The sequence below is a fragment of the Nelumbo lutea genome, chromosome 8 (genome assembly GCF_056320005.1).
Source record: "Nelumbo lutea isolate HS-2025 chromosome 8, American lotus-T2T, whole genome shotgun sequence".
NCBI lineage: Eukaryota > Viridiplantae > Streptophyta > Magnoliopsida > Proteales > Nelumbonaceae > Nelumbo > Nelumbo lutea.
Window position 1 is genome coordinate 48,042,160 of NC_142691.1, and position 72,089 is coordinate 48,114,248.

Below are 72,089 nucleotides of genomic sequence, written 5' to 3' on the forward strand. Positions count from 1 at the left end.
ATAGAGCTCGCCTGGTCGAGCATCCGTGGGCCTCTCACTAATCCTCGAACTCCTAACTTCATGCTCTTTAGGGATGTAGTACAAGGCTCGGATCTAGGCTACATCCCCGGGTGATAGACAACACGACGTGGTCTAGAATCGACGACCAGGCACTACGCTATGTGGATAAGCGCAACCAAGACAGGAAATCATTGTATGGATGAGGACAACTCCGTTGGGGATTAAGACTTATCCCGAAGACCTCAACAGGCAACCTCATCCCGACAACCCCAGAAGCCCCACCCGACCAGGACACAGACCTTTGACTATAAAAATGTACCTCCCGCTCAAGGTAAATGATCCAACTTTTGACTTCCGTACTGTTACTTTGCTAGGACCAGCACTGTTCTCTAACTGCTCGGCCCGACCGCCCACTATTCTCGACTGACTTGAGTGTCTGAGTATCTACTCGGAGATAACTCCTCGATCCTCTGACTACTTTCTTGGTTTCAGATCTTGTAGTGCGGTTTCATCCTTTAACTTTCGCTCCGCCTAATTGTAGGATCATCTGACTACAACCTCAATTCAAGAATTACCTTGGATCGAGCAGCATCACCACTCACTGAATGCTTCTCCATTATATGTGTATCTGATTGGGCTTTCATTAATCATATTCTTGGTATTGATAAATAATGTTTCTTGATTACAAGTACAAAAATGCTGTAATTGCCGCTCGAGATTTTTCTTTGATACGTGCAATCTAATTTATAAGAGAATAAGCCCACAAAATATCATTATGTACAATAATATTTGGGTCGTTTTATAAAAGACCCCCTATAGTTTCACCTATTTAGAAAACATATTCTATAGTTTTTACTTTACTACATCACCCCTTGAAATTTGTAATCAATTTACTTAATGGACCTTGTGTTAGATGGAAATAGATAATGATGGTTTGATCACAACATCCGTTTGGATAAGTTTAATCAAAATAAAATAAAAATAAAATATCATTATTGCCTTTGTTAATATGTGGACGATCATTCCTTTCAAATTTGTTCGCCATTTGATAAAGTATAGGGGTACAACCATAAGCCCTTTCACTCGGTTTAGGTGGTCAAATGACCGTTTACAAAAGTTTTTCTTTTGGCTGCAGCAATATACAAATGCAAATTCAGGCTCAGTTTGGAAGCAATATACAAATACAAATACTCCTTCCAAACTGAGCCTCAATTGCAAACTACACAAATGCAAATCAATTGCAAACTATATAAATGACCCTTTATATTCTATAGTGTACATTTTATGTATTGGTGGGACTGAAAGGCATGCACCTAACAAGGTATTGAGTAAAATGTTAAATGATAACTACACACCATAATGTATGTATTGTCAAGGTTTAAAGTATTGAAATGATAATTTTGATATGGGGCATATTGTATCATATCCATGGCTATGAATACATGATACGCCACGGTTGGATAGGTATCCTAAGAGTTGTGTATTGATATGATTGTATTGAGCCATATTGTTGGATGTAGTTTGATATTCTTTCTAATTTAACAGAACTGTATATTGATTGTTTTTGAATTTTTAATAAAGTTTACAAATTATAATTATAAAAACTGAAATAGAATTACATTTATAATAACCATAATAATTAATTTAAGATTTATTTTTTCCAAAAAATGTAAAAAAATTGAAAATTATAAAAATAATTTATTTTCTTATATGATTTATATGTTTTATTTTACATATAAATAAATGTTAAAAATGAAAACATATTTATTATTTTAAAAAGTAAAATTATTATTTATCTAAAAATTCTAAATAAATAAAATTTTCCAAAATTTATAAAAAATCGACATAATTATTGTATGATGAATGCATATTCCAGAGTCATGATATTGATGATTGTAATGTCTCTCCATATTAAATTGTGCATTTCTCATATGTAACTTATCTATAGATATTCAACTTTAGATTTTGTATTATTAATGTATTTATATTATTTGTATGCATTTTTCTAATGTAGTCAAACATTTATATTTTTTCACCCATATCTAAGGGAGTCAATGGACCAGTTTTGGATTGGATCTTGTCCAGTCCAAAATCAATTTGGATGGATTGGATGGACCAACAAGACATATTGGATTTGATCAATCCAGTCCAAAATATTTATTAGATTGGATTGGACCTGGTCCATCCATAACAAATTTATATTGGACTGGGTTGGATTAAACCAATATCTGGTCCATTGATATAAGATAAGAATGTGTCAATGGACCAGGTTTTGGTTGAAACCAATCTAAATCAAAATGAATTTGAGCAGATTAAACAGTCCATACATTAAATTGGACCGGTCCAAAACATTCATTGGATTGGATTGGACCTGGTCCATTTATAAGGTACTGGACTGGATTGGACTAAATCCAGTCCAATTGACACCCCTACCCATATCCATGTGTTTCCAAAGCATATTTGCATTTGAAATATCTGATATAATACCTGATACTGATCCTTTGATCCTTAGTATATGGTATAATGGCATAAAAATTGGGGTACATTCCAGATTAGTATCCTGTACTTTCGGTGTAATGTCACTTAGGTCCCCAAACCTTAAAACATATCAATCCAGTACCCAAACTTTAAAATGTACCAATTTAGTACAAAACTGTTAATTACCGCACGTGAAAGGACAAAAATTCCCTTTAAATGTCATCTAATTTTCTACCATCTAACGTAGACCATGACCTCCGTATATGGTGGACTCTTTATCAGTGCCCAGCTTCAATGGGAGCAGCACTGGGGAACCTGTGCTTGGGTAATTCCCGGAAACTCCACTGGGCATTACGGGTGGACTCTTCTAGCCCTAACCCTAACATTAATCTCATTTTAAGATGTAATGCAATCTCTCTGGACTCCACCTCCTGCTTCTCTCCGGCTACACCCTGGATTCCTCAGCCTCCCTACGTTCCTGATCCAACAGCGACAGGAGCTGGGTTTCCTCCAATAGTTGGCTTTGCCAATTGAAGGGCTCGCCCCTAACAGGCTATTGGATGCTGAACCTTCAGTCATTTGGGCTTCATCGAACTTCACATTATCACCTCATTACAACTCATCTGCCGATCACCATCTTCCTACAGCTCCACCAACGCACCAAGGGCCTAGTGATCGGCTACTCAGAATGGGTTCTTCGGCGACAAAGGAAGCCAGGAAGAAGAGGATGGCTCGGCAGAGGCAGTTTTTATTGCACCATCGCAGTCTTAATCACCACCAGCGGCAGCATCCTTCTCCGCATACTGAGCAGCATGCAAAGCTACCCAGTGAGGGCAATTGCACGAATACCACACAAACCAATCCGGAGAACTAGATGTTCTGGTCATCTACTGCTGCTGTGCCCACTGTTTCACCAGCACATCTGTTGCCATAAGCACCACCACAATCTGCAGTCCGGCGGTCCATGCAACCACAGAACTATCAGCGGCAGATCACTTCGGACAGGTGTCAGGTGGCAATCTCTTCTGGCGTATTGGTTCTTCGGTAAATTGTTTGTGTAATTTAATTGAATTTAAAGGTGGCACTTGCTGAACTTGAGTTGTAAAGAATGCATGTTGGTAATTGGTAATTTGGTATTGGACAAGGATGGAAACCTGAGAAGAACAAGGTTTCTACTACAGAGTTTTGAAACAAAGCGATGTGGGTAATCTGACAGGGATAGTTTTGCCAAAGGTTGTCACTTTATCCTTCCTACTCGCTCTCCCATCCCGCTTCATACTTTTAATTGACTAATGATCCCATTTGATCAGAAAGCAGAGCCCCATCTACGGGAGCTTGAGGTTAGTGATGGCATGCCCATCACAATGGAGGCCATAGGAAGTTCTTGGTTTTGGGTCACGGAATACTGTTTCAGTCTCAAGGTAGAAGACTAACAATATTTTTTTGAAGGATAGTTTTAAATTGCACATGTGATACAGATAACTGACTGACTACTAACGGTAGATACTAAGTTAACACGCTTTGAAAGTTTGTATACTGGAAGTTCTAAGATAAAGTGACACTAAGCCCAAAGTAAGAGGGTACGAATCAGGAATTTACCCTAAAAAATGATATCACACACGACACATCTAAAAGGTCAGGCAGGCCTATGTTGGAACAAGTTTGGACCACCGCATTGTGAACTTCAATAGAATCGAGCCCAGCCCGCTTGGGCTTGCAAATGCACCAAGTCCAAATCCTCCGGTTCGTGTACAGTTAACCCACCGAATCAACAATCTAAATCCGAGCTCATATTTGCTCCTCCAACAGTCGGATGCTTTTGTTCGACCACCTCTTGGTTTTTATATAAAAACTCTAAACTCCTAAACCTAAATTCTTACCGTAAAATGTATTTGACCGGACACAATTCCTCCGACCAGGTAGGAGCCAATAATTCTTACCCTAAACCCTAGCCTTTATCTATCAAAAAAGAGGTAAAAAAGCCCTAACAAACCAATCTCTGCAGCATTAAGTGCTACTAGGGCATGCCCACACAGCAAGAGTAGAAACTCCTGCCTAATCGCAAGTTTGCAACCACCCATAAAGGAAATAAAACGAGTCAATACCCACTATATTTCTAACGGGTGCCTGTAAGACGTTGGCTCCACACCACAAGAATGTGAGCCACAGCTTATTTCAATGTCCGTACTGTGTTGCAGTACTGGCAAAATGTAAATAGGTTCATATCAGAAGCGAGAATAAACAGAAGAAAAAGTACAGCATGCAGAACAAAAATGACAACATTTTTATGATAACGTGCATCGGAATGTAATGCACAATTTAACCAACCTTTACAGTTGAACCATATAAGATAGGAAGAGACCAATTCTCATAGTTAATTGGATTTTATTTCAACAGTCAAATACTGCTTCATCATTCTGAACAAGACTTTCTACCTATAATATCCAGAAAGCAATGGGGAAAATGAAAATTCACCAAACAAAATGATCTTGACCAAATCAAACGCCTGCAAACCTGTTGGTGCTGCAAAATATGAAAAATGAAGCTAGCATATGATTAAATCAATCATATTAAGATGAGAAACAAAAATACAAGCTGTAAAATCGCCTTTAGATCTCTTTATTTATTTTTCTATTAAATGCATCCAACAAATAGAAAAAAACTGCTTTATACCAAACCAAGAACTTTTACTACAGAGATATAAGCAGAGATCTTTTTCATCATTTAGCAGCAGTATTTAAAGTTTTGCAAACTACTGTGTGTAAAACTGTAAATTTACATATTCATACCAACAGATAGGGATTTTTTTCAGAACGGCATTGACCTATCTGTAATTTTCTATTCAAGTTACAGAATAGAATAAATTTATATAGAATTGTGCCCGCCCAAGGCTAAATTGGACGGCATTAAGGTTGTGTTTGGTTTGAAAAAAAAAAGTTGGGAAAGAAGGGAAACCTGGTACACATTTCCCTACCTTTCTTTCAAACCATACACAGCCTAAAGGTTCAGCAGAGTACAGCAGGCTTGTCTCCAAGTTCCCCTACAATTTAAAGGTCAATGCACAAAATTGATTAACAGGATCTAAGGTTGAAGTCATCCTGAACTCAACACTTTTGAGTTTAAACAAAACCAGATCTACCCCATTAAAAAAGTAGGGCAGGCAAGGGTTTTTATGCTATATTTTATATACTAGGAACATAAGAATTTCTAAAAATTAATTACCCAACAAACTTCCAAGTGTCTATGTAATCCTTGATGCGCAATATGACAGGACTGATTAAAAATGCAACTTCAAGATAGGTTGGTGCTTTGGAAACCAAACCTGATTCAGGTTAGTCCCCAATAAACCAAACCAGCCCCCACCCCCGACAAGGGGCAAAACCAACCTGTCCTAACTAGTGCAGGAAAGGGCAGATGTCCCTTCCAACCATGGTTCGAATCTCTGCATATCAGCAGAGGTGTATTGGTACTTTCAACAATACTGCCCCCATTTTTTTGCAAAACAGGGACAAGATTAAAAAAGGAAAAGAACATAGTCTTTCAATTACTCAGCCATTGACAAAAGAAGCTGAATCCACCTCTTCTCAAAGTTTAGCTTCAGCCCCAAAAACCACCCACCCTCCTCTAAAACCTTAAGATACCAACTTTCCAAAACACATAAAAGACATAGCATCCCTAATCAGCAGACAGAAATCCCAAACTCTAACTAAACTTGAAATACAACTCTTCAACTTACAAGAAAACCCAATCGCCCCAAAATAAAACCAGTCTCCAACACCTGACAAAAAACCTACTGCAAGTAATCCTTAAGTTCATCTAACACTGCACAACAGATTTTCCCTGATACCCATCTACTCCAGATGTTTGAACAGTGTCTTATTTACATCTCTTTTTAACCTTATTTGTTTCTTTCCCTTCTTAACAGGGACATTCCAATAAACCCCCCCTTCAATCTGGCAAAAACCATTGACACCTATACTGTTCGCAGATTGACTTCTGGCCTGTCTCACTGCATTAGGGATCCCAAAACCTCACTGATCCTTTGAGTTACCATTAATCCTTTTTACCTTCCAAACCACATTCTTCTCAAAGATCACCTGCTGCCAGTTCACTGCCCTTATTGCCACCAACCCCAGCACCTCCAGATGACCTCAGTTTACCCTGAGATTCGACATTCCTTGCACTAGAGCTCGCCACATCAGGATCTAGTTAATTGCAACAATAGTGGCACAGACACAGTGACATAAAATCCTTCAGAGTAGAAAAATCAAGTGTTGTTTCAGCAAATTCACAACTAAATACAGTATTATCAATGCAGTGAGGCACCATGATGGGTTGACTAGTTACTGTCCAGATGCTAACTGGTTAATCGAGAAAATACGTGTTATAAAATTAAGATGTTAATGTAATCTCATAATTAATATAATATAGGGTAAAAGACTTAAACCTCCCCTGAGATATCTCCTAAGTCCTAAATACTAAAACCTCCCCTCTTTTTTCAAAGGGCTTAAACCTCCCATGGCAGAATAACAAACTATTATATCTGCTGAAATCAATAAAAAGACTCCTTTACCTTTAAATATTCATTAAAAGTCCAATCTGTGATTCAAAAATTTTCATACAACTAATTAATAAAAACAATTGTCTCACCATAACCTTTGGTTTGTGTTCAAAGCCTTTCTCCCTGGATCTTGAATACTGAATCTCTACATTAGCAAAAGGGAGAAGTGAAGGGATCCATGGTTTACGTTATTTTCTATCCGAAGTGAAAAAATGTAAAAAATACAACAAAATAACATTTTTAGTGAAGGTAGACATGGTTTACGTCAGTTTCTAATTAACAAGGTCCACTTGAGGAGTCTGGATTTGCTCCTCACACCCACCTCATAGCACATTGCAGTCACACATTGGGAGCATCTACTGTACTTGTATGTTTTCATTCAAGAGGAGATGTTCTTCCAGTGCCTGGTCATTGGACAAGCTAAGAATTCTTGTGCTACTTCTCTAGAAACTGTGGTAAGAATTTTTTTTGGAGTTTCCTATGATGAGTTTTCTATTCTGAAAGTGGGTTTTGGAGATGGAGATGTTTGGTACTTTGATAAGCAGTGGCATGCTCTGAATGATTTTGAAGATGGAGAGATCAGTGATTTAAAAGGCACGCCTAGGCGCACAGGTGAAGCGCATTTCAGGGTATGCACCTCACTTAGGTCCTAGCCGCAGCCCTTTCAAAAGGCGCACGCCTTTTGAAAATTTAACACTTTTTTGCTTTTTTTGAACGTAGCAGCTGGGCCAGGGGCTCCGCCCCCGAACCCCCGTGCACCGCCCCTCGAGGCAAGCCCAAACAAGTCCACATTAGGTCTTAAATTCTTAGTTTTCATACAAAAAATAATGATTTTATAGTTTTAATTGCTTTTTAAGAAAACATTTTATTAGGATGAATGAATGAGCAACATTACCAAATTGGGATCACTCGCTTTGTTCACTCACTGAAGCTCCGAGAACCCCCAATTTGGTAATGTTGCTCATTCATTCATCCTAATAAAATGTTTTCTTAAAAAGCAATTAAAACCATAAAATCATTATTTTTTGTGTGAAAACTAAGAATTTAAGACATAACGTGGACTTGTTTGGGCTTGCCTCGAGGGGCGTGGCACAAAGGCGGCTCGTAGAATCAGGAATGTAATATGTTTTACATTATATTAGCTACATTAGGTAATGCAATTGAGTGAAAAAAGAGATTAGAGGTTTTAGATGCTTGAAAATGTTTTATATGTTTGATTTTATTTTTAAATTCTCATTTAAATATGCTTTACATCTTATGTTTATGTATTTTAATTTTAGATAATAGGTTTTTTTAAACATTTATATTAAAATTGAAGTTTACATTTTTTATTTATATTATGTTTAATATTTTTTTTGAAATTTGGCATTGTTTTGAATTTTCTGACTTTTTTTTATTTTTTACCATTTTTTTGTATTTTTGTGCCTTGCTTCAAAAAGGCGTGCGCCTCGCCTTGCGCCTTGCATCTCAGGCGCATTGACCGTTGCGCCTTTTTTGCGCCTTGCGCTTTTAAAACACTGGGAGAGATGCTGATTAGTTTGAACTAGTGGGCTGAATGTACAGAATATGGAGAAAAGAATTCAACCTCCATTGCAGTCTTTCCCTTGTCTTCAATTTTTTGGTCGTTTTAGCATTGGAATGCCTTTTTGAACAAAACAAAATAACATAAGATGTGACCAAAAGATGATTTTTCTGATCAGAAGAGGAAACTCACTGGTATCCCTCCAAAGGATGTGTTGTGCTAGCAAAGTTGTTGAGCGTCATGATATGGAGGAGCTTGGGTTCTTTTGATCTCATTCCTAAGGATCAAATTGATTGAACTTTGAAAAGGAAATTTACTGAGAACAAGAACAGGAAAACGAAGAACAAAAACAGAGCCTTGCTTTTCTTTAGGCTGGGGGGAAGAAAAAAAAGTTAACAAGAACTACAATTTGAGACTAAACCTAAGAATTTTCACTGAAATTAATAGGAGCAAGCCATTCTTTACAAACAATCTCTAAGGATTCCATTGTTCAAAGCCATCTGATTTACAGATTTTTATGGGGTGACAGTATGATTCTCAGACCTACAAGATTGTTTCAATGTCCAAAAGCCCACATGGCTGTATCTATTCATTCTATGAAATGCTTTGTCCTCAAAAATATGGCAGGGCTTCTTCTTGTCAAGAGATAGTAGCACCCTCACGGCACTATGGTTTATGAATGCCATTCAAGGCACTGAACCTTCAGATTTGTTGTTGATAAGGACATGGGGTCTGCTGTGTGTAGTCATGGCCAGAACATCCATTTGATGACGAAGAAAGAGGGGTTGGAAAATATCTAGAGAATGAGACCAGCCAAAATGTTATTTTGATCAAGGGAAGAATTGGGTTTTTGAGACAGTCGGGTACATATGATATCAGGTACAAACGGATCATGACAGATGGCTAATGGAGTGGTGATATTTGTCAATGACATCAACAAACAGGGGAGGTGTAAGTCCCTTCAGAAAAGAGAGGGGAGGTTTTAGTAGTTATGGAAAAACTTAGGGGAGGTTTAAGTTGTTTACCCTATAATATATGTAAATAATGATATAGAACATTTAGTTTACAAACATAAAAAAGAAGACCGGAATATAGCAGTTATAGCCTTTATTTTTCAAAGGAAGAGTTTAACCTTGACCATTTGGCTTGCCCCTTATTTGTAGCAACCCTGTATCAGCAAGCCATTTGAGGGAACTTAAAAGAATTCCGCAAATACCTTCTCCCTCATGCTTTATTTCTATTTTATACACCATCAACTAAACATATACCATAACAAATACCTGAAAAAACGTATATGCCTAAATAGTTAGTGATGCAGTTCATATGGAAGGCATCATGAGTCTGAACCAACTAGTCATCCTAGGTGAATGCATCATGAGTATGATCCAACTAATTAGTGATACAGTTGGTATGGAATCCGGATCTCCTGCCAACAACATACATTCCAACACCCTACCAACATGATCTGACACTGCACATCTCATAGATGGTGGGTCCCAGTATCATGGTGAGATGTATGGAGTCAGAGCATGCTGGTAGGGTGTTGGAATGTTTTGTTGGCAGGAGATCCCAGTTCACTGGTATGGCCCTCAACTGACTAGTCAATTGTCTAGTCAATGCTTTGATAATACTGCCCTGTACCAACTTTCTATATACTGAAGACATAGAAAGATAGCAAGAAGCATAAGCATATCCTATATACCACTAATAAAAAAGACACAATCAATTCTAGATGTTTTCTTCAACAAAACACTTAGCAGTGAACATCTCATTCACACATGTCCAACAATTGGCTAATTCCTGGCTGACAGCTTGTCTAGAAAAGGAGTATCCGAGTATGACGAAGCAAATTACATCTGCTCCTCTCTGTGTTATTTACAGTAAAAAAATGTTTTGGGTTTCCCGCCCTTCACTCTCATAGAGGGACTCATTCTGTATCTTTAGCTTCCCTTGACAGATTCACGTTATTGATCACCAATAAAAACAAGAATACAAATGAAAATTAGTACTGTTTTTTCAATGACTAGATAGGCAATCCTGGCATCAAAGTGAAGCAGAAGATCTAGTTATTTTCGATTTATTTTGTTCATGATGTATAATATTAAACGTCATTTTTAGTTCACTTTGTTAATAAAAATAATATTTTTTATCTGCATAATAAAAATAATATTTTGATCAATTCTAGATTAATTTATTAATGCTATTCAATATCCGGTTGTAATCTGAATTGGATTTGAACCCGGATGTTTATGAATCAAATTGGGATCTAGGCATATCCAACTCAAACCGAACTGTTCAGTCCTATGATTTTTGTTGCTAAATGGTTATTTTATCACCTAGACAGGTGCCTAGATGCCTAGGCAGGCACCTTTTTATATAAAGCATGGGGCTTAGGCAAGGTGCCCAAAAAAGGATGGCTTGTCATCTAGGTGACAAATTGACAACTATGGTAATAACATAGAAGCAGTAGCAGTGGTTGTTGAAGAGAAAGGGGTTGGTTCTTCTGACATTCACTCACCAAGTAGTGCACAGATAGAACTCTGAGAAAATAAAAGGCTGGATATGTTGAGGTTTCTGCATGCAGAATAAAGGTGGATTTAGGCCTTCAGATTTGATGATCCTGCAGTTAGCCTGGATCATCCTTTTCAGAAGGTGTCAGTTTTAGCAGCAATGTGCATATGATAACCATCACTGGTTTAACTTAGAAATTCAACTGTTAGATAAACCAGAGGAATTTATTCATAAAGAATTGAAAATTCACTTCATAGGCAAGGATTTATGTAACCATGCAAAGAGACAAACTATGATGAACTTCCTACTCCCAGCAAAGATGACAACAATGATTAGTTGATTACTTTACCTCCTACCAACGCCAATACCATCAGCCATGAAATCCCTAGGGATCTCTGCAAATGCCTAATCTTCAGCTGGATACTCAACAGATATCGTTAACTCATTTTCATCCACCACTAGACAAAATATCAAAACATCCATTAAATGTCAATTCTCATCTCGCAGTATATCTGCCCCATTTCATATTCCAGACAATATTTAATACCACTCCAGATTTGACACATCAGAACCCCAATTCCTCATCACTATAATAAAAGAAATAGCAAAAAAACACAGGCATCTCATATGGGACCAAAACATCATAACAAACTAATGCTTTTGAAAAAGCAATCCAAAAAAAATATTTATCAAAACAAATCCAAAAATGTAATCACTTTTCTATCTGGGTGGTAGATTGCTAGTCCAACCATCCAAGTCAAATGGGTCAACCTGTGACATCATCGTCATCATCTAAGCCTTGGCCCAACTATATGGAGTTGGCTACATGAATCTTCTTTTTCCATTCTGTTCTGCTTAATTAATGCATATCCATTATTAAATTATGAGCGCATACATAATAAATATATAAAAAATAGAGGAAAACACAAAAAATATAGACATTTTGTAGAAAAAAATTCTTCTCATTATTATATTATGAGCGCCTAAAACCGATATATCTTCTTCTTTCAATATGTAAGCAGCTTACAGCTATACTCATTCATGAAAAAAAAACAGCTTACAGCTATACACCTAGATACCTGTACATGCCTAGTGTTTGTACCCAAGATTTTAGGAAATAGGAATCATGCTCCCAATTCCCCATACCCAATAGCCCATGCCCATTTTTTGTAATAAAATAAAATTGATTAAAAGAAAAAAAATAAATTGATACAAGGAAGTTGACCAGCGATCACTCAAGAGAACAGTATTTTAAAAGCGCAAGGTGAGGTGTGTGCCTTTTTAAAGCAAGGCACAAAAATACAAAAAAAAAAGTCAGAAAATTCAAAAAAATGTAAAAAATAAAAAATCATTAAATATAATATTAATAAAAAATATAAACTTAAATTTTAAAATAAATGTTTAAAAAAACCTATTATCTAAAATAAAATACATAAACATGACATGTAAAATGTATTCAAATGAAAATTTAAAAATAAAGTCAAACATATAAAGAATTTTCAGGCATGTAAAACCCACAATCTCTTTTTTTTTCCTCATGCAAGGTGAGGTGTGTGCCTTTTTGAAGCAAGGCAGAAAAATACAAAAAAAAAAGTCAGAAAATTCAAAAAAAATGTAAAAGATAAAAATCATTAAATATAATATTACTAAAAAATATAAACTTAAATTTTAAAATAAATGTTTAAAAAACCTATTATCTAAAATAAAATACATAAACATGACATGTAAAATGTATTCAAATGAAAATTTAAAAATAAAGTCAAACATATAAAGAATTTCCAGGCATGTAAAACCCACAATCTCTTTTTTTTCCTCACTTGCATTACTTCAAGTAGCTAACGTGATGTAAAACATATTGCATTCTTGAATCTATGAGTAGCCCTTGTACCATGCCCCTCAAGGCAAGCCCAAACAAGTTCATGTTAGGATCTTAATTCTTAATTCTAAAAAAATAATGATTTTATAATTTTAATTGCCTTTTAAGAAGATGTTTTATTAGGATGAATGAATGGACAACATTAGCAGTTTTTTTAAAAGGCACTTAAAGTTATAAAATCATTATTTTTTATTTGAGAATTAAGAATTTAAGACCCTAACATGGACTTGTTTGGGCTTGCCTTGAGGGGCATAGTCGGGGGTCTAGGGGCGGAGCCCCCAGCCCAGCTGCTAGGTACAAAAAAAAGCAAAAAAGTGCAAAACTTTGAAAAGGCAAAAAGGCCCACACTTGGGATGAGGCGCAAGGCACATCAGAAGTGTGCCTTTTGAAAGGGTTGTGCCTAGGACCTGGGCAAGGCGCATACCCTAAAATGTGCCTCGCCTGGGCGTGCCTTTTAAATCACTGCAAGAGAAGGAAAAAAAATCCAGACCCCACCAAACTCTTCCTAGCAAAAAAAGTCACCCAGAAAATAAAAACAAGAATCAAAACTCTCAACCCAAAGAAATAAGAACAACCACAACAAAAAAACACTGACCCTAAGTAAATAAGCTTCAGGACAACATTGGTCCAAGATGACACTGAATTCCAATTTGAGAGAAACCAGAATCCCTTATATCCGATAAGCACCAATGAATATGAAACAGGCAAGCCACCAACACCCAAAAAAGGCAAACCAGGAACTCCCTACTTCTTTACAGACCTACTAGGGTTCAATGACTTCTTGTTTGGTCCAATCCCAAATAGACCCCTTTCCAATCTAGCAAAAACACTTGAAACCAAAATGTCTCAATGCTTCCTCTTCCTTCTAAATGTGCTAACTGTTACAGAGTTCTCTCTAAACTTCTTGGCATCCTTATATTCCTCATTGGTTCTTTCCAGTTCTAGCATTGAATTCTTCTCAAACAATTGACTTGCATCATTAACCTCTTTCTTCTTCTTGACAGATTCCTCCAAATTAGGCGATCTCTGAACCAAAGACCCATGTCTGTATTATCCATATCTAGGCAACAAAGTTACACATTAGAGATCTGAAAGGAGTGTGATATCAATATGATATGAATTAATCTCATGTTCCTCCTGACATGCACTCAGTACAGTCACTTCCATCTACCTGAAACAAACTTCTTGGCCATGCTCACCCTTAACAAGACCTATTTAGTAAACATTCATAAAATTTCTGTCCTCAGCACCTTAGCCCATTAACATACTTTCACCTCTGATAATCCAACAACTATATCATCCTCAAAAACCAATAAATTAAAGGCAAAGCATCTCCATAAGGAGCAATTTGTTGTCAAGAAGCACTCTATAAAAGTAAATTGACTAATTAAATTGTTGATTCCAAGGAGGTTACCAAATGGTGGTGCTACAAAAGCATCAACTAGTCAATGATTGGTCATCCAACTAAACTTGATGGCCAAAATGATTGCATTGTAACTAGTCAATTGATACTCATGATGCAGCAGGCAATTCAAACATTCACCAAGCCAACTAATTTGACTAACAGTTAGTTGACCAGCAATTTTATTTATTAAAGTAACTAGACATAAGGGACAAGAAAAACCAGCACTACAGCTTGGAAAAGTAGAAGCGTACCCCTTGATTGTACCCCCCATGCTTTACCCGATACACGTGACATGCATCAGTTGTTGGTCTCTGATCTAATAATCGAAGTATACATTACCAAATGAAGGATGAATAAAAAATTGCTCAATGAGACATACAGAGAAACAACACTTTCATTCTCCTTAACTCTTACATACTATCTTGAACATAAGCATCTCCAATTGCCCCAACAAGAGAAACAACAAAGGCTCTACAAAGAACGTAAAATTTTGTCCAAAAAGTTAAAAAGAATGTAGCATTTTTTTTTTTTTGAAGCATTTTCGGTTGAATGCTGAAGTAACTCTCCTTTCAAAACCAACAGGCCAGTGATGCTTAAAGGAGATTTAAATATGTATCAAAATCATATCCTGTCTGCCAAAAAAAGACTTACACAGGAAGATATTTCACATGTCTAATTCGACCAAAAATTTGAGGATCTTCTTAATTTTCCTCAGCCTTTTGTTTCCCATCAATCATACTGAATTCCCTGCGTTGTCGAAGTCAGATGTTTTCTCACATAATTGCATTACTTAGAAAAAACAAAAATCAGGTCCGTTCTAGTTGAAACTTTCCAATTTATTAAATAATTTAAAATGTAACTATCGTTCCCAGATTCAGTTTCGAGTGCCAATTTCATGTCAAGAGAGGAACTTGCCACCATAGAAAGAGCTAACTATTTTACATTTTATTAAATCAAACACACTACTGAGGTTCGCATGAACGAATACCTTGATCAAACATACCGATCGACCGGAGAGGCTTAATGTCCGCCATGCTCCTTCGCATGTTGCTGGTGTTCGAGGTGGCGACGCTCTTCGGGAAGAGCGACGAGGTAGGAGAAGATCATCCCACCGAAGCAGACATGGAAGAGAGGATCGATCGAGCTGGTCTGAATGTATTTGGCATGGTAATTATCCAAGCCTCTACTAATTGACTTCTTCACGTAATCGACAGAGAACATAGGCTTCAGATGCGTAGGGAGGTCCTTCACTTTCATTCCTCTGATCTCGTTGTAGAAGTTCCTTAACGCCATTAGAGCTGTGGAGAGAGATGCCTCACAGATCTCACGAACCCTAACCCTAGCGCCTCTTTGCCTCAGGAGTTGGGAATATCAGATAGATAGCTACTGCCGTGTTCTGCCCTCGCAACCGATACGGAAAGGAGACGCCGTGATGGTATATGTTTTTCGATAGATAACAGAAGCTTTGACCTGATAAAATATGGAAAAAAGGAACCGTTAGATCAGAATCTTGTTCTTTTGATGATATCTCTGCTAATCGGGTCGTCCAGCATTTTCAAAAGCAGTTCGAATCCTCTACGATAGGCCGATAGCAAGGACGCTAACCACTTAATATACACCACGTCAGCCTAATACGTAGGGCCCACGTGTACCCACGTGTACTGATCTCACGTGATTCATTGTAATTGACCCGGTATCAGTAAAAGAACTTTAGATTGTTTTTTCACGATAAAAAGAAAATTTCATTAAAACCTCAATCAACAGTTCAACACCAATCCAATAGCCCCATTGGTCACCCATAATACCATTCACGATATGCAAGGCACAAGGTATCCTATTGTCATCACTATCAAAACTGTCTTCGAATTTGCAGTTGGATGTTTTTGTTGTAACGCTAAGTATGAGAATATTGCAGATATAAATATATTAAATGCAAAACTTTGCATATACTTTACATATTTATATTTAGGGAAAATACCCTATATTTTGGGTCTAGTGCCACTTTAGCCTTTAAACTTTAAAATGCATAATTTGGCACGGAATTTTTAAAACGTGACAAATGCTATTTGAGTGCCATCTAATTTTCTTTATCAACCATTCAAACATTGACAAAAAATTAACAGCCTTAAGTCCTTGTCTCTTCTACTTAAAGAAAGTTGGGGTCACCAAAATGCTCATTCAAACTTGATATCAATTTTCTTGAATGGAAGAGGCAAGGACTTGAGGTTGTTAATTTTTTGTCAATGTTTGGATGGTTGATAAAGAAAATTAGATGACACTCAAAGGGCATTTGCTTCTTTTTCAAATGCCACATAACTGCTAGTTAACAACTAGTTAACAACAATTACTGGATTGTCATGTTCTAAAAGTTCGGGTACTAAATTGTTGCATTTTAAAGTTTGAGGACCAAAGTGGCACTAGTCCCAAAGTACAGGATACTAATCGGGAATTTTCCCTTGTATTTAAAAATATCATTACAAAGTTTTGAATTGAACATACTTGTATTTTCACTCTTTCCAAACTGAACTTAAAATCATTTTTCCTACTCATAGTTTATAACCTATGCTAAATCCACAATTATATAGAGAGGCATTTAGAGGACGTTTAGCACCAAAGTGTTTCACAAGCGCTCCATTTTAGAAATGGCCCCGATTCACAAGTATTTTATTTTACCTGTTTTTTGGAAAGACTAAAAAAACAAAAGAAAAGAAAAATATTTTCTTTCCTCCAAGGAAACAAAAATCCCAACCCTATTTCTCTTCTCCCCCTCCCCCCCCCCCCCTTTCCTTGCAATCCTTTCTCTTCCCTTGGACCAAATCCCAATTTAACATGAATACATTAAACATTAAATTTATATGCATCATAGGTGGTAATAAGTTTACTAGTGTCACTCAAATGCCTTATGCAATTTGGCATTCATTATTGATGCAGCACAATATGGGCACTCCTAATTGGCTGAAACCTAGCTCCTAGATGTGACAACGACACCTGAAACGGAGAGGAACGTGAAGGATTCCCAGGGAGCTCTCCCGATGGGAACACTCCAATGGCTAAGTTAGAGTTCTGAGAAAACTCAAGGAAAACACAGAGAGTTAAGAGTGTCGAAAGTGCTAGCTTCAATACCTTTGCTTCGCGAGGGTCGGGGTCCTCTTATACCAGAGCTCAGTCACGTCAGGCGTAAATGCCACTGCCCTAGCCGTTACTACCAGGGCTTAGGTGGCGGGTGCTAGCTATTGCTGCAAGGTACGGACTCGTTAGGCGTGCCATGCTTTTCAGAGATGGCAGGCATGACGCCGCCTGGCGAGAGACATGGACGCTGCCACTAGATCCGATAGGTACGGATGTCAGGCAGATCTTCCCTACAAGTTGCCGAGCTACTTTGCACCGAACTGCCTGGGGCTGAGATACCTTGCACCGAGGTGCTCACACTGGGGGCGAGCCTTAAGCAAGTATGAGCAGGAGTGTCGACGGTGCTGTCCTGAGGTGTTTCTCCCTCGGGATAGCCAAAAGTCGGGGTGCTTCCTTCTTAGGGAGGGAGAGCTCGAAACCCCTTAGGAGGAGCTCGAGAATCAAGGGGAGCTTGGGTCCCTTTGCACGGAGGGAGCTCAGGGGTTGGGCAACTGGTTTTTCCTCGGGGATCAAAAAATGCGCTAAACAGATTTTGCCTCGGGGGTCGCGCAGCCGGTTTTCATGAGGACGATTAGATCGCTTTGTTCTCAACCGTCAATGCCGCGTACAGTGGCTATAAGTAGCAGGGGTCCTGGCCATTTTTCCTTCGCCCCAAATCCTCAACCTTAGTCTTGAGCTCGCGTCCAAAGCCTCCAGCTCGGGTCGGTTCTCCCTAGTTCGGTCATCTTCCCTTGGTGAGTCACCCTAGCTTCTTTTCCTTCCAATTTTATTATGTCTAGTTTTGATAGCCAATTAGATGAGCCCGAGGTGGGTACCTCAGCTCAGGGTGATCCCGCTGGAGTCTAGTCTCCCGAGGCGCGGAAGGCCTCGGGTAACTTGGCGTCCACCTCTCACCGAGGTCGGATGCCGGACAGATTCGGCTCCTCCACCATGACCCTGGAGAGGCTTCGCTACCTCATCCGGCAGTACAACCTGCCCAAGGAGTACACCTACAGTCTACCTACGGGTAGCTTCCCATGGGAACACGGCCTTGACGAGGTCGTGATCTTCCGGGAGCAGCTTATAGTTGGGCTCCATCTTCCTTTCCACCCACTTATTGTGGAGGTCCTGAATCACTTCAATGTTACAATAAACCAGCTCCACCCGAACTCGGTCCATAACATGGTCGGGACCATCTCCCTTTGTTACGAGTACGTCCTCCCCCTAAACTTGGACATATTCTGTTCCATCCTCACCATAAAGAAGAGTGCTTCATGCGTTCTCCCCGAGCACAGGAGGGCCTACTACTTGTCCCCTTGCCTGGATTTCAAGTTGTTGCACAACCTTTCGAGCAAGATTCTGGCTTGGAAGCAGGACTATTTCATAGTCCGGAACCCCACGGGATGGCCCTTCCCTACTCAATGGAGGGCGGCTATCCAAGACCCCGGCATCATCCTTGATAAGAAGACAAGGGAGACGCTCTAGTCATGGGCTGAGCTCGGGTTTAGTTACAAGGATTATATCGCCGAGAGCAAGCTCATCTAGGTCGGCTTGAGCCTGGATAGGTAGTCTTAGTACCTTTGTCACTTGGCTTGCACCTTCTTCCTCCTTTTATTTTTGAGTTTACTAATGTCGAGCTTTGTTGCAGGTCCCATGGAAGCGGAGAAACTCAAGGGGGATAAGCTCTTCAACCACATGAAGGGGAGGAAGAAGCGGGCTGCTAAGAGAGCTCGTGTTGAGTCCCCGTCGGCCCCTGCTCCTGAGCCCAAGCTTCCACTGGCTCCCTCTTCTGAGCCCGAGCTCCCTGATTCCCCTCCGATCATTGACTTGGAGGAATCCGTACCACCTCGGGAGCGCGAGACCTCGGCTGAGCCTGCTACGAAGGCAGTAGCTGAGCCTAAGGTCATCACCAGGGCTATCGATGCAGCAGTTGAGGTCTCTGCTGAGCCCATCTACATAGCCGAGATGGCAGTTTCCAGCTCGGGGAGCCCAAATGGGGACCGAAGTATCTTGGTCCCCCAGTGCAGCCTTCGGAAGAGCGAGGGGTCTGTTTATGCCGAGGAAGTCTCGATCTGGGCCGATCTCACCACTGCTCAGCTTGGAGCCCGAGCTGCTACCAACACCATTGTGGTAAGTTTTCTCCCTTCTCTCTCTTCTCCCCTCTTTTCATATATACATACATTTCTTCAGTGCTAACCAACTTTCTTGGTCAGGTGAACTCCGTCGTGCATGCCCTGACTCTTCAGTCTGAGAGGAACCTGAAGTGGGCTCTGAACGCCGAGGAGTCATCCCGCGCAGCCCATGCTGATCTGAGGGTAGCTCGTGGTCGATCCATCGGCTGGAGAGCGACGTCGTGGCCCAAAAGAACGTCATCGCGGCACTGATGGCAAAGAAGGAAGAGCTGGCACGTGAGAGGGATGTGCTGAGGGGTGAGATGAATGCCCTCAAAGCAGAGCTGACACGTGAGAAGGGCGTGTTGAGGGGTGAGCTGGATGCCCTTAGAGTAGAGGCAGAAGGCCTTAAGGAAGACAAGAAGGCTCTTCTGCACAAGGTGGAGTTCCTCAAGGCTGACATCGAGGAGAAGACCGAGATCTTTACTCAAGCCATAGAGGAGACAAAGGTCAAGGCTGTCGCGATGTACATCCAATCGGACAAGTTCGATGTCGTTTTGGGGGAGGCCTATCATAAGGGATTCAAGCTCAGTAGGTGGTTGATAAGGCATACATACCCCGAGCTTGACACGAGTGCCATCACCACCTCATACGCTTCTAGTCTCAGCAAGGGGACTTCGATCTCTGCTGGAATGACTGCTTCGGTGCCGTAGGTGAGGTTGAAGGGGGTCTCTCTTGTACGGTCTTTACTGTGGTACGATAAGTCCATAATACATTGGGCAGCTCCTCTGCCCATAGCCCCTTAGTTTGGTCCAGGCATGCCTTTAGTCCGTGGAGGATAGCTCTGTTTGTGACTTCCGCCTAACCGCTTGCCTGAGGGTGCGCCACTGAGGTGAACTTCTACTGAATTCCCATGTCTTGGCACTAGTTCTGAAATTTGATGTCTTTGAACTGCTTACCATTGTCGGAGATCAGTACCTAAGGTAGTTCTAAACGACACACTATATTCTTCCAAAAGAAGTTCTGCACATTCTAGGTTGTGATTGTTGCGAGGGATTTAGCCTCGACCCACTTCGTGAAACAGTCAACTGCCACCACTAGGAACCTTCTTTGCCCTGTTGCTAGTAGGAATGGGCCGAGTAAGTCGATCCCCCATTGTGCAAATGGCCACGGGCTAGTGAGGTATTTTAGGTCGACGGTAGGCCGGTGGTGGATGTTGGTGTGCTTCCAACACTTGTCGCATTTTTTGATGAGCTCGGTCGCGTCTGCCTTCATCGTTGGCCAGTAATACCCCTCTCGTAGTGCTTTCTGAGTGAGGGCCCTGCCCCCCAAGTGTCCACCGCACAGACCCTCATGAGTATCGCAGAGGACGAGCTCGGCTTCAGAGGGTCGCAGGCAGCGCAGATAGAGGAGCGTGTAGGATCTTTGGTACAACCGTTCGTCTATCATGACGTATTTGGTTGCCTGACGCTCTACCCTCCTGGCGGCATTACGATCTACGGGGAGGGTCCCGTGTAGCAGGAAGCTCGCGAGTGGATCAATCCAGCTCAACTCTGCTTGAACGACGGGAGTGACCTCCTCTACCCCCCTGAGAATGCTAGGTCGAGGCAAGTTCTCTATATACACATTTCTTATGGTGTTGTCACTAGTGTTGGCTAACCGGGATAGGGCATTGGGCTCAGCGTTCTCTGATCTTGGGATTTTTCGGATGGAGTGTGACTGGAAGTTGAGCAGGGCCTCTCTTACTTTGGCTAAGTAAACTATCATGGTTGGTTCGCGAGCTTCGTACTCACCCGTAACTTGGTTGACCACGAATTGGGAATCACTACAGACAACAATGTGCTTGTCTTTCACTTCTTTTGTCAGATCCAACCCGGCTAGTAGCGCCTTGTACTCTGCTTCATTGTTGGATGTCGCAAACTCAAAGCGCAGTGCATACTCCAATTTCACAACGCTTGGCCTGTTCAGAATGATCCCAGCTCCGCTGCCCTGCTGCTTTGACGTGCCATCTACGCGAAGGATCCAGCGCTCCTCGTCCCAGTTTGCACTGGGCCTAACTAGGAGAAATGTCGTGCTGGTTGCTACTTTACAGTGCTCGAGCTCAATCAGTCTGGGAACCCCGGGCTTGCCCGCACTGGGGGCCTCGTGTTCTACCAACTGGGGACTTCGGAAATAAAGGTGCATTCTAATGGGGCTAACTACAGGATCGGTATTAAGCTTATGAGTTATGATGCTAGGGTCTATGACGGGCATTTCTACCGCAGACCATGCAAAAACATCTAAATTTTTGAGTAAGAAACTTACCAGTTGAGACTGCAGAGGCTCCTCAATAGAAGCACCGATCTGAAGTACTTGAGCTGGGTCCTCTGTCGAAGCCGGGATGGAAATGGTCTTTTCGGTGGGTGCGACACTCTGCCAACTGCTCTACGGGTAGCTCCATTTTGAGGTCGTCTACTACCTTGGCTTTTCCTTTGAGGGCGGCTACATAGCACTTGCGGAACTCAAGTTGATCGCCTTGCGTCACCCCGACTCCGAAGTCTGTTGGGAACTTCATCGCCAGGTAGTAGGTGGAGACCACTGCTTGTAAGGCATGGGTGATGGGGCGACCTACTATTATGTTGTACGGGGAGGGATTCACGACCACCAGAAACTCATGGTTGAGCCTTACCACGCTAGGCCAGGTGCCGACCTCCACAGGCACAATGACTCTCCCTAAAGGCCTGACCTCCTCTTCACTGAACCCTACTAGTGGAGTGTTTGCGGGCTTCAGGTCGCCTTCCTGGAGCTGAATTTGATCGAAGGCTGCTTTGAAGAGAATATCCTCTAAGCTGCCCAAGTCGACGAGGACACGCCTGACCTCGAAGTCATTGATCTTTATTTTTATGACGAGTGCATCATCATGGGGTTAATGGACCCCTCGCGCGTCGTCCTCTGTGAAGAAGATTTGTTCATCCATCCTTTGTCGCTTCGAGGGATTCTGTTCTTCCTTGGCGGCTTCGCGAGCTGATGACCAAGCTGCAACTGAGGTGCAGCCCGCGACAATTGATCCTTCGACAATTACATGGATAGTCCTCCGAACTGGTCTCTCATCGGGAGGCTGCCTCTGAGGTTGCTCCGCTTGCCTACTGGATTTGGGAGCATCCTTATTTTGCTCCCCCTGCCGACCTATTTTATTATTATTATTGTTCTGTACAAAATTTCTCAGATATCCGCGACGGATGAGTTCCTTTATCTCGTCACAGAGGTTTTTACAATTTTCGGTACTATGACCGTGATCTCTATGAAAGCTATAATACAAATTTTAATTCCTAACATTGGGATCGGCCTTCAGCCGAGGTGGCCACTTTACATATGGGGCATCCTTGATCGTTGATGGAGGTAGATTTGGCCCAACCCCTTGGTTGTGCGACACGTGGAAGCAATCGGGTATGACCTGGCAGGAGCGTCAGAGGTAAAGAGGAAGCAAGCTCGGACGAGTTAAAGGTTACCCCTATTCTCTCAGTCCCTTCCCCCCTGTCATCAGAACTCCTCGCTGTCCCCATGCCCAAAGATTTCAAACTCCCCCCGCTAGACAAATATGATGGCTCCTTTGACCCAAGTGATCATGTAGATGCTTTTCAGTCCCAGATGCACCTAGCGAGGCCCAGTGAGTCTTGTATGTGTGTGGCCTTCACTACCACCTTCTGGGGAGTGGCTCGCACCTGGTATAGGAACCTGGCCCCTAGGTCGATAAGGAGCTGGACTCAGTTCGTACAAGTCTTCACTGCGCACTTCGTCACCAGCAAGCGGTGCCCCTGAACTGATGAGAGCCTCCTCGGTATAGTCCAGAAGGAATGGGAGTCCATCTGAGGCTATATCAAGCAATTCAATGACGCGTGCTTACAGATACCACGCCTTGACACCGCAGTACAGCTCGTAGCGGCCAAGAGGGGAGTGATGCACAAGGAATTCAAATGGCACATGATGGTTAACCAGCCCGCAACCATAGCTGAGTTTCTCAAGCTCGCAGACAGGTTCATAAGAACCGAAGAAGAGATCAACCAAAGAACTGAGGGCGGGTTTGAAAAAAGGAAGAGGGAAAGTGAGCCTTCCAACCAAGAGGACAAGAGGAAGAAAGACTCTGCTTGGGAGGCGAAGCCAAGTCAGCCGTTCCAAGCTCCCGCGTCAGATCGGGCAGCCTACACACCCTTGAACGTGAAACGGGCCGAGATCCTGATGACGATCAAGGACGTCTTGTACATAAAGTGGCCACTCCGTCTGAAAGGGAACCCGAATGAAAGGAACAAAAATTTATATTGCAGCTTTCACAAAGACCACGGTCATAGTACTAAGCACTGTAAGAATCTTCGTGACGAAATAGAGGAACTCATTCGTCACGAGTACCTAAGGAATTTTGTATAGAATAATGGTAATAATAATAACAATAAGGCAGGTCGACAGGGGGAGCACAGTAGGGATGCTCCCGAGTCCAGTAACCGGCCCGCAGAGTAGTCACAGAAGCAGCCCCCCGAGGAAAGGCCAGTTTGGGGAACAATCCATATGATCGTTGGAGGATCGATTGTAGCGGGATGCACTTTGGCAACAGCTCAGGCATCAACCCATGAGGCCGCTAGAGAAGAACAGAACCCCCCAGAAGACCTCATACTCTTCACCAAGGACGACGCACGTGGAGTTCACTACCCCCACGATGATGCATTCGTCATAAAGGTAAAGATCAATGATTTCAAAGTTCGATGCGTCCTCGTCGATTCAGGCAGTTCGACAGACATCCTTTTCAAAGCGGCTTTCGACAAACTCCAGTTCCAAGAGGGTGACTTGAAGCCTGCGAACACCTCACTAGTCGGCTTCAGCGGAAAAGAAGTAAGGCCCCTAGGAAAGGTTACAATACATGTGGAAGTCGGCACGTGGCCTAGCACGGTGAGGCTCGAACATGACTTCTTGGTGGTTGCAATCCCCTCCCCATACAATGCCATAGTAGGTCGGCCGATCACCCACGCTTTAAGGGCTGTGGTCTCCACCTACTATTTAGCCATGAAGTTCCCCACGGACTTCGGCATTGGGGTAGTGCAAGGCAACCAGTTTGAGTTCCGAAAATGCTACATCGCCGCCCTTAAGGGAAAACGCAAGGTGGTCAGTGACCTCGAGCTGGAGCGACCCGTGGAACAGAACGAGGAGCGAGTTGCCCCCACGGAGGAGACTGTTACCATCCTCGTCTCAGCAGAGGACCCAGCCCGAACACTTCAGGCCGACACTTCCCTAGAGGAGCCCTTGCGATCCGAACTAGTACGCTTCTTACTCAGTAACTTAGATATTTTCGCTTGGTTCGTGGTAGAAATGCCCGGCATAGACCCTAACCTCATAACTCACAAACTCAATACTGATCCTGTAGTTAGACCCATTAGACCGAAGAAACGCAACCTAGCCCTAGAATGATGGAGGGCGGTCGACGAGGAGGTTGGAAAGCTCCTTGCAGCAGACTTCATAAGGGAAGTTCATTACCCGAGCTGGGTGGCCAACCCCGTTCTGGTGAAAAAGGCCAACGGCAAGTGGCGCATGTACGTCGACTACACCGACCTGAACCGAACTTGCCCAAAAGATTGCTTCCCCCTCCCCAGGATCGACCGCCTAGTAGACATGACCTCGGGGCACGTGTTGCTAAGCTTCTTGGAAGCCTACTCGGGCTACAATCAAATCAGGATGGACCCGACCAACGAGGAAAAGACTACCTTCATAACCGAGTCCGGCCTGTACTGTTACAAAGTTATGCCCTTCGGACTAAAAAATGCTAGGGCAACCTTTCAAAGGCTTGTGAATAAGCTGTTTAAACCCTTAATTGGCAGTAAAATAGAATGTTATGTAGACGACATGGTCGTTAAAACCCAATGTTCACATAAGTTAATACAAGATTTGCATTCTGTCTTTCAAATTCTGTGCCAATTTACCATGAAGCTAAACCCAAACAAGTGTGTCTTCGGTGTCACTTCGGGTAAATTCCTAGGGTACATCATCAACCGGTGCAGTATTGAGGCCAACCCGGACAAAATAAAGGCCATCTTAGATATGAGACCACCCCAAAAAGTAAAAGAGATTCAGAGGTTGAATGGCAGGATAGCCGCTCTGAGTTGTTTTATGTCCAAATCGGCAGACCGCTGCCTACCTTTCTTTAAAGCAATGAAAAGCAAAGGGTTCGAATGGGACTTAGGTTGCCAGCTCACGTTTGACAAGCTCAAAAGATACCTTGCCGGTATCCCAGTTTTGACTCGGCCCGAAGAGGGCGATGTCCTAGAGTTGTATCTCTCAACAAGTGATGAAGTGGTCAGCTCGGTACTAATAAAGGTAGTAGACCAGGTCCAACGACCCATCTACTATGTTAGTAAAGTGTTGTAGGGAGCAAAGATGAGATACCCGGAGATAGAAAAACTAGCCTACGCATTGGTCATTGCAGTCCGCAAGCTCCGCCCATACTTCAAAGCCCATACCATTATCGTCCTCACCGGCAAACCCCTGAGGCAAGTGTTACTCAGGCCCGAGGTCTCTGGTCGATTGGCGAAGTGGGCCATCGAGCTTAGTGAGTACGACCTCCAGTACAAGCCGTGAACTGCTATCAAGGTCCAAGCCTTGGCGGATTTTGTTGCGGAATGCACAATCAGCTCCGAAGTCCATAGCTCGGTCGAAGCCCCTAGTCCGGGTGAGCTCGATGCTCCCAGGCCGGTAGAGTTCGCACCCAGTTCGGTATCTCTCCTGGTTAGGCCAAGCGCGAACTGGGATGAAGAGCCCTAGATCCTTCACGTTTATGGCCCCTCAAATCAGTAGGACAGCGGAGTCGGAGTAGTTCTTCACGGTCCAAGTTGCACAAAACTGGAGTACGCACTACACTTCGAGTTTGCGGCATCCAACAATGAGGCAGAGTACGAGGTGTTGATAGCTGGGCTAGCCCTGGCCCAAGAGGTAAAAGCCAAACACATTGTCATCTACAGCGATTCCCAGCTCGTGGTCAATCAGGTTACAGGCGAATATGAAGCCCATGAACCGACTATGATTGCCTACTTAGCCAAAGTAAAGGAGGCTCTACTTAACTTCCAATCACACTTCATCAGGCAAATCCCGAGGTCGGAGAATGCCGAGGCCGATGCCTTGTTCCGGTTGGCCAGCACCAGTGATAACACCATGAGGACTGTGTACATAGAAGATTTACCTCGGCCTAGCATTCTCAGGGTGGCAGAGGAGGTAGCTCCTGTTGTCCAAGCAGAGCCGAGCTGGATCCATCCACTCACGAGCTTCCTGCTACATGGAATCCTCCCTGCAGACCGCAATGCCGCCAGGAGGGTAGAGAGCCAGGCAGCCAAATACATCATAATAGATGGATGGTTGTACTGAAGATCCTACACGCTTCCCTACCTATGCTGCTTGCGATCTCCCGAAGTAGAGCTTGTACTTCACGACATTCATGAAGGCTTGTGCGGCGGACACCCGGGGGGCAGGGCCCTTGCTCAAAAAGCACTATGACAAGGGTACTATTGGCCAACAATGAAAGCAGACGCCGTTGAGTTAGTCAGAAAATGCGATAGGTGCTAGAAGCACGTCAATATCCACCATCAGCCCGCCGTTGACCTCAAGTATATCACCAGTCCATGGCCCTTTGCGCAATGGGTCATCGACCTACTCGGGCCATTCCCGCCAGCAATAGGTGAGAGGAACTTCCTAGTAGTGGCGGTAGATTACTTCACGAAGTGGGTAGAAGCTGAACCTCTCGTGACAATCACAGCACGAAACGTCCAGAACTTCTTTTGGAAGAACATAGTATGCCGCTTCGGGTTACCTCGGGTACTGATTTCTGACAATGGCAAGCAGTTCAAGGATATCAAATTCCAGGAATGGTGCCAAGACATGGGAATTCAGCAAAACTTCACGTCGGTTGTGCACCCGCAAGTCACGAATAGAGCTATCCTCCACAGACTGAAGGCCAGGCTAGACCGAGCTAAAGGACTATGGGCGGATGAGCTACCCAACGTCCTATGGGCGTACCGAACTACAGAGAAGACCGCCATCGGAGAAACTCCTTTCAACCTCACCTACAACACAGAGGCAGTCATCCCAGCCGAAATCGAAATCCCCTCATTACGGCTAGAAGCGTACGGTGACAAGACCAATGATGTTGAGCTACGTACCAACCTCAACCTACTCGATGAGGTGAGGGACCTCGCCTACATCAGGACCGTAACATACCAGCAAAGGGTAGCTCAATACTACAATGCCAGAGTCAAGAAGCAAAACTTCCGCGTCAGCGACTTGGTTCTCCGCAATGTCATGGTACCTGAGCCTGGCATTGGCAAGCTCAGACCAAATTGGGAAGGACCCTACTGAGTAAAGAGAGTACTCAGAGGAGTGTACGAACTCGAAACCCTGGAGGGTAGACAAATACCCCGGGCTTGGAACATCGTCAACTTAAGGCGATATTACCTGTAAATTACCGAACTAAGTGGATTAGGAGCCGCCCCCAAAGCCTAATGGCCAGAATGCCGAGCTAACAAGGACCTCGGCACCATAAGACCCAGTCGCCTCTTCGTCATGGGCAAAGCCTAGGAAAATATCCTAGCCAAAGGGTTAAAGCGCCGAGCTGATAATGACCTTGGCACCATAAGACCTAGTCGCCTCTTCGGCGTGGGCAAAGCCTAGGAAAGTATCTTAGCCAATGGGTTAAAGCCTTGAGCTGATAATGACTTCGGCACCTCTTCAACGCAGAACCAAGTGTTAGCACCGAAAGAGCAGGCAACACGGGTATGAAACCCGAGGTGCATAGCTCGCTCTGAGCTAGGCCTATTGAAGACACCGATAAACTGACCCAGGCGGAGAACAGATCGGGCATATAGCCTTACTATGTTCTCACCTTGAGAAACGCCCTCGCTTTGGGGACCTAATTCTAACAGTTCACCAATTTTCATTTACAATCTATTCAAAAAAAAGGAGCTCGCAGGCTCTACACATATCACTTCGGAAGCACACCTCCCTCGCCCAAAACATTAGCAAGAACTTCGGCAGCACTCGGGGCGTCTGCTTCATCTTCAGAGTTCGGGTCATTGTCAGCTGCAAGAGCCATCTCCGGAGTGTTACGCGAAGTGGTTATGGCACGGGTGTCGAGTTTGGGGTACGCGTGCCTTTTCATCCACCGGCTCAGTTTGAAACCCCTTCGATACGAGCCCACCATCAGGTCGTTGAAGCGCTCCGATGCGATGTAATCGTCGACGACCTTCACTTTAGTGTCCTCGAGGGCCTGGAAGAAGATTTCGGACTTCTCCTTGATATTGGCCTTGAGGTATTCCACCTTGTGCTCCAAGGCCCTTTTGAGGTCGCGAGGTGCTTTACAACGAGCCTCAAGGCGTCGTTCTCTCTCCGGAGCCTCTCCAACTCATTCTTCTAAGCCGAATTGCCACCCTCAAGACAATGGATCCGCTCCCGAGCTGCCCTCAATTCGGCATGCGCTACATTGGAAGCCTCTTTGACAACCTGTCCCTGCTTTAGACTCCTCTCTGATTGAAGAATTAGGGCATGGATAGAGGAGTTCACTTGCCAAGTGAGAAACAAGTCAGCCCGCGCGAGAAGAGAATAATACAGCATAAAGAAAAAGACAAGGGAGACCACTTTGACTTACCACCATAGCATGAGACACAGCGTGTGCGCCGATGTGACCTGGAGGAAGGTCAGCCCATGTCGAAACCTCCGCAGGATAGACGGCCTTCTTGCTCTTGCAGAGAGCACAACTCGGAGTCAGCACGCTACCAGCCCCCTCCTGGCTCCCCGAACTAGAGAGTACTATCTGGGTATGGGAAGCTTCCGTGGTATCGACCTCCCGAGATTTCGCAACCTCGGGCTCCCTAGGAGACTTCAGGTTGATGACTGGAGGATAGCTTGGGACTTCGGGCTCCACGGTCCGAGGAGACTCGATGCGAGCCCGCTTAGTAACCGCTTCCTTCTCTTCATCCCATCAAGCAAGTTGACACCACGGGTCTTCTCCGCCTCCATGACACCTACAAAAAGAGCTCGGCATTAGTAAAAAAAAAACCTGAGTAAAGAAACCTACCCGGACTCAGACTGGCCTAAACAAGCTTGGCCTCCGTAAGGTAATCTCCGCACTCGAGCCTGACCTGGGCCCAAGACTGGAAGGTCTCTGCCATGTCTTTATCTAACATGACAATAGGGTCAGGAATGTCTGCCCTCCAATGAGTGGGAAACAGCCACCCCGTAGCACTTCGTACCACGAAGTAGTCTTGCTTCCATGCCGGGACCTTACTTGGAAGTTTGTGTAGAAGTTTAAATCCCGGGTGGGGAGACAGGTAATAGGCCCGCCTATGCTCGGGGAGGAAGCTCGCTTGCTTCTTAAGCATAAGAAGGGCGGAAAAAATTTCTAAGTCTAGAGGAATGACGTGTTCACAACAGAGGGAGATGGTTCCAACGACATTGCGGATGGAGTTTGGGTGGAGCTGACCGATGGTGACGCCGAAGTGATTCAACTTTGACGATTAGGGGATGAAAAGGAAGGCGCAGCCCGGCAATGAGTTGCTCCCGAAAAATCACGATCTCATCCGGACCATGATCCCAAGGGAAGTCGCCCGTAGGTAAGCTATAAATATACTCCCCAGGCAGGTTGGACTAACGAACAAGAGACCAAAGTCTCTCAGACGTCATAGTGGAGGGTCCGAACTTGTCTGGCATCCAAACTCGACGATAAGTGGATTCCAAGCTGCCAGAGGTAACCCGAACTGAAGGCCCTACCTCCAGCTCATCCAGAAGGTTGTCGAAAGAGGCATCCCAACCTGAAGTCTCCGCCTCAAGCCCTCCTAAAAGACTATCTAAGCTACCCGAACTACCCGAACTAGACACTGAAAAGGAAAGGAAACTGAAAGAAGCTAAGGGGACTCACAAAGGAAAAGCTACCGAACTAGGAAAAGTGACGCAGGCTGAAGACCTTGGACGCGAGCTCAAGAAACAAGCACTGAATACTGGTGAAGGAAAAGTGACCAGGGCCCCCACTATTTATAGCCGCTATGCCCATGCATCAACGGTTAAGATCAAAGCCATCCAATGACTCTCAGAAAAACCGGTTGCACGACCCCTGAGGTGAAATCAGTTTAGTGCGAACTTTTGACGTCCAAAAACTGATAATTGTTTGACGTCCGCGTGTGAGCTGTACGCAACCCAGGTTGACCTTTAGTCGAGCCGAGCTGACCTTGGTTGAGCCAAGAGAATAGGCGGGTCAGACCGGAGAATCTCTGAACTGGACAAAGCACGCCACGGGACAAATCCACCCATCAGTCCGTAACTCCCCATGCCAGGTCAAGACCCCGGGCACGGGGAGTGGGGGGCAATTGATGGTGGTAGATTTGGCCCAACCCCTTGGTTGTGCAACACGTGGAAGCAGTCGGGTATGACCTGGAAGGAGCGTCAGCTCGGCACAACGACATAACCATATCCCAAAAAGAAGCCCGAGCTCCCCGAGGGGAGGCCCCCGAGCTCCCCGAAAGGAACCCGAGCTCTCCCTAGAAGTCCCGAGCCTTGCAAGGAACCCCGCAAAGGGCGAACCCGGACTAACCCACCTCGGGTCAGTCCGGGCCACACCCCGGCACCTCGGAACAGTCCGGGCCACACTCCTATTCAGACTCAAGATCATCTCGTGTACCACTCCGACACCTCGGCTCTAGGTCATGTGACTGAATAAACCGTACATGACAAAGAAGCCCATACTCTGAGGCAGCGCGCCTAACTGATCAGGGATTTGACAAATGACAACTGCACTCCAATGACCACTTGCTACCGCCATCTCAGTTGTTGCAGAGGCGGTCCTGAAAGAGAAGATAGTGGTGGTTATGCCTGTCCCCCATAGAGGCAGTTATATCTGATCTGGCAGAGGCTTGGGAGTGAGTGCACCAGGGTGGTTATAAAAGGCTCTATTTCCCCAGAGTAAAGGTAAGTGATATTTTTGTGCCTTCTAGTCTCAGAATCTCTCATTCTCCTTGCCTTCTCAAGAGTACTAACTTGAGCATCGGAGCGTTCCCACTGGGTTCCTCCCCCGGAATCTCCTGTTTCCTCCCTGTTTCAGGCATATCCTGCTCCATCAGAGGCAAGGTTACCGACAGCTAGGACCGACCAGATCGTGCATCATCATTCGGCACCGTCTGTGGGAAATGCTTCAAAAAGCCTCCCCCAACCTCTAGCTCTTTTCTAAAGAAAGAAAACTTAGCATTCATGGCTTCTTCCAGCAGTGATAGACGTAATGCCGACCTGAATGCCACCGGGGAACACCCTCAGCCCCCCACTATCTGCATCGGGCAATTCACCATCCCCCTCTCGATGGACGGAATCCCTAGCCTGAATGTGTCACGAATAGTGGTGCTTGTGAATGTTCCCCTTCCCCCCTCTGTCGAGACAACCTTCGCTGAACCAACCATTGTCCCCCTAACAACTAGCCAAAACCAACTTGATGATTTGATGCAATGCATGCGGACCATGCAAGCCCAAATGCAGCAGCTTCAGCAACACCAACTCTACCAGCAACAGGTACTACATCACGTCTCTCAGTACCACTACCAACAGCAGTTCCCCTAACTACCTCAGAGCCAGCCACAGCTCCCACCTCGGCACCCTGCTGTCAAGCAAGTCAAGCCCTCTCCTCACGGTGGGCGCCTTCACTGGGGGGAAGCTTCCTAGGCTCAGAACCCCTCTAGAAGCCAAGTCTCATCCCCTAGCAGAAGGGAAAGGCCAACTACCCTCGCTTCGCAGCATGCCGGTGGATCAGGAACCTCGCAACCTATCAAGCCAGCGTCAGCTCGACGTTCTCAGTTTGGGCTTCCGCTCGCGGAAAACCAGTTTGGCGCCTTAGCCGCAGACTACCACTAGCAGTCCAAGCCCGTTGAGCTCGGCAACACTGAAGCAAGCAGTGCCAACATCGGGCCTTCCATGCAAGCGCGGAGGCACTGACGAGCACACCGAACTACCACCCGCATCCTACCTGAGTTCAGAGGTAAAGAGGAAGCGAGCTCGGACGAGGTAAAGGTTACCCCTGTTCTCTTAGTCCCTTCCCCCCTGTCATTAGAACTCCTTGTTGTCCCCATGCCCAAAGATTTCAAACTCCCCCCACTAGACAAATATGATGGCTCCTTTGACCCAAGTGATCATGTAGATGCTTTTCAGTCCTAGATGCACCTAGCGAGGGCCAGCGAGTCTTGCATGTGTGTGGCCTTCACTACCACCTTCCGGGGAGTGGCTCACACCTGGTATAGGAACCTGACCCCTGACCTAACTACAGGCCATGAGGTGGGGGTAGGCGTAAGGCTTGGTTGGCTGTGCAGCTGGATGCCGAGGAGGGAGTGAAGGAAACTGTTGCTGATATTGGTATTGGGAAACCTGGTGCAACACTTGCTGCTAGTGAAACTGGAGTTGTTGGAACTGTTGCATCTGAGTCTGCATCACAATCTGGGCACTCCTAGCTGGCTGAAACCTAGCTCCTAGATGTGACAGATGACACCTGAAATATAGAGGAACGTGAAGGATTCCGAGGAGCTCTCCCGGCGGGAACACTCCAATGGCTAAGTTAGAGTTCTGAGAAAACTCAAGGAAAACACAGAGAGTTAAGAGTGCCAAAAGTGCTAGCTTCAATACCTTTGCTTCGCGAGGGTCGGGGTCCTCTTATACCGGAGCTTAGTCACGTCAGACATAACTGCCACTGCCCTAGCTGTTACTGCTAGGGCTAAGGTGGCGGGTGCAGGCTGCTGCTGCAGGGTACGAACTCGTCAGGCGTGCCATGCTTTTCAAAGTTGTCATGCACGATGCTGCCTGGCGAGAGACGTGGGCGCTGCCACCAGATCCGGTAGGTACAGATGTCAGGTAGATCTTCCCTGCAGGTTGCTGAGCTACTTTGCACCGAACCGCCTGGGGCTGAGATACCTTGCACCGAGGTGCCGAGGTGCTCACACTGGGGGCGAGCCTTAAGCAAGTATGAACAAGAGTGTTGACGGTGTTGTCCCGAGGTGTTTCTCCCTCGGGACATAGCCAAAAGTCGGGGTGCTCCCTTCTTAGGGAGGGAGAGCTCGAAACCCCTTAGGAGGAGCTCGGGACTCAAGGGGAGCTCGGGGCACTCCACCCTTAGGGATCGGGGTGAGCTGGACCTTGCTTCCCGGTGAGTTGCCAACCTACCGAGTTGTTCGACCGGGCTTCGGTGAGTTTGTTACGTCAAGTTGTGGCTAGGCTATCGTGCTGAGTTGCCACTATGCCAGGTCATGTCCACGTGTCCCCGTGCTACGAGGTCGGGCCAAATCACCCTACATCATTTATCATCCATGGTGATGGTTACTGCTCACTATAGTAGACACTACTACAAAGTTGAGATTCAGTGGCATTTTCTATAGTAACATTTATTTAATTGCCACTATTGTATGTATATGAAAAACACCATTATATGTATTTTTTAGTGGTTTATATAAAATTGCCGTTAGAATGTATCAAAATTGTCATTGCATCTACTTTTTTAAGCAACAATTGTTAGATTGTTGTTAAAATTATGTTAAAATGACACTTTCTTTGTGGTTTAATATTTATGTTTAGGGAAAATTGTCAATTAGTACCCTGTACTTTGGGCCTAGTGCCACTTTGGTTCCTGGACTTTAAAATGCTACAATTCAGTACCCAAACTTTTAAAAGATGACAATCCAGTATCTGCCATGAAGTAGATGTTAACCAGCTATTAAGTGGTATTTGAAAAAGACACAAATGCCCTTAGAGTGTCATCAAATCAACCATCCAAACATTGATAAAAAAATATCTGTCTCAAGTTCTTGCCTCTTCTATTCAAGAAAGTTGGGTTCAGAAAAATGCCCACATGAAATGATTATTTCACATAATTGTCAATTGTCATTCACATCATCTGTGATTTTTCTTTTTCCCTAGTGACAACTATTGTTTTTCCCTTATGTTTAAGAATCGATAAAAGAAATGTAAGTGCTGATTTTTAGTTCTTGGGCCCTAGTCTTCTCAATTTATAGCAAAAACAATTTTCCATCCAAATTCCAAACCCTACAAGAGTTGCGACAGGGCATTATCTCTTCCTCGGTGGTGAAGGAATGAGTTTTAATCTTTTGCTTTGAGAAAAAAGAGCACCATGGAGAGAGAGAGAGAGAGGGAGAAGCTTTGCCTTTCTCCTTCTTTTTCGTATTTGGCTTAACCAAAAAGAGAGGGAAAAAGGGAGAGAAGGCTTTCTTATTCAAATAGAGGAGAGAGAGAGAGAGAGGGCTTAGATGCAAGCGAAAAGAAACACTACCATAAAAATGGGTTTTAGTGATGGACGTTAGTGATGTACGTCACTATAAATAATTCTATAATGACGAAATTTCAAGTTTTGTCACTAAAAATACATTATTTAGTGACGATGAAATTTTCCGTCACTATAAAGAGATTATAGTAACGGATAGTTGAAGCTCCGTCACCAAATTGTAGTTTATAGTGACAGAAAATTGAATGTCCGTCACAAAAACATAAAATCTTGATATATAGTGAAGATAATTGTCATTCGTCACAACTAATAAACTTATAGTGACGGGTCACTTAATCATTGCCACTAAATATTGAGTTATAGTGACAGATAATTAAATCATCGTCACTAAATGGTAGATTATAGTGACAGATCATTGAATATCTGTCACAAAAGTATAAAATCTTGTTGTATAGTGACAGGCAACTATCATCCGTCACAATTGACTGACTTATAGTGACGAACAACTTAATCATCGTCACTAAATATTGATTTATAGTGACAGGCAATTAAATCATTGTCACTAATTGTTGAGTTGTAGTGATGGACAATTAAATATCTGTCACAAAATCATAAAAGTTGATTTATAGTGATGAATTAATATCAGTCACAAAATCTTTATTTATAATTATCGGTGTATTTGTTACAAAATTTTTATCTTTAATAACGAGCAATTAATGTTTTTTCACAGTTTAAAATCACATCTTCCTTTCGGGACATTTTTTGTAGTGGCATTTTCTCATAGTCATTGTATAAATGATATTTTGTTTAAAATAATATAATGAATTGGACATTTGAATTGTTGAATTGATATATTTAAACAATGGGCAATAGGTTAAACATTTAGATATTAAAAAAAAATCCATTTAAGTTCTACATAGGGATACTCTTAAGTCAAGTTTTTATAGACCATTAATAGCTTTTAATGTTGTGGATGTTTGATTGGTCCATAAATTGTGGTTGATAATATATCTAGGAATTGGCATTCGAGATTGATAGCCAATGAATTAATAAATTATATGAAAAATAAATATAAAATGTTAATTTATTTTTATAATCAAAATTATAGAAAAATATGCAGTTTTTTTTTATAAATTCATAACCAAAGTATACCATATATTTCTCTCTCTTTCTCCCTCCCTCTCTCTCTCTCTCTCTCTCTCTCTCTCTCTCGATACACACACACACTAGCAAGGCTCCATGTGATGCACAGTAAAATTTGAAAACCAAATAATAAGATCGAAGGAAGGTAATTCATAGTAAAATAATAAATGCATAATTACTATTATTTAAGGTTAATTAAGCCATAATTATTGTTAATGAATTATTTTTATTTTGTAATTAAATTTAAATAATAGTTGTTTTTCCCTTATGTTTAAGAATCGATAAAAGAAATGTAAGTGCTGATTTTTAGTTCTTGGGCCCTAGTCTTCTCAATTTATAGCAAAAACAAATTTCCATCCAAATTCCAAACCCTACAAGAGTTGCGACAGGGCATTATCTCTTCCTCGGTGGTGAAGGAATGAGTTTTAATCTTTTGCTTTGAGAAAAAAGAGCACCATGGAGAGAGAGAGAGAGAGAGAGGGAGAAGCTTTGCCTTTCTCCTTCTTTTTCGTATTCGGCTTAACCAAAAAGAGAGGGAAAAAGGGAGAGAAGGCTTTCTTATTCAAATAGAGGAGAGAGAGAGAGAGAGGGCTTAGATGCAAGTGAAAAGAAACACTACCATAAAAATGGGTTTTAGTGATGGACGTTAGTGATGTACGTCACTATAAATAATTCTATAATGACGAAATTTCAAGTTTCGTCACTAAAAATACATTATTTAGTGACGATGAAATTTTTCGTCACTATAAAGAGATTATAGTAACGGATAGTTGAAGCTCCGTCACCAAATTATAGTTTATAGTGACGGAAAATTGAATGTCCGTCACAAAAACATAAAATCTTGATGTATAGTGAAGATAATTGTCATTCGTCACAACTAATAAACTTATAGTGACGGGTCACTTAATCATTGCCACTAAATATTGAGTTATAGTGACAGATATTTAAATCATCGTCACTAAATGGTAGATTATAGTGACAGATCATTGAATATCCGCCACAAAAGTATAAAATCTTGTTGTATAGTGACAGGCAACTATCATCCGTCACAATTGACTGACTTATAGTGACAAACAACTTAATCATCGTCACTAAATATTGATTTATAGTGACAGGCAATTAAATCATTGTCACTAATTGTTGAGTTGTAGTGATGGACAATTAAATATCTGTCACAAAATCATAAAAGTTGATTTATAGTGATGAATAGTTTAATATCAGTCACAAATTTATAATTATCGGTGTATTTGTTACAAAATTTTCATCTTTAATAACGTGCAATTAATGTTTTTTCACAGTTTAAAATCACATCTTCCTTTCGGGACATTTTTTGTAGTGGCATTTTCTCAGTCATTGTATAAATGATATTTTGTTTAAAATAATATAATGAATTGGACATTTGAATTGTTGAATTGATATATTTAAACAATGGGCAATAGGTTAAACATTTAGATATTTAAAAAAAAATCCATTTAAGTTCTACATAGGGATACTCTTAAGTCAAGTTTTTATAGACCATTAATAGCTTTTAATGTTGTGGAGGTTTGATTGGTCCATAAATTATGGTTGATAATATGTCTAGGAATTGGCATCCGAGCTTGCTAGCCAATGAATTAATAAATTATATGAAAAATAAATATAAAATGTTAATTTATTTTTATAATCAAAATTATAGAAAAATATGCAGTTTTTTTTTTTATAAATTCATAACAAAAGTATACCATATAGTTCTCTCTCTTTCTCCCTCCCTCTCTCTCTCTCTCTCTCTCTCGATACACACACACACTAGCGAGGCTCCATGTGATGCACAGTAAAATTTGAAAACCAAATAATAAGATCGAAGGAAGGTAATTCACAGTAAAATAATAAATGCATAATTACTATTATTTAAGGTTAATTAAGCCATAATTATTGTTAATGAATTATTTTTATTTTGTAATTAAATTTAAATAATAGTTGTTAGTTAATAGTAAAATAAGTAAATTACTGTTTTATGATAAGTAATTGAATGGTGACGGAGTGGGTTTGGGGCAAAGACCATATTTCCATCCCCAATCCTGATTTTGAAAAAAAAATCCCCACTCTGACCTCGACCACTGTGAGGGATAAAAGTTACCCTCCATCCCTAATCCCTAACGAATACAAGTTTCCTGTGGGGATCTGAATCACCAAAATCTTTTAATTAAAAGTATTTTTGGAAAATAAATTTATTTAAAATAAAGAATAATTTAAAATATAAATAATATCTTAAATATATTTATATATATAATGTAAATAATCTATATATTATATATATAAAGCAAAGCGGTCGATGTCATCTACCCTCTCCTTTCTCCAAACCCCTTCCTCCTTAACTCTCTCTGCTTTCCCCTTCCCACCACTCCCATTTTTCCAACTCAACACCCTTTCTCTTCATTTCTTAATTAAGTAAGATGACAAAATTAACCAATTTACTATTAATTATGTAATTAAAGTTAATTAAACATTTTAACTAAAGGTATTTTTGGAAAATATATTCACTTAAACTAGAGAAAATTTAAAAAACATAAATAATATTTTTAATATATTTGATATATATAATGTAAATAATATTTAATATATAATAATCGGGGGACAAGGTAGGGTAGGGACTTCACTCTCCATACCCGTCCCCATCCTCAATTAGGGATCCTTATTGATCCCCATCCCCGCCCTTGCTCTATTCCCACCCTATTAATCCCCATTGGGTTGGGGAGGTCAAGTACCTAGCGAGGATGGGGAAAATTGCCATCCCTAAGTAATTATGTTAATTAAACAATCTAACTAAGTTTTATTAAGCAACCTAATAAAGTAAGTGTTAAAGGTTCAGTAAATTAAGTAATTATTACAAAAACTTATAATTAACCATTTTATTGTTAATTATGCAAGAAAACATTAGTACATAAAGCTCTTAATATCAATATTGGCTATATAGATAGATAGATAGATAGATAGATGTTGAAAAAGTTTGAACTCAACCCTAACTCCAATAGTAGAGGTGGACTCGAATTGAATATTTGGCTATTTGAGCTTGGCTTGCCAAAAATCCATCAAGCTCAAACTCGATTAATTCAAGGTAGAGATTTGGGCTCGACTCAAAAGCTCATATGTTCGAGCTCAAATGTGACCCAAGCTTCTTATAAACATAAAAATCAAACATATAAAAACATTTTTTATTTTACATACAAATATTTAAGAATTATAAAAATAATTTATTATTATATAAAAAATATTATTGATATATATATATATATATATATATATATATATGTAAATCATTGGTGAGCCTCATGAATTGAGCTCGATTAGCAAATGAGCCTATGTATTGGGCTTGAACTTGGCTCAAAGCTTGATTCCGACCGAGCTGAATCAAGCTTTTCACGAGCCTAGCTCAAGAGCTTGTGAAAAGCTTAATTGTTTCCACCTCTACTACTAAGCCTAGCTTGTAGTAGAGGTGGGTTCAGGGCTGGGATCATGTTCCCTACCCCGACCTCGACTTTGAAATAAATCTCCATCCCCAACCCCATTCCCTATTAGAGATAAAAGTTGTCCTCCATCCTCAATCCCTGATGGAGATGGGTTCCTCGCGCGGGGACCTAAAACCCCAAAATTTTTTAAGCAACAATATTTTTTTGAAAAATAAATGTATTAAAATAAAAGAAATTTTTAAAAATATAAATAATATCTTAAATATATTTTGATATATATAATATAAATAATATATATTTAATTTGGATATTATTTAATATATATAATCGGGGTCAAGGCAAGGTAGAGACTTCATTTCACATCCCCACCCCAACCTTGATTGGGGACCCCTATTAATCCCCATTCCCGTCTCCACCTCGCTAAAGCTATCCCCATCCCTGGCTTGATGTCAGGTAATTGGTAGGGATGGGGAAAATTGCCATCCCTACCTAATCATGATTTAGTAAATAAATTAATTAAATGATATTTTAATCAATAACTTTTATATTATTGTATATTTAATTATTAATCTTTAATTATTTAATTATCTAGCTAAATAAATTGATTAATATTAACAAATAGTTATTTAATTATTAATTAACAATTATTAGTTAATATTTATCTTATTAAAATTTAAAGTAAAATTTAACTATAATTTAACATCCACTTAATTCTATTTGAAAAATGATTGCATAATATGTAGGATTAATTATAAAAAACTTTTATTGTTAAAACATTCAAAATCTCCCGCCTCTCACTCTCAATATGCAACAAACAAAAAACCTTTCACTTTCCCTCTATATACAATGAAAATATAGAGTTCGGTTTGAATATGCAACGAACAAAAAGACCCTTCACTTTCCTTCATATATGCAGGAAAAATAGAAGCGCTTCAGAGTGAGAAACCCTTCACTCTCCCTCTCAATCTACCCAAACCTTCAAGTTCGGGCCTCTACTCCACGATTCCTGCTGCCACCAAAGCAGCTCACCAACGCAGTACTATCGTTGTGGACGGCTCCCTCTCAATCTACCAAACCCTTCAAGTTCGACCCTTCACTCTACGATTCTTGTACTGCCAAAGTAACCCACCACTGCAGCGCTATCATTTCGGACGGCTCTTGCTACCAAAGCAAAGCCACCATCGCAGTGCTACCATTCTGGTCTTCTTTTGTAAAGGTATTGCTTCTAATCTCCCTCTTTGTTGTTGGTGAACTTTGAATCCCTATTCCTTTATTCTTCGATTATCTACAAAAATTATTGTATAAATCTTTGGATTCTTTGTAGACTTGTGAAATGTTTCAGTAATTGAACCCTATTTGTATTTGCATAAATGGCTGATAGGAAACTTTAACTACTGCTCATCAAAGGCCTTGGCCTTGTTGAGAGCATCCTTCTCCAGTATGGGCCAACATGTTACCTAGGGTCAATAAAGCCTGAAAGTTCAGTAAGGGCAGAACTCATGGCAACATTACAAGACCTGAGAATGGATAAATATTTGAACTACATCAATCTACAAATAGAAAGAGATGCTAATATGGTGGTGGGTTGGTTATAAAACTAAAAACAAGGGCACTGATGGTCTAGGCAGATCGTGGAAGAGATTACATATCTAAGGGAGACAAATGTTACCTTTGATTGGACTAATAGATCTGCAAGTTGCTTGACTGATACTTATGAAGCAAGGAGTGAATAGGGAACTAATGGGGTTCTTTACATGTAGAATGCCTAAACTGAATATGGGGTAGGCATACTTGTAGAAGGGATGCTATGTATGTTGTATATATTTCATTCTTTGATTATTTTAATAAATCTTTAATAATCCATATATAAACAAGTAATAAACCTTTCTTCACCAATCAGGATCTTCCATAAATGGCACAACTAGTTGTTTGCGTACAATCAACTAATCTTCAAATGCATGGGATTGTTGAATAGTTTCTCAGTTTCAAGGTACAAGTCTCCTATGGTATCTTGTCTTCAACTTCTAACATTCAGACATATCTGGTGTCTCTCTTCTATGTTTGGTAAAATTCAACACTGGATGTTTTGAAGAACAACTGATGCAGGCTGGTCTTGGGATGGTGATAAAAGGTGATTGACAATTGGGCATCGGCAGGTTCTATCAAATGTGGGAGGTCCCTGGATACTTGTATATCTGATGTGGGAAGTAAAGGCTATGGCATGAATAGCTTATTCAGGTGGATCCAAAGATTGGAAAAAGGTTTGGCTGATAGTCTTGCTCGACTTTGGTGGCAAACTGCTTTAGATTGATCATAACTTGTAACTGCCAAAGGAACTGAATAATTTGGTATCTACTTTTCTGTATCATGGGAAGGTAGTAGTGTATTCCATTTTCATATTACAAACTTAGGTATGTTAATGTTAACAAAAAAACATGGATGATTATTAGCTACTTCAGCCTTGATGATTTGAGTGATTTGGCAGGAGAGTGGTTTGCAAAGGAGCCAAACCTTATGAAACTTTATGGCAATGACATGTGTTTACTATGGTTCCTAAACTCTTCCAACCATGGAATTGGAAAAGCAATTTCATTTTTTTCCTTTTGAATTCCTGTAGACTCCATTTGGAAAGAGTACAAATACAAATATGTAGAGTCCAAAACCATGTATTTTGTATTATTTTATATGTATTTGTATTGTACATATTTGTATTTGTACTCCTTCCAAACTGAGCCATATGTATAGTAAAATACAGTTACATGGATTAGTTTGTCAATTAATTTTTAGTCTTAATTTGCTCAACAGAAACAACTCTAGAATTGGAATTCCAATTCCAAATTATAGCCTCCATTCCTTGAACCAAATACTATAAAGAAAGTATAGCCATCCTTTAAGAAATTTTTATGGAAGATAGGGAATCCTATAATGGGTTGCATCGTCTTGCCTATGTTGTTCTGTCATCTCTTACAAGGGAAAATTGTCAATTTTATCTGCATTTATTTAATTTTATTTTTGAAAATCATGCACTAGGTAGTATCAAATCAAACACTTCCAACAATTTATTGCTCATTCTAAGCAAATCTTTCCACTCTTAATCTGAGTATCTTGGTGTGGGTGACAGTATTGAGGTGTTTTACAAGTGTTTAGTACATTGGTCTTGGATGGGTGAACTAGATACTTTGATCAATTTACAAAGTATCTTTTAGTAAGGTTTATTTAGAGAAGAAATCTTTTCAAGATAAATGGTTTATTTAGAGAAGGAATCTTTTCAAGATAAATTGTGTACTTATCATCTCTCTTACTTTACTGCTTGTGATAGGATGCCCACCCGCTATTGCTACAATACTTGTTTGGATTGGACTATACAAAACTCTTTCAAATGTGGCAGGTTAGGTAGAGTTCCTTTGTGTTATTCCTCCTTTTGGTATTCTCTTATTCCAATTTATGTTTAAATTTTCATGTATATTAATTCAAAAATCTAATTTTTGTGTTATTTTGTTTTTTCAGGTTGAATGCATTTGAAAAGAATAACAATATGCATGGATAAAGAGATTTGATATCAATATTTTTTATTTTTATTGTGGTTTATTATATGTAACAAGACAAATTGTCATGTATTTTATTTTAATTAATATATTAAATTTTTGTAGAAATTTATTTGCCAATTTAATATGATGTAAAAAGAAGACGGGTGATTTTTCACATAAACTTGATATAGTGATGGATGACCATATGTTGTTTGTTACTATAACAAGATTACGCAACTGTCACTATAGGCCTAACATTAGTGACAGGTTTGAAATTCGTCACCATAGCTAAACAGCTATAGTGACGGTCATATGTTGTTAGTTACTATAACATAACTCTATAGTGACGAACGTAACCATCACTATAGGCTTAACTTTAGTGACAGATTTTGAAATCTGTCACCATAGGTAAATGGTTATAGTGATGGTCATATGTTGTTAGTTACTATAACGCAACTCTATAGTGACGAATGTAACCGTCACTATAGGCCTAACTTTAGTAACAGATTTTGAAATCAGTCACCATAGATAAATAGCTATAGTGGTGGTCATATGTTGTTTGTTACTAAAACACGACTCTATAGTGACAAACATAACCGTCACCATAGGCTATAGTGACATCACTTATAGTGATGTCTTGAAATTCCGACATCTGTTCGTCATTATAAATCTATAGTGACGGATTTGGTCTATCACTATAATCCTTTTTTCTTGTAGTGAAAGCAATGGAAAGAGAGAGAAGAAGGGGGATCGAGAAAGAATTAGTGAAAAGAAGGGGTGTTTTACCTCTACCACTCTTCATCATCATCGACCGTAGTCCCTACACATCTCCTTCTATCTGAAGTTCAAATGCCATTCTCAAGATAAGTTGAGACATCTCTATTAATGTTAATGCCGAAAACGAGACAAAAGAAGGCTTTTTTCCAATCAATAGAGGTTGAGACATCTCCTTCTATCTGAAATTCAAATGCCATTCTTGAAGGGGAACGAAAGACCCAATTCATTGTCACTCAATCATATTTGCCTTTTGGTGAATATGTTTATCCATTAACGACATTTTTAGTTAATCAATCTACTGCGTTTCAGCATTTGAGCCAGTCTCTCCACTGCAACAACATTTTAATCCTTTAAGGTTACAATAGAGCTTGTCAGTGACCACATCAGATCCCATGCGCACCATGCAACTACATCAAGTGATTTAGTTCGATAAGAATCTCTCTCATGTTGTGATTTTCTAGGATAATCATTATCCTTATCTTTTTTACTATTGTAGTTTGTATCTAATTACACTTCTTTGTATACAAATACTGTAATGAATGCATCGAAAGTATCAATGAAATTACTCTTCTTTTAGCCTATTCTCATATGGTATAAGAGCTCCATGCAACCTAACAATCCATATCTCACCTTTCCATATCTCTCTTTGACTCACTTGATCATTGCTCCCAATAATCATGTTAGTTAGCAGTGGAACCTCCATTACTCCTAGTTCACAATTTGCAACTTTTAATCCTGGGCAACACTTACATGATCGATATCCATTTGACTTGATGAGTAAGAACAAGGGCTATGTTGATGGCTCTTGTCCTTACCCGCAACAACCCTCCTCAGTTTTAAGCTCCTTCACTTCCTCTAACATACAAAAAATATGATTTCTACCAGCAGTTTGGGTGATAGAAAGGCGACTATCATTAAGAAATATTGATTTTTAGCGGCATTCAATTAAAATTGCTTCTAAAGACCAAGTGATTGTTGCTGAAGAGGGGGTAAGTTGGTGAATGAGATTCACAGTCCCATTGACCAACATATTTATGTTGGGATTTTAAGAACAAGTGGGACCCATAGTAAATTTCATTTTCATGAGTAAATGATACCCTTCTCATAGTCGGGTAAGTTCGGTTTCCCGAGTGGGAGGCAAATGAAAAAAATGTTAAAATGTCAAAAATTTCCCCGTGACATATAAGGCCGGCAGGCTGTGAGCAATGGGCTGAACTACACACACCGTTGGGTCAACCTGTTGCCTTCTCGAGCCTTTGCCTTCTCAGTTGACAGTTCACGCTAGATAATCACATGCATTTATAATTGGATCATGTGACCCTCTCGGCCACTAGCGGTCACCCATAAGTGACCGCCGGTGGTAGGGAACGTCTAGATTCAGAAGGTAGCATTAGCGGAGGATGTGGTAGGCCCATTGACTAAGTCACTGACACAGAAAGTGTTTGAGAAACACGTGGATAGTTTGGGATTGAAGCTTGTATCAGATTGAACCTAAGTGCAAGTGGGAGCTGTTAGACAGTGTATGCCCTTAGCTCCAATCAGATTGATGTACAGATCAATTATTGTAAATGAGTGAAAGTACATAATTGATTCATGTTATATCTGGTGTGTTTATGTGTAATTACCCTTAAACTAGACACTTATGAGACTCGTGTTAGTTTAGAATGTTCACAGCCATTGGATAGACCTATGGAGGTTTATCCTGCCAAGGTTGACACTAATGTGCTACCAAGTCGGTTGGAACAACTTATCTCAGCTGCCAGGGTTAGACCCGAAGCACATGTAGTGTGGGTTTGCTTGAAACTCTGAACCAGACCATTTTCCAGTTGTGCCATGGACCTTGGAGACCGATGGGAAAAATTGGAAAATTACACCTAACCCCTAGACTCGATTATGATATTGCACTAGGTGTTGGATTGGGTTGTCTTTGATATGCCAATCAATGAGATTCTTAGCAGGGGTAAAAACTTGGGTATGTTGGGAATAGTCTGAGAATTCACCTGAATAGGTGATCATAGTTACATAATCATCCCCTTTGTCGGACAAAGTGAGTGATCGGCGATAGTACTCTTTTTAATGGAAACCTAAACTGCCGGTAATTGATTTCAAACTTATTTAAGATTTGTTTTGCAAAATACATTTATATGCATATATTTATATATATATATATATTATGTTTTATGGAAAAGGTTTGCAAAGGCTTTAATTCTTAGGATCCATCCTAAGTAGAGAGTGTGACACTGTACCTTGCAATTGAGGGAGATGTCCTCTCTTGTCAGGTAGTGTTTGATTATTATGGACTAAGAGGTTAAGTATAAGACCATTTAAGGCTTATATACCTGATAGACTAATCTCACATAAGACCATAGTCCTTGGCCCTTCATAAGGTGGCTGGACCTAATGACCATTTAGTATAAATGTTGGGTCTGGTAAAAGCCCATACTGATGGACTCAGAGGTTCATTGTGTTCAACAGTTAATTCAGCTAGGCCTTGTAACAGATGCTAGGTTGAACCCATATGGCTTTTGTGGAGATCAATGTTAGGGTCCAACGCCATACAAAGAGAGCCAAACTAGCCAACAATTAAATGAGAAGTGAGCCTGATAGCTTAATGGGTCTAAAGCCCATTTCAAACTGGGTTAATGTGATTAATTAAAATGGGCGAATATGGGTTTAGATATGGATTTGGATCAACAAGAGTATAAGATAAGTCTTATCCACTTAAGAGTTCAGATCCAAATAAAGATTTGAACCAAATAACTCTTTCCTAATAGGATTAGGAAGCTGATCTTGAATGGTTATAAATAGAGGGCAAATTCCTTCAGACATTTACCGCAATCAGTTTTCTCCCTCTGTTCTTGCCACCCTGTCCTATTCGATCTCTAGTTCTTGGTCTGATCAAGATTAGATATTGATTTTGATTTTTGCTAGAAAAATCTGATCTAATCGTGCTCACACTCCCTTACTGATCCTTGCTGAAGGATTGCAGTTCTTGTTGAAGAACTGCTTTGCTGATTCTGCTTCACATCAAGTTGTGTCATCTTTAGTGAAGGTAGGTTTTGGTGACTTCTTTGGGTGTGAACACCTACGTTGGGAGCTAAGTTTGTGTATTCCGTATTAGGTATAACTCTTTCTTATTTTGGTTTCAAACCTGGTCCGATTTGTTTCAAGAAAGAACATTGAAAAATGCAGTTTTTGTAAAATTGGGAATACGATTCTCAGAAAGGAGAAAGAAAATTTTTGAAATTTTGCCCAACCTCTATGCACGGTTCGGCCATCCATATGATGGATCTCCTTTCCCTTCACCATATATTTATAGTCAAAAGTAAATTTGGCCACCGAATTGAATGGTATGTTCCTTATGAACTCGTTTAGTACCTTCCAACAAGGTTCAAAATATCGATACGCCCAATATGCCGTTATGGGTGTATCAGGTGAATCGATACAACTTTTTAGTGTTTTTTTTATTTTTTTCGCGACTGGTTCAGGGGAGCTGGTTTAGGCCTCCTCCACACCTTGAACTGGTCAGACTCCCGATACACCCCTACAATGGGTGTATCGGAGGGGTCCCGAAATGATACATATCGACCGATACGAGCCGATACTTTGAACCTTTCCTTCCAACGAACCTGTTCTGTGCATCCTTAAAGAACTCAACACTTTAGTTAATCAAAAAATTGATTATTCTATACTTGTATTATATTTTGTTTTCATTTTTTTTAATTTCCATACTTTAATCATTATCATGACAACTCCCACGTGGAATGCACATGCACACTTACTAGTAATAAAAAAAGGTAAATTATATAGATAGATACCTTGTACTTATCTAAGAGTAGTGACACGTAAAACCTCAAATTTTATTGGGTAGGATGCGGTTTGTACACTAGGAGGGGGTGCAAATCAGATTTATGAGGGGAATTGCAGTATAAAAATCCCAACTTTATTTTGTAATAAAGATCCTCTGAACCCTTGGATTCCACCATGTTATCCTTTTTTTTTTTCGGTTAATAAACATCATAGAATATTCAAGTAAACATTTCTCTCAAAGGAGATTCGGGAGTATCACTAAATGGCAATAATTAATTAAGTTTCTAAAACCACAAACTACCCTCACCTTATTTGATTAGACCATTCTTCCCTTTTAACCTAGTTTTCCTAAAAATAACTCACATGTTTAATTCTTTCAACTTTCATTCAACAAAGTTGATCTTAAGTGTTGGTGCCAACAAATTTGGAGCCGAGGGTAGTGAGATAATTTTTGAGGTCCAAGGGCTGTTGGTTCCACCTACCAAATGTGAAAGGACGTCAAAGGATATAGGAGGTTTCCCAGATGCAAGGAGCTCAAAGTAAGTTAAGTCACCACAAGCAATCTGTGATAGCTCAAGTATGTGTGCCTTCTATAGTCAAAGTCGCCCAAGCCGAGAGTAATGAATGACGCATAACCGTCCACAGATCATGGCCACAGTGAGAGAGACATCTGCAGACCACGACCCCTTCATTAACGAGCCAGGAGTAAATGCATCAGGATCGTGCAACCGCATTAAATTCTTTGTAGCTGTTAAGGGTGAGAATTACCCCGTTGCCCTTGGAAGATTGTCAACTGACAGAAGTACCCTTGACCGAGGCCACATGTTAGGGTCTAGTGAGCTGGTCAAAAGGAGGGGTTTAGATGTAAAATGATTACATACTACTTTGTACACGTTCATATTCCTACAATTAATGGTTATTTGCTTATTCCTTTTACCATAAAAAAGGGCATTCGAAAGAAATGTCCACTTAGAGATTCTCTAAACCTTTGGATTCCACCACATTGTCCATTTTTTCAGTTAATAAACATCATAAAATATTTAATTAAACATTTCTCCCAAAGGAGATTCGGGAGTATCACTAAACACCAATAATTAATTAATTAATTAATATTTCTAAAACCTCAAACTATCTTTACCTTATTTCATTGGACCAAATTTCCCTTTTTAACCTATATTTTCTCAAAATAATTCACATGTTTAATTCTTTTAACTTTGATTCAACAAAGTTGATTTAAGTATTGCTGCCAAACTTGGAGTTGAGAGTAGTGAGGTAATTTTCGAGGTCTCAGGGCTATGGGTCCTACCTACCAAATGTAAAAGGACGTCTGAAGCTCTAGTTTTTCCAGGGGTCAGAACTTTGATAGTCAAGTTAACTGAGGGCTCAGAGTAAGGTAAGTCACCACAAGCAGTTAGTGATAGCTCAAGTGTGTGTTTGTCATACCTTTAATCGTAATGTCCCTTTTATAGTCAAAGTCGCCCAAGTGGGAGTAATGAAGGATGCATAACCATCTATAGATCATGGCCATGTAGGAGGAGTCAGAGAGGGGTTGGCCAACCACAACTCCTCCATGAACGACTCAGGAGTAAATGCATTATGATCGTGCATCCACACTAAATGCTCTACAACCTTTATGGCGAGAGTTACCTATTGCCCTTGGGAGATTGTTAACTGGCAGAAGTACCCCTGACTAAGGCCACGTGTCAAGATCTAGTGAGCCGGTCAAAAGGAGGGTTGAGATGTAAAATGATTATATACTACTTTGTAGACCTTCATATTCTTATGGTTAATGGTTATTTGCTTATGACTTTTACCATTAAAAAAAGTCTTTCAAAAGAAATGTTCAGTTAGAGCTTGTGAACAAATAATAAATAAAGGTAGATTATAGACAGGTACTTTATACTTATCTACGGGTAGTGAGACGTAACACTTCAAACTTTATTTGGATTCCACCACTTTATCCATTTTTTCGGTTAATAAACATCATGGAATATTCAATTAAACATTTCTCCCAAAGGAGATTCGGGAGTATCACTAAATACCAATAAATAAATAAATAAATAAACATTTCTAAAACCACAAATATTGTTTTCCTAAAAATAACTCACATTATCGTTTAATTCTTTCAACTTTCATTAAAAAAAAGTTGATCTTAAGAATGCCTTAAGAATTATCAGTTCATCGATGCTTTGAATGATTTGTTCTTTAAAATGGTTATTTTTATTATTTTGATATTTGTTATTGTTAGCCCGTATATAGAATCTTGAATAGGAAGTTTATTAATTCATTTAATCCTATTAACGGGTTGGGGGACAAAATGCTGGAATCTAGATGTTCGATCGAGGGGTGTCTTTGGCATGAAATTAAAGCTTGGAGGGGTTAGTGTTACCACCTCCTAAGTATATAGGGTGGTAATCTGTAACTTACCCTAATAAAAATTAAGAATAGGGTGGGAGCTAAGAGAGCTAGCTATTGTTTTTTTTTTTTGGTAAAAAAGAAAACAGTTGCTTTTTCACTTTTTTTTTTTTAAGGCTAATCCAAATTTCATTCAACTCAAAAGTAAAACCTGGATTACAACAATTGATGGAAGAAAATGGACAACCAAAGACCAAGTGAAAGAATGAGAAAGAAATAAATCAAATTTCACCGGAGAATGAAGCAGCTGCACAATTTCTTTTACAAAGGAATATGGCAAACCGAAGCATAGCTGAACCCCCTCAAAAGTTTCCTACAATTTGTGATAATATCTTGTACAAGCAAAGGTGGACCGTGGATCGCTTAAGAAAGAGTCAAGTTTCAGAGAGATACTCTCTAAAACAAGGTTTAAAGTATCGAGAAGGGCGTATTGGCCTATATCGATATTTTTTTAGGTTTTATTTATTTTTTTCGAAGCTAGTTTAGAGAGGTCAGTTTAAGGCCGGACTACCTTCTAAACTAGTGTTTGATCCAATACAACCCCTAGAGGACCGTATCAAGAAGTCATTAACACAATAAGTATCCGCAAATATAGGCTGATATGTATCAATACTTTAAACCTTGCTCTAAAATCACATAAGAAACATGAATCTCCAAGGCAAATACCATATGGCAGGGCTCCCATCTCTAAAGGAGACTCGGGCGTAATTTGATTATAGCGGAAGATGATTAAGATTTTAAGGTCCTTAATAGTTGAAACTGAAGTTCGATAATAAATATACCCCTAAAATTTTTATTATTTGATTGTTTTAACAACTTAAATATAAAAGATAAAGCAATGAATCTTTCAATTGAACAGCTTTAGCTGTTATCAAAGGGCCTTGAAGCTCTACCATAGGCAGAATGACCTACATCATCTCAGATTATAATACTAACTGCAGCCGTCGATGAAAACAATGATCCATCCACATGTTTTATTTTTGGAAAATAGGATATTCATTAGGGCTTTGTTTGGTTGTAGGGAAACCCATACAAAGTAAGTCTATTTTTTTCTTTCCTTTCCCTACCTTAAGCTTTCTTTCAAACCAAATACAGCCTAAAGGAGCAATGGCAAAACATAAAGGAAACACTGTGGTTTTCAAAATCGGATCGGACTGGACAGTTGGACCGGAAAAATTGGGAACCAGTCAGGTGACCAGTTTCATTTTACCCCAGAACCGTTATTCCCCAAAAACCATTGATTTAATCAGCAAATCGCTGACTTGGGCGGTCTAACCATTCAATAGTTTGATCATTTTTTTTTGTCAGAACAGGCCATCCATTCAGTTTGAATGGTCAGATCATTCGACTCGGGAACCGGACCACTGACTGGTTCATTGTCCAATTCAATTTTAAAAACCATAAAAACACCAACAAAGCAAACAAATTGCCAGTAGTCTCTAACAAAAGAAAACTCACATAGAATTGCCATTAGTCTAACAAAAAAAACTCACATAGAAAATCAGTGACAACAAGACATTGCAACGATCAGACGCAAGGTAGCAACTACACAAGTCTCTAACAAAGGTAGTGACCTTAACCTTTATTCTAGTAGATGGTCGTAAGGAATATAATTAGGTCTCTATGGCTCTAAAAAGAGTTCTACCAAAAGGAAGCAAAGTAAGGAAAAAGAAGTAGAAATAGGGCCTTAGATGCCAACAAATATATTGGTATTGAATACTCAAAAAACTATCTTTTACAATGCTCGACCTAGCTTATATAGTGTCGAGAAAAGAAGCATTACAAAATTTTGGCACGTAAAATCATGTGCCCAAAATAACTAAACAAAAGAGTAATTGTCAGGAAATCACTCAACATGATATCCACCGTTGGTTGGTTCTGCAACATTGATTCCTGTGTAGTCATATAGGAGCTTGGCGACCACTGGTAGTGTGACGAGAGAGTTGTGCATAGCACATGATGTGTGGCTCATTGTGACACTAGCAAGTGCACTAGCCGTTCAAGTAATAAAGTAGTGAGTGAAGTATCGTTCCCACGAGGATTTAGGAAACAATTACCAATACTAAATTGAACATTTCTTATCTGATCAACAAATAAATCAAAACTCTAATGAAAGCTAAGAAATCCTAAATTAAAATCTATCTAAATCATTGGTCCAATTGCCTTCAATTCAGGTTAGAAGAGTAAGCAGTAAATGTCAATCTCAGAATTCAGCAATCTATCAATTTGGATCATTCGAATGAATCATGATTGAGCCTTGGTTTGGTGAAACCCCCAAGGTCATGAACAGCCTCTCTCAAGCGCATGTTCATCCTATGCATGAGTGACGGTTCTTCTATCTCTAGCAAGAATCTAATCCCCATGCATGCATTTCTTCAAACACTTCTAAGGCATCAATTCAAATCTGAATTGATCACCAACTGAATTGTGCAAGTTATCTCTAACCTTGCACTCAATTCAGTTCTTGAATAGTAGATCTGAATTCCTAGAGTCTCTCTCAAGCACTCTAGGAATTCCAAGCTGTAGATTAATTCGCCCAATCTGAAATTTGCAGATCTGAATTCTCTTTCAAGCAATTCAGATCTTGCAATCACAGATCTGAGAATTCAGATCTGAGTTTTGAAGGTTAGTTGGCCGAATTGATCTGCAATCACACCCTTATTCAAGAAACTTCAAGTACAATGCATGATCATTTGAATGAATCAAAAAGAATTAGATTGCTGAACTGAAATTTTACAAGCTGAAATACATCAAGGAAGAATGGAAACAAGGAGAAAGAAGAAAGAACATATAACTAAGAAACTGAATTCAAATCAAAAGAGAATGAAACTACAAATGATTTATTACAAAAAATCTTTGAATCACAATCCCTCAATTCGAACTCACCTTCTTCTTCTAGCTTGCTTGTCTTGAACTTCCTTCAGCCCTTCTTCTTCTTCTTCCTTGCGCCTAGCCTTCTTCTCTTCTCTTCTCTCAAGGTGGCCGAACCTCTAAGAGTGGGAGAGCCTTTCTCTCAAGCAATTGAACAACTTTCTCCCCTCCTAGAGGCCTCCTTATATAGTTTTTCAAGGGGGCTCTTGCCCCTTCTTGAAGCCTCTAGAATGGGGTGTATTACACCCCTCATGAACCTTCTAGAGTGCTCCCTCCTTCTCTTCAAGAAACTCCTAGAAGTTGCCGCCCCTAGCTCCCTTTGGGCTGCTATTTGGGCTACAACTTAGCTTGCTTTTGAGCTCATGTGGGCTACACTCTAGGCTGTTATTTGGGCTAAAAAATGGGCCTTCCTTGCTGGGCCGAATTCTCCTCATAGCTAGGCTTTATTTTCTGGGGTTTTCTCAAGGAATTCACTTGCTCTTTTTGGGCCGAAGTGCTCTCTCTTGCTTCCACGACCGGGCTGGACTGAAATTGGTCTTTTTGAACCTTCTTTTCTTGCCTTTTTCCTTCATTCTCTTGGATTGATTATCCCTGAACCTATTCTTAGCATTAAGCTAAATTAAGGCAAAAATTAATAAAACCGGCATAAAAATCCATGCTAAAGTCCTCAAAAATTATAGATAAATTGTAAGTTCATCAAATACCCCCACACTTAAGCATTTGCTTGTCCTCAAGCAAAGACATCAGCCATAAACTTAACATTCCCCCCTTCTGTTCTCACCATTTACCTGGTGAACTTTTTAAGATAGAAATGCATTGAGTAGTCGGGGAACTTTTGTAAGTGCTCAACTCTTATTCTTGTAAATTACCATTTAAGATATGTATCAGATCCAAGGAAAGGAGAATATGAATTTCATCATAGTCTAGCCTTCACTCCTAATTCATATATAAATCAGCTCCTTAATTGTCAAGGTTAATAATCAAATTTAACTAAGTTTCACATCTGTAACTGAATCTCAATGAGAGTTCAACTTTAGAGTGCCCCTTTGAACCTCAGCTATCACCACAATTTCTTAATTCTAGGGTTGAGTGCATCTTATGCTCCATCTCACCCTTTTCTTTTTTTTTTTTTTTTTTTTCGGTGTGAGTGCATTTTATGCTCCATCTCACACACTTTTCTCTCTCTCTTTTTTTTTTTTTTTTTTTTTTTTTTTTTTTTTTTTGGTGTGAGTGCATCTTATGCTCCATCTCACACTGGTCACTTGCTTGAGGTAGGTAAATAGGACTCATGTTCTGAGCTGCTAGTTTTACTATTCAGCTCAAAATAGCGGAGTCAATTCGGGCTTTTGTCTTTCTTTGCAAATATTGAACCTCAAGAATCAACACTTCAGATGTGCACTAGCTTTCTTGACCATTAACAATGAAATCAAGGGCTTCCATACACATGAAGGAAGTTAGGGCTAGTCATGCTGAAAGGCATATTCAGCTCTCCTTTTCTCATGCATATATCAAACTGGGTTATTCACAAGAATAAAAACTTAATAAGTACATCAGTCTCCCTCAACTCATTGAATTCCTTCTTAAAAAAATCATCAAATAAATAGTAATGAACTTGAGGGGTTCCAGTCTTTTTTTGGTTATGTCATTGCCTGCATATGTGTGTTGGGGTGCATGGTTTCAGCCCTCATACCCTAGCCTCGGGCTCACTCCCCCACACTTAAGATGAACATTGTCCTCAATGTTCGTAGTGTTAGGCAGTAACAATAAAACTAGCAAGAGCATCATCAAGTAATAGGAGGTATTTAGAGGACTTCCCTGAAGATCATTCTTAAATTCTGCAATATGTTGTCGGTGGAAAACTTCTTCTGCTAGAAATCACTTGCAAACTAGAAGAGGAGATCAATAGTTTTGTTCTAACTAAAAATAATTTAAACCAAATAATAAAAAGACTACTATACACAATTCCAAACAATGTAAATAATTTAACCAGTCTGTAATACACAATAGAAACTTACAAGGCCAAGAAGTTTGAATTCTATCTAACAAAATAAATAAATAAATAAATTAAAAAAAAAACAAGATCAAAAGCCAATATAAATATCTCTTGGAATCTGATATGCAAGTGATAAACAAGTGATTTACAAGATTGAAACTAGCCTAGAAGTCTAAGAGTTCTTGAAATCAGCACACTACCAAAGTTATTTGATTTTTTTTTTTTTTTTTTTTTTTTTTTGGTTAGAACTTGACTTTTGAGAACAGTCACTTACAAAAACTCCAAACCTAATATCAATAAGTAGGTCTAAAATCTGTTGCAGTTAGGTTTGAAATAAGTTTGATCCCAAGAGCTTAAGACTTCTCTTTCAAGTCCCAACTTAAATGTCTTGTATGCCTCAGACCTGAAATCAGATCTGCAATTTTATAATGAAAGCAGCCTTGATTTAGATCTGAATACCATTACATCAAAAATATGAAGCTCTTTTTGGACTTTTCAGGCCTCACAAACATCAGTCCTAATCCAATCCAAACATCAATCCACAGCCAATTCAGATCGGGTGCAAGTGATTTAAAAGATAACAAAACATCAAGTTCAAAGAAATTTCAGATCATGTACTCATACTGCCTCTGATTCTCTTGCACTTCATAACTGATTTTACCATTCATGGCTTAAATTTTCATCAATGAGGCAAGTCTGATGCATCAAATTGTGAATTGGGTGCTGTCACTACCCGAATTCACATCAAAATAGAGTGGGTTCAGGTCTGAGTTCAGATGAACTCAAATCTGAACCAAGCAGAATGCAGTCCTGCAACCGGCTGAACTCAGATCTGAACTTCAAATCTGAGTTTCAGATTTGAAAACTCACATGCTATTTTTTCATTGTTTTCTTTTTATTTTCTTTATCTTTTTTTTTTCTTTTTTTTTTTTTTATAAATCTAAAACAAAATACAGCAATGCAACCAAAATCTTTTTGGATGAGTGCAGGTCTGATTGATGAATGCAATTCAGATCTGAACTCTTTTTAAATTTTTTTTTTTTTTTCGGTTGAGTGCTGCAGTTCTGCTATAGTAGATCTGAGTGCCGAATGCAACTCAGATCTGCAACACTCATGATTTTGTGATTTTTTTTTTTTTTTAGAGGGTAATAACTTCAAGATAGAAAGCAAAACAGGTCTCCTTTTATTAAAATTAAACTGAAACAAGGAAAATAAAGTAATCTACTAAAGAGATAAGAAGCATAACTACAGTAATACAGCAGTTGCATTCAAAGCAAAAATGAAAAATTAAGCAAATTAAACCAACTATGAATGCAATGCTGAAGAACTACATCTACCAGCTACACTAAATCAACAATCAAATATGAAGTAGGTCAACAATGGGAAAGAGAGCTAACTAGATCAGCAGTGGAGTTTCATGCTAATTGCTGTACTGTAGCAGCCCTGCTACAGCTCTGAATGCTAGTGGAATGCACTGCTGCTTTTATTGAATATGTGAGGCATCACAATTATTCAATCCAAACACACATCCTCACCAAATTTAGATTGGGTACAAGTGGGTAAAGCCAAGAATTCAGTCCACCCAGAATTCATAGAATGCTCTGTATCAGTTCAGTCCTCACATCATATCAACTGCATTTCAGATTTGAATTTCTCTCATTCTTTGCTATCCATTCACCCTTGAGGCAGGTTGGATGTATCATAGGGTGGATTGGGGTAGTGATGGCACCCAATTCACCTCAAACTTGCATCGGTTCAGATCTGAGTTCAGAGGAATTCAGATCTGAACTGAGCAGATCTGTAACAGCAGAATTCAGATCTGAACTCAAGTCTGAGTTTGGATCTGAATTCTCAATTGCCTTACCTTCAGTTATTGCTACCAAATTGTTTTTGGGGAATAGCAGAAGTGCCCTAGGGTGAATTGGGGTGGTGATGACACCCAATTCCCCTCAAAATTGCATCAGTTCAGGTCTGAGTTCAGAGGAACTCAGATCTGAACTGTTGCAGATCTGCTGTAGCAGAATTCAGATCTGAACTCAGATCTGAGTTCTGATCCGAATTCTCAATTGCTCCTCTTATTGTTCAAAAGATCTCCCCTTTGTTTTTTTTAATTTGTTTTTTTCTTTTTGTAATGAAAGAAAGAAAAAAAAAAAAAATAAAGTCTGAAACACAAGCAACTCTTTTCGGCTGAGTGCTGCAGATCTGAAATCTGCTGATCTGAGTGCCGAATGCAACTCAGATCTGCAACACTCATGTTTTTTGTGAAATTTTTTTTTCTTTTTTTTTTTTATTTTTGAAGGGAACAACATCAAGATTGAATAGAAATCAAATATGCCTTTATTAAAATGAAATTGAAACCAGAAAAAGAGAGTAATCTACTTAAGAAAGAAGAAACATAACTACATGAGTACAGCAGTTGCAGTCCAAGCTGAAATGAAAAAGTTAGCAAATTAACCCAACTATGAATGCAATGCTGAATGAGATCAGATTAAGAATGCTCAATGTTTCCTAATATTGCTTCTCTAAATCCCCGGCAACGGCGCCAAAAACTTGATGTGTGGCTCATTGTGACACTAGCAAGTGCACTAGCCGTTCAAGTAATAAAGTAGTGAGTGAAGTATCGTTCCCACGAGGATTTAGGAAACAATTACCAATACTAAATTGAACATTTCTTATCTGATCAACAAATAAATCAAAACTCTAATGAAAGCTAAGAAATCCTAAATTAAAATCTATCTAAATCATTGGTCCAATTGCCTTCAATTCAGGTTAGAAGAGTAAGCAGTAAATGTCAATCTCAGAATTCAGCAATCTATCAATTTGGATCATTCGAATGAATCATGATTGAGCCTTGGTTTGGTGAAACCCCCAAGGTCATGAACAGCCTCTCTCAAGCGCATGTTCATCCTATGCATGAGTGACGGTTCTTCTATCTCTAGCAAGAATCTAATCCCCATGCATGCATTTCTTCAAACACTTCTAAGGCATCAATTCAAATCTGAATTGATCACCAACTGAATTGTGCAAGTTATCTCTAACCTTGCACTCAATTCAGTTCTTGAATAGTAGATCTGAATTCCTAGAGTCTCTCTCAAGCACTCTAGGAATTCCAAGCTGTAGATTAATTCGCCCAATCTGAAATTTGCAGATCTGAATTCTCTTTCAAGCAATTCAGATCTTGCAATCACAGATCTGAGAATTCAGATCTGAGTTTTGAAGGTTAGTTGGCCGAATTGATCTGCAATCACACCCTTATTCAAGAAACTTCAAGTACAATGCATGATCATTTGAATGAATCAAAAAGAATTAGATTGCTGAACTGAAATTTTACAAGCTGAAATACATCAAGGAAGAATGGAAACAAGGAGAAAGAAGAAAGAACATATAACTAAGAAACTGAATTCAAATCAAAAGAGAATGAAACTACAAATGATTTATTACAAAAAATCTTTGAATCACAATCCCTCAATTCGAACTCACCTTCTTCTTCTAGCTTGCTTGTCTTGAACTTCCTTCAGCCCTTCTTCTTCTTCTTCCTTGCGCCTAGCCTTCTTCTCTTCTCTTCTCTCAAGGTGGCCGAACCTCTAAGAGTGGGAGAGCCTTTCTCTCAAGCAATTGAACAACTTTCTCCCCTCCTAGAGGCCTCCTTATATAGTTTTTCAAGGGGGCTCTTGCCCCTTCTTGAAGCCTCTAGAATGGGGTGTATTACACCCCTCATGAACCTTCTAGAGTGCTCCCTCCTTCTCTTCAAGAAACTCCTAGAAGTTGCCGCCCCTAGCTCCCTTTGGGCTGCTATTTGGGCTACAACTTAGCTTGCTTTTGAGCTCATGTGGGCTACACTCTAGGCTGTTATTTGGGCTAAAAAATGGGCCTTCCTTGCTGGGCCGAATTCTCCTCATAGCTAGGCTTTATTTTCTGGGGTTTTCTCAAGGAATTCACTTGCTCTTTTTGGGCCGAAGTGCTCTCTCTTGCTTCCACGACCGGGCTGGACTGAAATTGGTCTTTTTGAACCTTCTTTTCTTGCCTTTTTCCTTCATTCTCTTGGATTGATTATCCCTGAACCTATTCTTAGCATTAAGCTAAATTAAGGCAAAAATTAATAAAACCGGCATAAAAATCCATGCTAAAGTCCTCAAAAATTATAGATAAATTGTAAGTTCATCAGCACACCATAGGCATAACTCATGTGATTGTACACCAATTAGACCTGTTCATGGGTCAAGTAGCCCGACAAACCAGCTCGGCCAGCTCGTAGTCAAGATTGGACAGGAATTATGCCAATATGCTCGAGCTTGGGCCCAACACATCAAGCCCAACTTTTTTTTTTCGAGATAGACTCGGGTTTTCTCAAAAAAGCCCAATTTGAGCTTGAGCCTGACTTGAAAAGAATATATATTTTTTCCTTCGATTACCTTCTCTTTTCTCAAGTTATAGTGAGATCTTTTAGTACTTATCGGTTTTGAAGTCATTTAATATTTCGTAATTAGGCCTCAGGTTTTATATGCCTGGCTAGACTCAAGATCTTGGCCCAATGGTCAGGCCAGGCTCGGATTTGAGCTTTAATGTGTTCTGTTGATATATAAAGGCAAAGCCTGGCCCGTGAACAAATCAGACACCAACGTGATGTTAAAGGTTCATATGATGAGCCCTAATTTGTTGCTTAGAACCCACATCTTGCTTACACCTAGTGTTTGTCACTTTATGGTCTTGTGATTTCCTTTCATTGCAACCTTGCAATTTCATTGCATCGTAGTCATTCCCTTGCTCATTGTTGCATGCCAAGGTCTCATTGCAATTGAGCATTTTTTATCGCAGTTTGCTTCTCATTGTAGCTTTGGGAGCTTTGAGTTGCAATTGAATCGACCTCTAATCAAATAATTTAGACTTGAATTTGATTAGGCTTGATTCAAGTTCGAACCTTTAGTTAAGTTCAACTAATTTTTCAAATTTGAACTCAACTAATAAAAAGTTTCACTTGAAAGCTTATGAGCCCTTGCTCAATATGCATACATACATACATACATACATATATAGGCAAGGATTAAAATATTGATATGTGGTGTATCGTATCGGTATGGATCATACCGATACGATATACACTATGACTAGAAGTGTATCCTTTCAGTTGTATGTATCGGTTTGATATTCCATCGTATCAAACATTTTTCCAATTAAATGGTAGAACAGGAAGAGGGTATTCAAAAACTCTACAGACCAGATTTATCATTGACAAATGTTGTTGAAATTTTCACCCTTGAATTAAAAAGTGCAAAACTCCATTGTGCGGCAGAGAGGCACTGCACTAAGAAAAGTAAAAAAAAACTTGCCACATGGGCAGAGAATAAGGTAACCAACTTTAAGATCTCTGGCCACATGGCACCATTATACAAATATTATTAGTATCAAAGCTAAAAATATAATAAATAAAAATTAAAAAAATATCCAAAGTTCTAAAAGACAAATATTATAATGTAATTCAATGAGTAAAGGTTCGGTTTATTAATTTGTAACATCAAAGTTCTATTCTTACAATACCAGTATGCAATTGTTTGAAACAAATTATAAACTTTTCTTCCACATCTATCATTTAATTTACAATATTATTGTTGTGTCAGTTTTTGGTTTGACTAATAGACTAAGGGAGTAAGGACCATTTGAGTGGGGTAGAAGAAGAAACATCAACAGTGGAGTGGATGTCAACAAGTAGAAATTTCACAGCAGCACCAACCAATTGGACATCAATCAAACCAAAACTGGCCATCATCATCAAGTGCATTTCATGTTTTCAAACACAACAGTAGACGCCTCATTAAGAACTACACAATATAATCATATAGAAGTTGCAGAAAAGCAATACATAAATAAAATAAAGTGGTACAAATTCAAACCCAGATAATCCTACAAGCCAAGTCGTACATACCTCTCCAACTTTAACTGTGATAACATGTGGAGTCCAATGCCTGCTAAACCGAGATCGAATCGTGGCCTGAAACGAGCTGTTTCGGACTGGTTTGCTTCGCATCGGACAGGATGCATTCAGTCCTGCTCGATGAGTTTGGAATGACCGGGTGTGGTACGCCACATCATGGTAGACCTCTTGATGTTCATATCGCCCCCCAACACTGGAAATGAACCGGTGAATGTTGACCGGAGTTCGATGCTGCACGGGAGGGGGGTATACGTCTTGATCATTGGTTTCACCTAGAACCGGGAAGAAAACGATATCGATCGGTGGCTGAAGACTCAGAAAAGGGGCCTGCTATATTGCTGGTGAAGCCAAAAAGCCGAAGGCAAGCTCTGTGGATAACGAAACAATGACAGTCCCAAGAGACAGCGAGAAATCCCCAAACAAAGGAAAAAAAAAACGAGTAAGTTTTAGTGATGAGAGGCCTCTTCCCTGGTCGGAAAACAGGGGTGTGGAAAGTTCCGATGAATTCGTCGTCAAAGGAAAATAGAATAAAATAAAAAAGAGAAAGAAGAGAAAGGAATAGGGAGAAAGGCGGACTTGAATGGGAAGGGTTTACCGCCACTGTTCAACCGAGGAAGACGATGAATAGTGGCGGTGAACAGTGCTTACGCGAGTGAGGAGGAGAGAGAGGATTTAGAGAGGGGATTTGCTGTCACCGTAGGTTACGCTCGAAGACACTGTTGCAACGACTTGCAGTCACGAGAGAGACACCTTGGATGATCGTTGCAGCGTCCGGAGAGGCGCCTTGGATGATTAGTGGTGGTCTTGAGAGATATGGACGGAGAGAACAGAGGAACAAAAGTATGAGAGAGAGGGAGCTATCGTCGCCCTGCCACTGGTTCGTTGGGTTGAAGACGATGAACAGTGCAGAGTTGCGATCTGAAAAAAAAAACAAAAAAAAAAACAAAAAAAGAAGAGAGAAAGGGAAAGAGATCAATGGATAAAGAAAACATTAATATTTAAAATTAATATTTTATAAACCAATGGAATAAATAATCTAACAAACCCACATTTTTATTAAAAATTGATTTTTAATTTAAAAAAATTTAAAAGTAATAGTAATAGAATAATTATTTTAATACTTAAAATTTATATATTTGCACATGATATATATCTTAAATTTTTTATAAATTATTAATTAATATTTTAATTTGCATTAAATAAAAATCTATTTATTTAAAAATGTAATATAAATTGAATATATTTGTATTAAAAAGTATTCTTTTTATTTTAAAAATTTATAAAAATAAAATATTAATAATTAAATAATTATTGTAGTAATTAAAATTTATGAATTTTCATATGATATGTATCTTCAAAGTTTAAATAGATTTGATATATTTAAGTTAGTACTATATATTTTTATAAATTATCAATTAATATTTTGATTTGCATTTTATAATAACAAATTTATTGTTTACAAAAATGAAAATTTTGTTTACCAAAATTTTGAGAATTAAATTTTAGTTGGCATTTTTTAAATGTTAAAAATTATAAGTATTAACATAGAAAAAATTGTTATAATAATTCAAATATAATAGTTGCATATGTTTTGTACCATGGACTTAAATATAAAACAAAATTATAATGGCTTTGTGTATGTATTAATTTGTAAAAATATATATAATATGTCTTAGAATCTTAATTGATGCATATCAATAAAATTATATGATATCTGTGCATCCTACCATGTTAATTGTAATATATTTCTTCATATATATCCTTAAAATATACAATTCCTATGTATTTATACATTATTGTAGTTATTTTGACATTAAACCTAATGCTAGTAATATATTTATGGAATTTATATTCATTCTCTTAATGTATCCAAATATTTTTATATTTTTCATCTTTATCCATGCATTTTCAAAGCGTATTTGTATTTGTATCCATATTCAAATTGTCTGGCATGATACCGATACTAATACTTTAATCCTTGATTATAGGATGTAAAAATATATTTATAATATATTATAAAAAATATATCATATATAGAATGTAAAAGTATATTAATTTTCAAACTTTCAAGTCAAAATCAAGCTCATCAAATATTTTATCGAAATAAGCTCAAAACAAAAAATGTAGTTCGAATTGTACTCAAACTTGAACCTAGAAGTATTTTAGTCAAGCCAAGCTAAGGCAAGCCAAAGTTCAGCTCGGCTTGGCTAAATTGCACCCCTAAGTTGAATCATCTCTGGCCTTGAAACTACCAGCCAACTATATATTATCACATTCAAAAACAACATTATAAAGAGATAGATCAACAACCGGCTTTACAGTGTCCAAAAGAGATTTTACCTCTCAAACTAATAACCAAACTTGACTGCCATACTCAGCATCTCTCATGAAAATAGCCAAAAGACGCTTTTTTGGAGTTTAGAAAACCACCATCCAAATTTGCTTTGAAGGCTTTCCAATTCTAATACCATTAATATTTGGTGGGAACCAAAAAGCAAGGTTTTTGAACATCGTTGACTCAGACGGTCAAACTATTCGACTCGGGAATCATCCATGCAACTAGTTCCGTTTAACCTAAAACCTGCTTTTTGGTCAAAACCGTTGAAAAAATCAACAATCCATTGATCCGGGTAGTCAAACTGTCGAACCATTGACCTGTTCAATGGTTTTTTACCATTTTTTATTTTTTATTATTTATTTTACTTTGTTTATCAGAATGAATCGTCCATTCCAACCTGACGGTTGAACCATTGACCCAGAAACCAATGGCCAAAATGATTCTATTTCTGGGTCATTTTTTAAACGTTGCTATAAAGGAGATTTTTATTTTGAATAGCTTTCCAATTCCAAACGCCAAGTCTAAAATCTGTCCATGAATACTTGTAACAAAAGGATTAGAAGAATCATTTCTATATGATGATATCTTCTCTTTCCAAATTTTCCACATGCAAATTAATGGCACAATTTGCTAAGGTGTGCAAGTTTTTTCCTTAGATCTTTCAATTAAATGACACATCACCATCAAATAGGTCTGGTCTAATCCCAATCTCAAACCCAAATCAAATGCATATTGCTCTCTATCACAAGAAACCAATGCATGGAAGATAGATTCATTCTCAAGCTTACACCTTAATTTCAACAAAGGCTTAATTTGGAAGGAGTATAAATACAAACATGTAGAGTGCAAAACCTTGTATTTTGTATGTATTTACACTGCAATTTTGTATTTGTATTCCTTCCAAACTGAGCCAAAGGGTCCGGGGTGATTTTCCTATGATGGAGGTTCTCTTTGACAGTTGCACCATTAATAAGACAACATCTCAACAAGAAATGTTTCATCTTAGGCTCAACAGGAATCCTCCATAAAAGATTTGAATTTTCATTTTCTAAGTAAATGCCTAAAATTGTAGTCTTATTAGCCTCAATCAAGTTAAGGACAATGTTATTGGCTGACTTAACAATAACTCTACCTTTCTCATTGAAAGCCCACATCATCCCAAGAATTGGAAGCCAAATTTACTTTACCAACATCCCAGCATCTCCCTTCCATATCTACTATACTAGCCACAAAGCATTTACTTTACCAACATCCCAGCCTAGCACCTACCTTCCATATCTACAATACTAGCCACACTAGAATCATGTTTCAGAGCTAGTTTAGGCCCAGCTTAAATCATTTAAACCAGGGGTTCAAAGATCCTTCCTAATATCCACATTTGATCTTTGTTTACTCATCCACCACATATCCTTTTCTACCATCTTTCTCCATTCTAAAGCACTTTTCCAACCCCATAACCTTTAAAATTCTGATCACAAGCTAGAAGAGTTGTCACAAAGACCTCCCAAAGCCTTTAGATTTACAATTTTGAGAATAAAAAACCTATCTCACTTTCCTTTAAGCTTTTCACTCAATCCTCAGAATTAAAAAGTATGACATGCAATATGTGAGAATAACAGTTATAACCTTTTTGAGTAATACCTCTTTCCTAGCTTTGATAGAAAATGGTAGAGATGTAAATTAGGTCGTATCACCCATGGCCCGGCACATCCCATCATGATTTTGAACCAGCTCAGCATGACAGATTGTGGGTCGTGCCAGGTACAACATGATTGCATGGGTTGTGTCAGGTTTGAGGTTTTAGGTCCATGGGCCGATACAACACAACACGATTGAGCAGGTCGTGCTGCCCACAACCTGTGTGCCGGGACAGCCTAACACGTTCCATATATATATTATATATATATTATATAATTTTCAATTTTATTATATTATTTCATTTTATTATTGCATATATAAATAATATTGAATACATCAAAATTCATATAAAATAAAATTTTAAGATCTTTTTTATTCTTTCTGTTTTTTTTTTAATTTATGCTATTTTTTTTTTCAAAATAAAAAAAAAGCTTGGTCTGGTTTACGGCCCGATTTAGCTCAAGGCTCGACATGCGGATCAGGCCGGATTGTGGCACATCACGGACCCACACGAGCTCAAGTTATAGGTTGTAAACTGTACTGGACCAACCCCCAAAGTATCATAAGGGAGGAAAGCATAATCTGACTCGGCTTAAAGGATGGCACGACCCACACTTTACACGGACCGTGTTATACCGGCCCAAAACGGCCCGATTTACACTTGGGATTCCTTCCAACTACTACTAGTTTTATTAGCCGCCTTCTAAGTCAAATATTCAAAGAGCTGAACACTTATTCCTTTCCCTACTTTTTCCTTCAAATGAATGGGTAAGACCCAAAATACATTGAAGGATTGTTAACTTTCCAATACGGATAGAGTTGACTACCACCTTTTTTTTAGCTTGGGGAGCATATTACACCAGGAAATTAGGAGTAGGTTTGCACCATTCAACAACAGGCAAACTATGAAAGCCGAACACTTGTCTGGTCGGGCTGACTTCATTGGTCGGGCCATCAAAACCCGAAATCCAAACCATTGTCGTCCCTACGTCCTTGTGTCAAATTTTCTGCATGCGGGGCGCTCCGGTAATTTCACTCCCTAACAGTTATAGAAAGTGACTTTTTCTGTTCGAAATGATTAAAATAACCTCGGATATATACCAACACCCTTTTTCTTGCGCACATTTTGGAGAGGAGAGAAGAGTGAGAGAGAAAACGAGAGGGAGGGAGAGAGAGAGAGAGAGAGGGGTGACAACGTTGGTTGGAGCCTGGAGGAAGGGAATCACGGTTACAATAACCAGGGAGCTAGAGAAGAACATCTCCTCCTCTCTCCTCTCGTTCTTCGACTTACAGACTAAATAATTTACAGAGAAAAGGTTGGTGTATAGGGATAAAGTTTCTGTGGGTTTACAGCAGCGAATGGGAACAATGCAGAGCTTACGCAAAGCCTACGGAGCACTCAAGGATTCCACCAAGGTTGGCCTCGCCAAGGTTAACAGTGAATTCAAGGTCCGGCTCTTTAGTTCTTCACCCATTAATGGATTATATATGGATTTGTTGCATTTTTTTTTCTTTTCTTTTCTGTTCTTGTTTTGGATTTTGATTTGCGTTTCGTTTGATGGAAGGACTTGGATATTGCAATTGTCAAGGCAACCAATCACGTCGAGTGTCCTCCGAAGGAACGGCACGTTCGAAGTGAGCACAGTCATTCTGTATATTTGATAATGGATGCATTTGTTGCATTTCATTTCTATGCCTTTTTGTTCTGTGATTTCGTTGAGTTTAGTTGATCATGCATGGTAGGAACACCAGGTGTTTGATTAATTTTCAGATTATTATTTTGGGTTTCTTTTTAACCATTTGTGGATATATAAAGATACGTTTATGTCGTTATAGGCTGAATTTGCATTGGAATAGTCTTCTGGATGATCAATGATATTTTGCATTAAGGAAATGCATCTGAAATTCATGGAAATGGGTTTCAGTTGTTTGTTTTATTTCTTTGTTTATGCTTGTTTTATTCATTCATTTATATTGATTTTTGGCTAATATGTTTCAGAAATATTTTCCGCGACCTCTATTGTGCGTCCACGAGCAGATGTTGCCTATTGCATTCATGCACTTGCGAGGAGATTAGCCAAGACGCATAACTGGATTGTAATCCATCCTAACCTCTTCCCCTCCCCCTCCCCCCCCTTTTTTTTTTATAAATTCAAGTAATCTATGTATGATGAAATTTCTGACCTCAGATTTTGAAAAAGGATTTCTTTAAAAGACTAGCGGGGATTTGTGCATGCACATGGGATTTGTAAAGTAAAAGTCAAACAATACAAACACATAAGAGTATATAATTGTTTTATATTTTTTACTTTTTAAATAATTAATAATTATTTATATTTTATATACTACTTTTAATATTTTTTATGATATAAAAATAACAATAATTAAATTCAGCTAGGGTTTAACCAACTTGATCCGTGTTGCTCAATTTTCTAGTATTTCCAATCGGCTTTGGTTCAACAATTTTTCAATTCAATTAGGTTGAATCAGTTTTGCTTTGGCCATTTGTAAATCGACCAAAATTGAATAACCTGACCATAGATATTTATTAATATTTTATATTTTTAATATGGAAAAGTGGGAAAATTCTCATATTTCTTAGCCTAAAATATTTTATATTATAAATTTAATTATTAAATTTATTTTTTTAATAATGTCACTATATTTTTTAAATTTAAATTTAATTTTTAAGTTTAAATATTTCAAATTGATCGACTAAACTAAAAATTGACCTAAATCGATGCAACTCGAGTTGACAAGTTTTCACTAATTAGTCAGTATCGAGTGACCAACTCCCTAACCTGACCAAGTTGATTTGGTTGGCCAAACAATCTACAACCAAGCCAAACCAACCTATGAACACTCATAATTTCAACTCAATTAATAAACTAATAATAACAATGGTTTAATCTCCAACAATTATTGAAAATTTAGACAAAAAATACACAATTATTGAAAATATATTGATAACAAAAATACAATAAAGACTAAAAATATATTAAATTAGTCAATAAATAGTTTAATATCAAATAATAGTTTAATCCCTAATAAATATTAATCAATAAATTATAAAAAATACAATAAATATAATAATTAAATTTAAAAAGTTAAATAATAGTAGTTTAATCTTCAATAATTATTGAAAATATATTAATCACAAAAAATAATAAATAATTACTAAAATATAATAAATATTAATTTTAGTATAGATAAATATATAATAAATATAGATTAATATTTTAAATTTATTAATAATAAGTATTATTTTATTGAATGCTATTTTCTAGAGTTATTAATTGATATAAGTGAAATTAGCTATTTACAATATTATTTAGTTATTTAAATAATATCATTATTTAACTAATTCTACCCCACTAGTCCTCAAATTTTCAAAATAAAATCTAACTTCTGTCAAAATAATGTGGAGGAAAAAGTCAATAAGACTATCCAGAAGCACAGCCATGACTCATGAATCATAACTCCAAGATAACATCGACAAGGGAGTAGTTCATCAAACTCTTCATAAGAATAAAAAAACGTTGAATACAAAATACCAATTGCTGCTATTTTCTAGAGTTATTAATTGATATAAGTGAAATTAGTTATTTACAATATTATTTAGTTATTTAAATAATATCATTATTTAAATTCTAAAATATTAATTACTTATTGAATTTAATAATCCAGAAAATTATAATTTATACTATTATTACATAATTTCGTTATTAATTCTGTAAAACATTAAATTCTTATTAATTTGAATATTATGTTATAATTATTATTATTATTATACTTTTAAGAATTGTTTTTAAATTTATTACATAATTTCTCTATTTTAACTATTTAAAATCTAGTTATGTTAAATATTTTGTTATTTAATTAATATATAAAATATATAAAATTTTTCATTATTTGAATTTTATTTATTTTAAAGTTATTACATGATATTAAATATTTTTTTATTTAAGATATTTAGTTATTGAAATATTTAAATAACATTTTAATATTTTAATGTTAAATTTTTATTGTTTGAATAACGTTTAAATTGAATAATCCAAAAAATCATAATTTTTATTGTTAGTACATAATTTTGTGATGAATTTTGTAAAAATGTAAAATTGTTAATAATATGAATATTATTAAATCTATTATAATAATTTTTTATGTTTTAATAAATACTTTAAAGTTATTATATAATTTTGTTAGAATATTTAAATGATTTTTTTATTTTTAATTCAAACTTTCTTTAAATAGATATAGATAAAAAGTGGGAGAGAGGATAAATAGGAATTAGAGATAATTTAGGAGAAAGTTGGGGAAATAGTCTAGGAGAAATTATAGGAGAGGATATTATTTAGGTTATTGACAGGAGAGAGAAAGAGAGAGAGAGAAAGAGAGAGATTTTAAGAGAGCATCTCATTGGTTATTTGAGAAATGGTATGAAATAAAAAAATAAAAAATTTAAAAAAGAAAACTGTTGTGTTTTAGTATATATATTATATTATATTTCATTTGTGGCATTTTGTTAGATAAGTTAAAAAATACCTAATGACAAAAAGAAATTAACTAATTCTACCCCACTATTCCTCAAATTTTCAAAATAAAATCATAACACCGACAAGGGAGTGGTTCATCAAACTCTTCATAAGAATAAAAAAACGTAGAATACAAAATACCAATTGCTTTGTTTAGCTCAAGCTTTTGTTTTTAAGCCATCCTCTCGGGGACATTAAACTGAAATATATTGGCAAATTATTGAAGACCGACGGTTCCGACACGGGTTTTGGGAATTCAAACTGCTGATCTCCCAATACTAATGAAACAGAGAAGAGTTCGAAGAGGTCGAGGAAAACCTTTGTGCATGGATTTCTCTTCCGAACAAAGCTCGCATAAGATCCACTTTGTTCTGCTCTATGATCTCAATGTGCATCATTCAGTTCTACTGAGATTTTAGAATCCATTACTTCATGCAAGTCCAATCCATTTCTTTCTTGTCAATCATGTGCCCTAGCGTTGAAATCAATAGGTGGATACAACGACTTTCAATTCTCAGAAATTCATCATGCACACTCTGACTCTGCTTCTCCGTCGAGAGGAAGAGCAATCTCCCAATACACATACAGAAAGAAAGAAACTCATGAAAAAAAGATCGGATTATTTTACCAAATGAAATTGAAGGTTTTTAGAGAGGTCAGGACCCATAATCATCAAACTCTGTTGACAGCTTCTTCGATCAAGTCATCAAGATTGTCAATGATGGATACTCTAAAAATCCTCATTAAGAAGCTAGTTGTGGGTGCCTATGAATTCAGCCACACTGGTTACGAGTATAGTCTGTTCCTGGGGCACCGCCATTGAAGAGCAGAGGAGAAGACGCAGTACGACTGGACGAGAGATGGAACAAATGAGATATTAAAATGGGTGAGGATGATTTATGGAGAGAGGAAGGAGTAATTGAGTTTGAGCAAACTTCGGGTTGGACTGATAAACATGAGAAAAAATAGCATATCAGCCGATAAAAGTGTAATATTGGGTTTTAAAAAAATGTTATACATGGTGACGCTAACGGTAAGGGTAAAGTTAGTAAATTGTCAGGGCTACTTTAAGAAAATTGCCCTTTTAAGATCACCGATGAGATCTTATACTTTTAATTAATGTTGCATGGACATGGGCACAGGAGTTTGAAATCTGACGGATTTTCAAGATTCGTGATTCCAGAGTCCATGCAACACTGGTTCTGAAGCTTCACTGATTCTAATTGCAGTTTAATGCATCATTTACATATATGATAGTCTGTTTTGTTAATCTGTTAGTGATCTTGTGCTGCAGGTTGCTTTGAAGACATTGATAGTTATTCATAGAACATTGAGGGAGGGTGACCCAACTTTCAGAGAGGAGCTTTTAAACTATTCACACAGAGGACATATACTCCAAATATCCAATTTCAAGGATGATTCAAGTCCTCTAGGTGAGTTTGGCTGTTAATGTTTTATACTGGATTGCTGGGAAGCTTTTTCCTTGATGACAATTCTGTTTCTGTTGGTGCTTCCTTCTTAAATGGACAAATTGCCATTAATGCAGCTTGGGACTGTTCTGCATGGGTTCGCACATATGCGCTCTTTCTAGAAGAAAGACTTGAGTGTTTTAGGGTTTTGAAGTATGACATTGAATCAGAGCGTCTAACTAAATCCTCACAAGGGATAACCAAGGTATGTGTGTACTGCACTTGCCTGGAGCAGGGCCCAAGTTTTATTTCAGTTTAAATTTCTCCTATCAAGGTCTCTACTTTGCTAATCTTTTTTTTTTTTTTTTCCTGTTCTTTCTCTGTGTTTATGCATGTTTATTTCAGCAAGGGCATAGTAGAACAAGGCTTTTAGGTAGTGATGATCTTCTGGAGCAGTTGCCTGCATTGCAGCAGCTGCTGTACCGCCTTGTTGGTTGCCAGGTAAATATTAACATGAACCTCAAATTATTACTGGTTCTTCACAATGTGGAAGTCCACATTGATGTGTCTGATACTGATATTATTAGCTTCCAAGTTGGTAGAGTATGTGCATATTGACACCATGAATTGGAGGTGAATATTTTTCTTATTCAATAGCTAACCAGCTACTATCCAAAAGGGGAAAAAACATTTGTTTTCTTTTTCAAAAGATTAGCTTTTCATCAAATGGGTGACCAAGTTCCTCAAGTTCCTTTTCCTTTTACAGCCAGAAGGACTAGCTTATAACAACTATCTTGTGCAGTATGCCTTGGCTCTGGTATGCATCTTCTCTTTCTATTTCTCTTACATTTAGGAGTCTCAAATTAGAAAGTTTATTCAAGTTAGAATATTTTTCTTCATTTTTTCCAATTTAACAATCATATTGGATGCTTCATATATATATAGCCCCTTATTTCAGAACTTTTAACTTTCCTTGTAAAGTAGACTTGTCAATTCAGTTTTGGGGTTCAAGGCTTGGTTTTGGCTTCTGAAGTTTCTTATCTGATCTTTAAGAATGTATAACAAAGGGTCATTATTTTTGGTCTGAGCTGGTATACATTTTTACATTTGTAACCTGTCAAGTTTTTAATATTGAATCTGCAGGTATTGAAAGAGAGCTTTAAAATATATTGTGCCATCAATGATGGAATCATCAATCTTGTGGACATGGTAAGGTTATAACTGATTATTCTATCTAATATTTGTGCTTTTTGAATTGATGGAGATTCATAAATAGCTTAGTTTTTCCATTTGATATTAACTTTGGTAGCTTATTGCAGTTTTTTGACATGACAAAACATGATGCAGTCAAAGCCCTTAATATCTACAAAAGGGCTGGTCAACAGGTTTGCAATTGATGCTTTTATATGGCTACCTTGCAAGCCAAC

The 72,089-nt window shown here is 39.0% G+C and overlaps 3 protein-coding genes and 1 long non-coding RNA gene across 6 annotated transcripts in view; 3 read left to right on the forward strand and 1 right to left on the reverse strand.

Annotated features, from left to right (window-relative positions):
* Positions 1-4,954: 4,954 nt before the first annotated feature.
* On the reverse strand, positions 4,955-15,796 carry LOC148844034 (ATP-dependent RNA helicase). 3 transcript variants are annotated; one of them, XM_088959739.1, is made up of 2 exons: positions 15,357-15,796; positions 4,955-5,001 (listed from the first exon to the last, which is right to left on the reverse strand). In XM_088959739.1, the coding sequence occupies exon 1, from the start codon at positions 15,644-15,646 to the stop codon at positions 15,374-15,376; it is 273 nt and encodes a 90-aa protein (XP_088815865.1). In that variant the 5' UTR covers positions 15,647-15,796; the 3' UTR covers positions 4,955-5,001; positions 15,357-15,373. The 3 variants fall into 3 exon arrangements, with proteins under 3 accessions (XP_088815865.1, XP_088815864.1, XP_088815866.1); XM_088959738.1 differs by having other exon boundaries at positions 15,342-15,796; XM_088959740.1 differs by lacking the exon at positions 4,955-5,001 and adding an exon at positions 14,941-15,100 and having other exon boundaries at positions 15,342-15,796.
* An 11,663-nt stretch (positions 15,797-27,459) lies between these two features.
* Positions 27,460-33,053, forward strand: LOC148844035 (uncharacterized). The gene is made up of 2 exons (XM_088959484.1): positions 27,460-27,882; positions 32,916-33,053. The coding sequence occupies exons 1-2, from the start codon at positions 27,460-27,462 to the stop codon at positions 33,051-33,053; spliced, it is 561 nt and encodes a 186-aa protein (XP_088815610.1).
* A 7,235-nt stretch (positions 33,054-40,288) lies between these two features.
* Positions 40,289-43,073, forward strand: LOC148844036 (uncharacterized). The gene is made up of 3 exons (XR_016103637.1): positions 40,289-40,636; positions 42,740-42,808; positions 42,928-43,073. It is a non-coding gene; the product is annotated as an uncharacterized LOC148844036 (long non-coding RNA).
* A 22,736-nt stretch (positions 43,074-65,809) lies between these two features.
* LOC148844037 (putative clathrin assembly protein At5g57200) overlaps positions 65,810-72,089 on the forward strand; it is a 10,339-nt gene continuing 4,059 nt past the window's right edge. Inside the window, exons 1-9 of the mRNA XM_088957562.1 lie at positions 65,810-66,167; positions 66,284-66,353; positions 66,718-66,815; positions 70,548-70,686; positions 70,800-70,927; positions 71,068-71,163; positions 71,429-71,479; positions 71,806-71,871; positions 71,982-72,047. Of these exons, the coding sequence (XP_088813688.1) occupies positions 66,078-66,167; positions 66,284-66,353; positions 66,718-66,815; positions 70,548-70,686; positions 70,800-70,927; positions 71,068-71,163; positions 71,429-71,479; positions 71,806-71,871; positions 71,982-72,047 (804 nt within the window). The 5' untranslated portion in view covers positions 65,810-66,077. The remainder of the gene's footprint in view (positions 66,168-66,283; positions 66,354-66,717; positions 66,816-70,547; positions 70,687-70,799; positions 70,928-71,067; positions 71,164-71,428; positions 71,480-71,805; positions 71,872-71,981; positions 72,048-72,089) is intronic.

Coding starts and splice junctions, on each gene's coding strand:
- LOC148844034 (XM_088959739.1), bottom strand. CDS start 15,646: ATGGCGTTAAGGAACTTCTACAACGAGATCAGAGGAATGAAAGTGAAG.
- LOC148844035 (XM_088959484.1), top strand. CDS start 27,460: ATGGGAATTCAGCAAAACTTCACGTCGGTTGTGCACCCGCAAGTCACG. Junction 27,883..32,915: donor TGGTTCTCCGCAATGTCATG/GTACCTGAGCCT, acceptor TTGGCTGTGCAG/CTGGATGCCGAGGAGGGAGT.